Raw genomic sequence first — 72,089 nt, forward strand, 5'->3', positions numbered from 1 at the left:
TGATTATTTATGTATGAATTATATGTTAGATGCATGTTTAAGGATTTCAAATGTTGTGATGATTAATTAAGTTCACTTAAATCAACCAACATAGAAACCCTAGGTCCTTAAATATTGAGTTAAATTGTCATTCCAAAACAACACTTATCGACCTATTGAGAGTAGTGATGGGCTACGCCAAAGAGAGGCATCACTACTACTTCCTAGACTCATAAGGCATACCGGGTATGCAAGTTGATTTTGGTTGTACTGAACGATATGAGTGATGGAGTCCTAACATGTCGTGGAAAAGTGAATAAATTGTTTAAAGAGCATTAGATGCGATGATTTATTCAACTAAGAGTGGCTTAGAGCCATTAGCAATGCATTTCTTACCTTAGGAGATTGAGTGCTAAGAGAAGCTAAAGCATGTTTAGTCACTCTTTGTTTCTTTGGATCTTGGAATCGACTTATTCTCGCCAAACGGGGACAAATTTAATGCGTGAATAAGACGTTTAATAAGATTGAAAATTTGCATGAATACCTATTAATTTTCAAACTTATTATGTTATTTACTTGATAAATGGTTATACTTTGCACTTATATTTGTAGAATTCCAAATCAAACTGTATAGTTTTCCATGATTGGTAAAGGAAATCTTTGAGAATGGTTCTCAAAGAAAAGAAAAACATTACTAAAATACAAATCTCATAAATGACTTTTAAGGACGGTTGGACATAATATATTCAAAATACTAGGTAGTTTTGATAAAACATGAAGTATTGAGTTGCAAACTCAATATTGACAGCCAACATATCTTTTTGCTTAATACATAGATGTGTAGGACTCATTGATGTAGTAATTAGAGCATGAATTAAAGGAAAAGATGGAACTTTATTTTACGGCGCATTAGATGCTTAATTATGCCTAACAAAGTATAAAAGTCAAAGACTCTTAAAGAAATGGTTCTTAAAGATTATGAGATAAAGTATGATAAGAAATATAGGAAATGAGAAACAAAGAAAAGGAATGAGATTCCATTTTACTAAATAATTCATGTTATTGAAGTTAACTTAGCAACTCATTATCTTCACAAAGTATTAGATACTGCTTGAGTGTTCCACTTTGAAAGTGACCTCAAACTATTGAAGATTAGCTAAGTTATCGACTTACAAGCTAAGAAAAAAGCGAGTGGTGCTACATCAATTGTAAGGTCGTATGCTTTGTTTAAAGACCTTTAAGCTAAGGCTGAAACAAATAAATGGTTATTGTGTTCCATAATCAGCAATTGATCCGTTTACACATGGAAAGACTCACATTCAAAGCAATGAGCAATAGTTGCAAATTAATTTGAATGGCATGGTTGTCTAAACAATGAGTCAAGAATGCTTGATTATAGACAAACATTTTCTTAACATGATAAACTGGCAAAAGCTCAAACTCATGGGCATGATTTGCATTCCGAACATCTTTAGCAATGTCACATCAACAAGAACGTACTCAAGGATCTATTAGATAGGATCTTGATAGTTTATCGATTCGGAATCGTTCTAAGACAAGCAAGTCTTACTTGTTGAAACTGACAAAGTAAAGAGCTATTGTTCTTGGTATAGATAATTGACTCTGAAAGCTAAAGAGGATTCATTTACTTCAACATTTCACAAATAATTTGAAAGAATATGGCTATATTCATCAAATGTGAACAAACTTGACCTTGGATAGTTCAAGAGTTCAGTAAAGTATAGAATCGACTTGGCAAGATATCAAAACGTCTAGATTAGATAGAGCGATATTTTCTTGAGCCAAGCGTGACCATCACAAAGTTATGTAATTGAAATTTTCATAAATAACTCCACAAAGAACATAGTGTGTCTTCATGGAGACCTCGATGGCATTTAAAAATGACTCGAACAATGATGGATCACATCCCTTCCTATAAAGTTCTTAAGATTTGCACGAAGAACTAATGTTACAATAAACAAAGTGTCAAAGCTAAGAAAGGACACCATATTCTGTTATGGATAGAATTATCTTCTAAATGTCTTTTCAAGTATATGTCTAAAACTCTTAGCCACAGTGGGAGTTCACTGGCTCAGTGGGAGCTAAGTGACTCAGTGGGATCTTATCGGCTTAACAAGAGCTAGGTGGTTGAGTGGGAGCTTAATGGCTCATTAAAGGCTAAGATAGCTCAAGTGGGAGTTAACTTTTTGTTATACAACGAACTTTTACCCAAAGACAATATACATGTCTCTTTGTAAGCATTTAAGTGAGACCACGGGCATTACCTCCACAACCTAATTGAGAACATAGTGTTTGTTGCTCTAAGTGGTGTCATTCTGGAAAGTAACATATTTCCAAAACGACAAGTGGGAGGAAAATGAACTCGATGACAATCGAGCTTAGCAACAAACTAGAACTGAGAATCTCGGAAGACCTTAAAAGGGCTTCGTGAGAATACTTGATCAAGAATACTTAAAAGGACTTTACAAGTGCCTTAAAAGAGAATTCATTTCTCACATAACTTTCTAAAATTTGGAGTAAGATCAAGAATATCAACGGGATTTGGAAGCGCCTTGAAACTCAGTGTTTAATGCAATAACCCCGTATAGGTATATAATTCACCAAAGGCTTGGGTTAAATCCTATAAATTATTTATTAAGTTAGAAATAAACCTAAGACTTACAAGCATACTATTAACTATTAGATAGTAAGGGAATAATGCCTTGTAAGATAGCTACGACAAATCCAAGTTCCGAATAATGGTTAGAGACCATAAAAATCCGAGATAGACTCCATGTTTGAAAATCATGTTTGAAACTTGATTAATTTGAGTAAAGGGTGAAAGACCCATCGATTTCAAAGAAGTTTTTAGGTAGAAAACTAACAAATGCGTAAATGCATATGCATACATAGCTAGATTGGTTGAAAAGGATATAATTAAATTCACGGAGTTGATTTTAACACAAACCCATTCACCAATCGGAGCGCTTAAGTCTTTTCGTGATTGATCTAGCAAAATTGCACATATGAAATATGGCAAAATAGATACCAAAACTGCCTTCCCAAAATAGGATTTTGGAAGTGACTATGGAATAGTTTAAGGGTCTTGAAAATCTAAATAATGCTAGATTTGAAAGAAAGCTCAAGGAATCCGTCATGGAATTAAAGGAAGCATTGCATATAGGAACTGGAACGTGATTTCTCATAAAGTTAATAAGAGGATTGGCTTATGGAGAAACATAGAAATTCTGATGAATAAGAAGTTTAGTGGGAGCAAAAAAAAAAAGGTCCAATGAGAAGATTACGAACTCTATTGTGAAACAACTATAAAATGCTAAATGCTTAGTTTTGAAAGTATTTTCGACAATGGACCAAGAAAAATACAATACTTAGTACATATTGGTATTAAGATCTATTGTATAGACTTAGTAAAATGTTTGAACATGTAAAGGATTTTACCGTGTCAAACACGAATTGAAGGACTTTGAAAGACTTTCAACCCGTATGTATAAAACTAAGTAAATGTTTGAACTAAGTATAATCTAGGCTAAATACTAAGTCAAACATGAAAGACTCTAATAGGGACTTTCAACCATATCACACAACAAATAGTTTAGCAAGACTCAGTGAAACTGAATAAGCTAAAATGTCACATGGATGGAATAAGATTGAGAATTACATTGCAATTTAATCCATCATGTACGCTGTGATATGGAATCGTCGCACAACTAACATGCTTAGAGCATTTGAAATATGTATGTAGTACCAATCAACCTGAAACTATGTAATAGATCGTTAGATTATGGCTAAGAACATAGAGTACTTGGATAAGTAACAAGATGAGTTCTTGACTTGTGGAAACAAATACAATTTGAGAATTGATGTTGCAATCACAAACCTTAACAAGGATTAGATCCTTAACAAGGAAGCCATTTATAAGCACAGCTAACAATAAGTCGTAGCTTGAGAATGGTAACATTGACGTGCATCCATGTGTAATGTACAGGAATTTAAGGAAAATTTCGATGATCACAAGTGAATAGGGTATCCCAAATCATTGTGAGCCGTTTAGAGTGAAACCTTAGCAAAGCATCATCAGGAAGTCTACTAAAAAATATGTTGAGAATATTGTTGCCTTAATGGTGATAATAAAGAAGATGTTCTATGGAAAGTTCGTTGTTGAACGTTAATGATTGTAGGTTGTCAAGTTGAAGATCTCAATCATGAAAATGTGTGGGAGCCATCACTTGGACAATAAATCATTAATCACAATAAATCATTAGTCACATCCAGTGGATGCAATAATGAGCAATTTCACAAAAGGAACACAGACCAGATCTCAGCTTAGGAACTTCTGTACATTCTATGCATTACTATCATCTATGGAACCTACGAACTATGTTGAAGATTTGACTAACGCTGACTGGATTACTGCTATGCAAGCTGAACTTAATGAGTTTGAAAGCAACAATGTTTGGCATCTGGAACCTAGACCTAACAGAAGAAGAAGAAGGCTATGGTAGTTGCTTGGGGAGACTCAGACTCATAAGAAGAAGAAGACCAACTCCATGAAGAAATTGCACATCTATGCCTAATGGCCAAGACTGATGAAAAGGCCAAATTGAAGGAACTCGAGGCCGAGGTATGGTTTTCTCAAAATGAATTAAGACATTTTTTTAAAGAAAAAATAATATGTGATGTTTTGGACATTCAAGAATAATTGAAAGAACTACATAGAGTAAAACAACAAAGTGATAATGCTTTGATAACTTAAAAGGAAAACAGTGAATGGCTAGACAATATAAAATTTGATATTCAATACAGGTTCTTTAGTCTCTTTGATGACAATGTTATCCTAAAAGAAACTTTGGAAAAATTGAAACATGATAACATACTTTTGAATGTGGATTATCTTTGTTAAAACTTAGTGTTGACACTCGTAACTCTAAAGTTCCTCCATTCATGCATTATTCGAGTTTTGAAAAATTATAATCTAATTTGGATGATCTATAAACGGATAAGGCAAGACTTGAGGGGGAACTTGAGAGAGCTAGGAAAGGTAAGAAATCCATAGAATACAAAGTTCCATACTAGATTGCTAAAGCTCAAACTAAAAGAACAGAAGGACTAGGTTTTAAAAAGAAGTTCCTAAAGGAAAAGAAGTATGTAGATCTGCCAAGTAGTATTGTTTGCTATTTATGTGGAAACACAGGACACAAGCAGGTTAAGTGTCCTAAGAAAAAGAGAAGTACCGAGAAGAATGAGAAACTTGTAGAACAAATTTGGGTTGTGAAAGATAACCCCATTCTTGTTAGATAGGAACCCAAGGAGACTTGGGTTCCTGACACTAACGTTTGATTCTTCATGCAGGTTCCAGTGAGGGGGAACAACACTTGGTACCTCGACAGTGGTTGTTCTAAGCACATGATTGGAGACAAATCTAGATTTCTCTCACTGGATTCCTATTATGGTGGGACTGTGACCTTTGGTGATAATATAAAAGGAGATATCGTTGCTATTGGCAAAGTAGGAAGGTCAAGTTCCCATGCAATTGATAATGTATTTTTAGTTGAGGGTTTGAAACACAATTTGTTAAGTATTTCTTCGTGATAAAGGTAATCTATAAGATTTACTTCTAATAAGTGTAAAATCATCCACAATGGCACTGGGAACATAATTCTTTAAGGAATTTGTATAGGGAACACATATGTTGTGGATCTCAATGAGGTTCTTATCAGTATCTTGACATGTATTAGTGTTATTGAGGATGATCCTCTATTGTGGCATAAAAGATTTGGTCATGCTAGTTTTACTCTGCTTGGTAAGCTAAGATCAAATGAATTGGTGGAAGGACTTCCTTGCATCAAGTTCCTATATGACAAAGTATGTGATGATTGTGTTAGAGGTAAACAGACCCGAAGTTCCTTTAAATCCAAAAAGATGGTGAGTATCAAAAGACCTTTGGAACTTATTCATATGGATCTCTATGGTCCAATGAGAATCCATAGCAAAAGTGGTAAGAGATATGTTATGGTTATTGTTGATGATTATTCATGGTTTACTTGGGTATTCTTTCTTGTTAGTAAAGATAAAACATTTGATGAGTTTGTTGCTTTAGTAAAGAAAGAACAGAGAAGAACAAGTAATCCATTGGTACATCTAAGATCAGATCATGGTACAAAATTTGAAAATTCCAAGTTTGATGATTTCTGCATAAAACATAGAATGGATCATAACTTCTCTTCACCAAGAACTCCATAGCAAAATGGTGTTGTGGAACGCAAGAACAGAAGCCTTAAAGACATGGCTAGAACAATGTTGATTTCAAGCAAACTACCTAGGAACTTCTGGGCGGAAGCAGTGAACACAGCATGTTAAATCCTCAACAGAGTATCTGTTAGAGCCATCACCAACATAACTCCCTATGAACTCATTAAAGGGAGAAAACCTAACATTTCTTACTTTAGATCTTTTGAGTGTAAATGCTTTGTTCATAATAATGGAAAAAGGAACTTGGGAAAGTTTGATGAACGAAGTAATGACACAGTTTTCTTAGGATATGCCTCTAATAGTAAAGCTTATAGAGTATATAATAAAAGAACAATGTGTGTTGAGGAATCTATACATGTTATATTTGATGAAATGAACAATTAATTAATGTACAGGATTGTGACGACGATTTTGAAATTGGACTTGTACGCAAGCAGGTTCCAGATAAGGAATAAACATCATTGAAGAAGCAGGAGGTGGAAAATGAAGCAAATAATGCACCTAAAGTGGAGAATGCAACAGGAACTTCACAAGATCCAAAACAGAATGAAGTTAGTGAGGAAGTTCCTGAACAAACTCAAACTGAGAATCTAGTTGAAGTTTATAGTGAAGAACTAGTCAATAATAATAAAGAAAGACTGTATCCAATCAAAGACTTCACACAAAAACCTTGGAAACATTAGAAGTCACATCCAGTGGATGCAATAATGAGCGATTTCACAAAAGGAACACAGACCAGATCTCAGCTTAGGAACTTCTGTGCATTCTATGCATTACTATCATCTATGGAACCTACGAACTATGTTGAAGATTTGACTAACGCTGACTGGATTACTGCTATGCAAGCTGAACTTAATGAGTTTGAAAGCAACAATGTTTGGCATCTGGAACCTAGACCTAACAGAAGAAGACAATTGGATTAAAATGGGTGTTTAGGAACAAGCTAGATGAGCATGGTATTATTGTCAAGAACAAGGCTATACTTGTTGTACAAGGTTTAAATCAACAAGAAGGAATCGACTATGAAGAAACATTTGCTCCTGTAGCTAGGTTAGAAGCTATACGCTTATTGCTTTTACTACTTACATGGGGTTTAGGTTGTAACTGATGGATGTTAAATGTGCATTTTTATATGGATTTCTTGATGAGGAAGTCTATGTGGAACAACCTCCTGGATTTGAGAATCCAGAGTTCCCAAACCATGTCTATAAGCTTGACAAAGCTCTTTATGGATTGAAGCAAGCTCCTAGAGCATGGCATGAGAGATTATCAATGTTCCTTTTGAAAAATTATTTTAAACGTGGTAAAATTGATAAAACTTTTTTATTAAAATCAAATGGAACTGATATTCTCACTGTGCAGATTTATGTTGATAATATTTTATTTGGTGCAACTAATGAATCTTTGTGCAAGTATTTTGCTGACCTAATGAGTGGAGAATTTGAAATGAGTATGATGGGGGAATTAAACTTCTTCCTCAGTTTGCAAATAAAAAAAACAGAAGAAGGAATCACGATCCATCAACAAAAATACATCAAGGAACTGATTAAGAAATACAATATGGACAATGCAAAACCCAATAAGACTCATATGAGCATTGGAACTAGATTGGATGAGGATCCAACTGGAACTTGCATAGATCAAACTATTTATCGAGGTATGATTGGATCTCTTCTATATTTGACAGCTAGTAGACCTGACATATCTTTTAGTGTAGGTCTATGTGCCAGGTTCTAAGCTAATCCAAAGGAATCCCACTTGATAGCAGTAAAGAGAATCCTTCGATTATTTAAATGAACTGATGACTTGAGTCTCTTTTATCAAAGAAGTGATTCATTTGATTTAAATGGCTTCACTGATGCTTACTATGCAGGTGATTTTGTTAACAGAAAAAGTACTTCAGGTATGGTACAGTTTTTAGGACCTTGTTTAGTTTCTTGTGGTTCCAAGAAGCAAAACACAGTTGCATTATCTACAGCTGAAGCAGAATATGTGGCGCAGCAGCATGTTGTTCACAAATCCTATGGATAAAGCAACAGGTTAGAGATTTTTATATTATTTTTAAATGCGTTCCAATTAACTATGATAATACAAGTGCTATTCGTATTTGAAAGGATCCCAATTCAACACTCAAAGGTAAAACATATCCACATTAGGCATCAGTTTTTAAAAGATAATGTGGAAAAAGGGAATATTAAGTTAGAGTTTTGTCAAACTGAAAATCAAATTGTAGATATTCTAACCAAGCCCTTGAATAGAGAAAGATTTAAGAAATTGAGACAAGAACTTGGGATGATCAAGCCGATCTGATTGTTTCTGAAGTTCCAAGATATAGCAAAGTCAGAAATAATGTAAATAGAGCAAAAAGATCATTTAGCACAATTTTGGTGTACTAAACATAGCTGAAGTGTCACCGTTGTTGATTATTGAAGGTTATTTCATTAAACGCTTAATTGCTTGAGTAATTAGTAATGTACATTGCATGTGTGTAGAAAGCGTGTTCCAAAACGTGTATTTTTAGAAATTAAATTCGTTTTGGAAATTAAACGAATTTGGAAAGAAAAGATTTTTGAAAAATTCATCCTGACATAATTGATTTACAAAAATTAATTGAACTTGTTCAATTAAATGACTGAACAGTAAACCCTTTAAATTCTATCACACCGATTCATTAATTATAAGAGGAATCTTTTACCCACCTTTTCACTCCACTATCAAATCAAACTTACCCCTTTCAGTAAAATCTTCAAGCTTAAAAGCAAATTCATCCATCACCATGGTTATCATCGCTGAGATTGTTTCCTCTGAAAATTTCCACAACTCCGAAAACACTATACAAGAAGAAACCTCACCTTTAGCCTTAATTCACTTCAATTCCACATCCATCATGCCCAAAACCTTAGAAAATTACAAACCCTCACCTTCTAAGGAAACAAAGAATAAGAAAGAAGGGGAAGGAACTACTGGTTCAGATGTTCTTCAAAGGGTTCGAGAATGGAAAGAGAAGAAAAAGAAGAAAAAAACATCTATCGAGGAACAAATGCAAGAAGTTGAGGATTTGGAGCATGAAAATCAGAATGAAGATGATAAAAATAGTGCTGAGGAGGAAGAGAAAGAAAGCAAAGGTGAAGATGAGGAGGAGGACAATGAGTAATCAGAACTTACTACAACTGCTGATAGGTATGTTGTAGGCTATCAACTTTGACAAGGGGAAAATTAGGTCGTTATCTAATCTTTCCTCGGTCAAACTAAATTTACAAACACTTAACAAACCTAATTTAAATACGAGTGATAGAGGCAAATCAAGGGTTGAACCCAAAGGAACGGTAATGTTCATGCACTTTCAATTATGCGCCTAAGCTAGGTCAAAATCAAAGGTAAGATGTAACACTAACAACGTAAGATATAACACTAACAACTAAAAAAACAAGCAACCAAACAAATAAAACACTAGGAACGAGGATCAACAAGTAATCATGTCAATAGCAACAACATGGGAAGATCATGCCAATTAAAGGTTGTGAAGACTAATGACAAGAGCAATCATTTGGAATCAAAGAGCTATCTCCTAATTGTTAAGCTAGGGTTCACTATGAATAACAAATAAAGAGAATCACAATCAAAACCAATCGATAATTGCAATTCCTAAATCAATTGTTCGTGTCATTAGCAATTACAATGCAATCTAGCATAATTCTCAAGGCCTAATCAAATTACACACATGCAAACCTTCATTAATCACTTTAATCTCAAAAATCAATCATCACAATTCCCAAATTAATCACAATTAATCAATCTACAAGTTTCACCCAATTCCTAGCCAAACAACTACTCAAATATTATCATCTATCAACTAACAACTAATGAAATCAAGGATCAACAATATTCAAGAACAAATTCACTAATCAAGAATATGTAGACATCTACTTTTGGCCTCCCGTCCCGACAGGAAGTGCAATGACGATAAATAAAACCATCTTCGTGTTAGATTGAAGTGGAGAATGCTTATGGATAACTGGTTAAGCCATTAAACACAAAAACTAGCCCAAACTAAATAAACAAAGCTAAAACGAGGTCCAATTAACTAAATCCGATCAATATTAAGCTTAAGCCCGTGCTAAAAACCCAATAATGATTGATTTAAGAGCGCCTAGGTTAAATTTTAATGCTGTCGCAGTGAAAGGAATGGTGTTCTTTAAACAAGTGTATTATTCTGATAGTGAATTCAGAATTATTAGAAAGCTAATATATGCAGTAAGGTCAAGTGGTCGGAATGCCTAGGTGGAGGCCGATTCCGATCAATAATATTAATGTATAATTAATATTATAGCTTAATCTTGACCGAACCCTTCTGGTCACACCCCAGCGATTAACAAACCAACTCGACGAATTAATTTGGAAGAAATTAATGAGTCGCCTGAGTATTAAATATTTAGACGTCAAAAATTCGAGCTTGGAGCGTCGAAACCGAACGTCGGAGAATCTCTAATGTCGAGCCAAAATTTAGGAATTGGGAAGACGGGAAAATGCTTCAAGTAACAAGTAAAATCCTAGCCACGCGAAAGGCTAGGAAAGCGAGCCATGTTGCAGCACCATGGCAGTCGCCAAGTGGCAACCGCCACGTTGGCAGCATGCCACATGGCAGCGCGCCATGTTGGCAGCACGTATGGCAAGGGGCCGTGGACCTGGGTGACAGGTCATGGACACGGGCCAAAAGAAAATGGCCCAACCGAACCCAACTTGGGGCTCAAGGTTGGGTGACACATGGTTAGTTCACAATGCATGTGAAATGCCTTGGGGACCAATTGAGAAAGTGGTCCTCACCTAACCATGTGACACTTGTTACTTGTTCCTTGGTTTATTTAACTAAGGGTTGAATTCATCAATCTTTCCATGTTGGATCTTTTTGTGAAAAAGTCCTACATTAAAAGATGAGTGGAATTCACAAGCTATCCTTCCTTATAAATAGCCAAAGCATGGCTTGAGAATTCTTTGCTTGAGTAGGAGTTCAATAGAGCATTGCATTAGCAAAAACTCTTAAACTCATATAATACTCGGGTTTTGGTCGGACCTCACTAACCTCGACGTAACGGACCTAAAAGTTGGTAGTTGTTTTTGCGGGTGGATCTCCGTCAGAGGCTCTCGTATTTTCGGAGCTAAGCTTCTCAAGTAAGAGCCCAATTTGTGGGGCGAAGCACATGACAAAGGTAAATTTCCTATTTTGCCGTTTTGTGTTTATTTATGCATTAGCGATATTATTTATTGCGAGCGTGATCCTTAGCTCGGGTTTTTTCCACGGTGAGTGGGAATCACCAAACCCCAACAGCGGTATCGGAGCCTTGCTCGTTTATTTTAATTATTATTTTTTTTCAAGGTATTTTATGGCTTAATTTTTCTGGTTTTAAGTTGCTAATTAGATTAGTAGCTCATATTATCCATTTTAACCTCGTATTAGAGCTGACTTTAGCTCCCGAACCCAGATTTCGACCCAAAAATAGTGAATTTTTGATGGAAAAGGTGTTCTAGAAATGGTTTTACCCTTTAAGGACTTGGTTTTTAGCCAAAAAAGGGCCTGGAAATTCTTTTTTCGAGGGGTTTTTCGTTTTAACGAAAATTTTTAAGTCTTTCTAACCTTGAAAATTAATTGCATATTTATGGTGGTTATGTAATTTGTTTAATACATATTTTATATGCAATCTTAAACCTCTTTAGGCATGATTACTTGGTGGTAATTTGTGTTTGAAAGCTTGGTTTTTTTTTCCACATAATTGCATTTTAATTGCATTAAGTGTGAAATTTTTGTTTTTGAGGCTTCTAAAGTGCTAAAGGTTCAATCTTTAAACGTGTTAAGTGATTGAAACTTTGAAATCTACTAAATTCCATGAATTTTATGTTGAACTTTGTTGTTTTAATCATTTTTGGTTGATTGGAAACATAAAGTTTCAAATTTTGTGATACAAATTTGTTTATCTTCATATTGGAAGATATAATTTTTCAAGGATTCACAAGTGTAAGTAGTTGGATTTTTTCATTTGAACATTAAAGTTCATATTTTTCCAACTCCCTCTTACTTTGTCAAAATCTCAAGATTAATTTAAATTGATTAATTTAATAGTAATAAATTGCCTTATTTATTTGGTTGCACCAAGTTGAACCAATTTAATTAAAGAATGGTTCTTGGAAATTATTTTAGTTAATTGCACTTGAATGAACTTAATTTAAGTTAGACTTGTTTAAATTTTTCAATTTTTTCTCATTAAATTAGTTATAAAATTAATTTAGAATTAATAAATTGTTACGCGAAATTTGGGAATAAAATCCCGAGGCTATGGCACGCAAATCAAGGCAAAGAATCCCTTGGCTAGCCGGGCTGCATAGCAGCCCGCATGTGGCTGCTAAAGGGGCTGCTCGAGGGTTGCGTGCGGCCATGTGCATGACAAGCACACCCAACCACAGCAGCAATGCAGTAGCAGCATGGTGCGGCTGTGCGTGCATGCGAAAGGCAGCACATGGCTGTTGTGGTGCGACAATGAGTGCGTGGAGTGTGCGAGCATATTTGAGTGTATGGCTTGGTGGGGCAAGGGTGTGAGCTGTGATGCAGGGAGTGCGTGGAGGTGTGCTACGTGCTTGCGGCACGATGCGCACAACTCCACACTTGGCACTTAAACCCCGAGTTTTAAGGCAATGCTATTTTTTGTTTATTTTGCCGTTTTTATTTTAATTAATTTTGTTTATTTTAATTAAAATATTTTAGGAGGCTAGGCCTCGGTTTTGAGCGGCATTGGAAAAATTTGATGTTGGCAAATTTTGGGTTCTAGCAGCTTAATAATTGGATTAATTAAATTGGATGCGGAATTTAGTGGGAGCTTCAATTATTAATTACGTTAATTACATAATCGGTTTAACAACATTGACTAGTTTTAATTAGGCGTGTTAATTGGATTAACCACCTAGATTAGTTACTAGTGCGCGCGCGTGTATAATACATTATTACTTGTTTATTGTTGTAAAATGCATGGCCCATTCACATATAGTGAATGGATGAATGGAATGAATATTCTCTCACAGGTATATAAAAATGGCAACTAGTGGGACCCGATTAGGATAGAAAATACGGACTGCGTGCCGTGATGTATTTTTGTAAATCTAAATATGAACTGCGTACCGTTGAGTATTTTTGTACCTTAATATTTAGATTATTCCTAATCTTAGTTACTAGTATTGCAAAATTATGGTCAAGTCTTGAAGATGGAGGTTCTTGGAGGACAAAGCCATGAAGTTGCAAAAGAAGACCTTTTGAAGATTTGAAGAATTCAAGGGGTCATGCTAGTTGCCAATATACATCAAAATGCTTTTTTCTTTACATATTCATGATTATTTATGTATGAATTATATGTTAGATGCATGTTTAAGGATTTCAAATGTTGTGATGATTAATTAAGTTCACTTAAATCAACCAACATAGAAACCCTAGGTCCTTAAATATTGAGTTAAATTGTCATTCCAAAACAACACTTATCGACCTATTGAGAGTAGTGATGGGCTACGCCAAAGAGAGGCATCACTACTACTTCCTAGACTCATAAGGCATACCGGGTATGCAAGTTGATTTTGGTTGTACTGAACGATATGAGTGATGGAGTCCTAACATGTCGTGGAAAAGTGAATAAATTGTTTAAAGAGCATTAGATGCGATGATTTATTCAACTAAGAGTGGCTTAGAGCCATTAGCAATGCATTTCTTACCTTAGGAGATTGAGTGCTAAGAGAAGCTAAAGCATGTTTAGTCACTCTTTGTTTCTTTGGATCTTGGAATCGACTTATTCTCGCCAAACGGGGACAAATTTAATGCGTGAATAAGACGTTTAATAAGATTGAAAATTTGCATGAATACCTATTAATTTTCAAACTTATTATGTTATTTACTTGATAAATGGTTATACTTTGCACTTATATTTGTAGAATTCCAAATCAAACTGTATAGTTTTCCATGATTGGTAAAGGAAATCTTTGAGAATGGTTCTCAAAGAAAAGAAAAACATTACTAAAATACAAATCTCATAAATGACTTTTAAGGACGGTTGGACATAATATATTCAAAATACTAGGTAGTTTTGATAAAACATGAAGTATTGAGTTGCAAACTCAATATTGACAGCCAACATATCTTTTTGCTTAATACATAGATGTGTAGGACTCATTGATGTAGTAATTAGAGCATGAATTAAAGGAAAAGATGGAACTTTATTTTACGGCGCATTAGATGCTTAATTATGCCTAACAAAGTATAAAAGTCAAAGACTCTTAAAGAAATGGTTCTTAAAGATTATGAGATAAAGTATGATAAGAAATATAGGAAATGAGAAACAAAGAAAAGGAATGAGATTCCATTTTACTAAATAATTCATGTTATTGAAGTTAACTTAGCAACTCATTATCTTCACAAAGTATCAGATACTGCTTGAGTGTTCCACTTTGAAAGTGACCTCAAACTATTGAAGATAAGCTAAGTTATCGACTTACAAGCTAAGAAAAAAGCGAGTGGTGCTACATCAATTGTAAGGTCGTATGCTTTGTTTAAAGACCTTTAAGCTAAGGCTGAAACAAATAAATGGTTATTGTGTTCCATAATCAGCAATTGATCCGTTTACACATGGAAAGACTCACATTCAAAGCAATGAGCAATAGTTGCAAATTAATTTGAATGGCATGGTTGTCTAAACAATGAGTCTAGAATGCTTGATTATAGACAAACATTTTCTTAACATGATAAACTGGCAAAAGCTCAAACTCATGGGCATGATTTGCATTCCGAACATCTTTAGCAATGTCACATCAACAAGAACGTACTCAAGGATCTATTAGATAGGATCTTGATAGTTTATCGATTCGGAATCGTTCTAAGACAAGCAAGTCTTACTTGTTGAAACTGACAAAGTAAAGAGCTATTGTTCTTGGTATAGATAATTGACTCTGAAAGCTAAAGAGGATTCATTTACTTCAACATTTCACAAATAATTTGAAAGAATATGGCTATATTCATCAAATGTGAACAAACTTGACCTTGGATAGTTCAAGAGTTCAGTAAAGTATAGAATCGACTTGGCAAGATATCAAAACGTCTAGATTAGATAGAGCGATATTTTCTTGAGCCAAGCGTGACCATCACAAAGTTATGTAATTGAAATTTTCATAAATAACTCCACAAAGAACATAGTGTGTCTTCATGGAGACCTCGATGGCATTTAAAAATGACTCGAACAATGATGGATCACATCCCTTCCTATAAAGTTCTTAAGATTTGCACGAAGAACTAATGTTACAATAAACAAAGTGTCAAAGCTAAGAAAGGACACCATATTCTGTTATGGATAGAATTATCTTCTAAATGTCTTTTCAAGTATATGTCTAAAACTCTTAGCCACAGTGGGAGTTCACTGGCTCAGTGGGAGCTAAGTGACTCAGTGGGATCTTATCGGCTTAACAAGAGCTAGGTGGTTGAGTGGGAGCTTAATGGCTCATTAAAGGCTAAGATAGCTCAAGTGGGAGTTAACTTTTTGTTATACAACGAACTTTTACCCAAAGACAATATACATGTCTCTTTGTAAGCATTTAAGTGAGACCACGGGCATTACCTCCACAACCTAATTGAGAACATAGTGTTTGTTGCTCTAAGTGGTGTCATTCTGGAAAGTAACATATTTCCAAAACGACAAGTGGGAGGAAAATGAACTCGATGACAATCGAGCTTAGCAACAAACTAGAACTGAGAATCTCGGAAGACCTTAAAAGGGCTTCGTGAGAATACTTGATCAAGAATACTTAAAAGGACTTTACAAGTGCCTTAAAAGAGAATTCATTTCTCACAAAACTTTCTAAAATTTGGAGTAAGATCAAGAATATCAACGGGATTTGGAAGCGCCTTGAAACTCAGTGTTTAATGCAATAACCCCGTATAGGTATATAATTCACCAAAGGCTTGGGTTAAATCCTATAAATTATTTATTAAGTTAGAAATAAACCTAAGACTTACAAGCATACTATTAAATATTAGATAGTAAGGGAATAATGCCTTGTAAGATAGCTACGACAAATCCAAGTTCCGAATAATGGTTAGAGACCATAAAAATCCGAGATAGACTCCATGTTTGAAAATCATGTTTGAAACTTGATTAATTTGAGTAAAGGGTGAAAGACCCATCGATTTCAAAGAAGTTTTTAGGTAGAAAACTAACAAATGCGTAAATGCATATGCATACATAGCTAGATTGGTTGAAAAGGATATAATTAAATTCACGGAGTTGATTTTAACACAAACCCATTCACCAATCGGAGCGCTTAAGTCTTTTCGTGATTGATCTAGCAAAATTGCACATATGAAATATGGCAAAATAGATACCAAAACTGCCTTCCCAAAATAGGATTTTGGAAGTGACTATGGAATAGTTTAAGGGTCTTGAAAATCTAAATAATGCTAGATTTGAAAGAAAGCTCAAGGAATCCGTCATGGAATTAAAGGAAGCATTGCATATAGGAACTGGAACGTGATTTCTCATAAAGTTAATAAGAGGATTGGCTTATGGAGAAACATAGAAATTCTGATGAATAAGAAGTTTAGTGGGAGCAAAAAAAAAAAGGTCCAATGAGAAGATTACGAACTCTATTGTGAAACAACTATAAAATGCTAAATGCTTAGTTTTTAAAGTATTTTCGACAATGGACCAAGAAAAATACAATACTTAGTACATATTGGTATTAAGATCTATTGTATAGACTTAGTAAAATGTTTGAACATGTAAAGGATTTTACCGTGTCAAACACGAATTGAAGGACTTTGAAAGACTTTCAACCCGTATGTATAAAACTAAGTAAATGTTTGAACTAAGTATAATCTAGGCTAAATACTAAGTCAAACATGAAAGACTCTAATAGGGACTTTCAACCATATCACACAACAAATAGTTTAGCAAGACTCAGTGAAACTGAATAAGCTAAAATGTCACATGGATGGAATAAGATTGAGAATTACATTGCAATTTAATCCATCATGTACGCTGTGATATGGAATCGTCGCACAACTAACATGCTTAGAGCATTTGAAATATGTATGTAGTACCAATCAACCTGAATCTATGTAATAGATCGTTAGATTATGGCTAAGAACATAAAGTACTTGGATAAGTAACAAGATGAGTTCTTGACTTGTGGAAACAAATACAATTTGAGAATTGATGTTGCAATCACAAACCTTAACAAGGATTAGATCCTTAACAAGGAAGCCATTTATAAGCACAGCTAACAATAAGTCGTAGCTTGAGAATGGTAACATTGACGTGCACCCATGTGTAATGTACAGGAATTTAAGGAAAATTTCGATGATCACAAGTGAATAGGGTATCCCAAATCATTGTGAGCCGTTTAGAGTGAAACCTTAGCAAAGCATCATCAGGAAGTCTACTAAAAAATATGTTGAGAATATTGTTGCCTTAATGGTGATAATAAAGAAGATGTTCTATGGAAAGTTCGTTGTTGAACGTTAATGATTGTAGGTTGTCAAGTTGAAGATCTCAATCATGAAAATGTGTGGGAGCCATCACTTGGACAATAAATCATTAATCACATATAATCCATGACACTCTCAAATTTTATCATCTTATTATGAAAGTAATCAATAATGAAGATGCATAGATTAGCAAAGTAGTTATAACTAAACCTATGCAATAAGTGAACGACAACATTCTCAATTACATGAAAGAAATCAAGCATATTAGATATGGGTTTGATTTCTATAGATGTTTTATAAAGATTGATACTCTTAAAACATTCGAAAAACTATTTATCATAATATGAACAAGGAAAATTTAGAAAAAATAATCCCAACTTTGTCTAATTTACGTAGAATAATCCCAACTTTTGAAAATACTGGAATAATCCGAACTGTATGGGGTCTTGTATTTCTTCAATCCCTACAGGTCAGTTTACCTTCTATTGCAGGTAAATGTCCTACGTGGCATTGTTTTATTTTTTTTCCTTTATTTCTTATATGACTTGGACCCTTTTTTGACTTGACTTTAATTTCCCAAATATCTTCCCCTTTTATTTATCAGTCACAATTCTTATTCTCCCTATTCTCTTCTCCTCTCCCTGTTGTTCCCCTGTTCCAGTTACGAGGTGGTCTTACTAATCATGGCTAGTGGTTCATACGGTTCGTCATCAAACTCAAGGGGTGGAGGTTGTTATTCAAAAATAAAGTGTAGTTGCGGGTTGGATGCGGTGGTGCGAACTGTGAAAAAGGGGCATAACATTGGTTCGAAGTTTTACGGGTGTCCTAAATGGCCGGTAAGTCAATAAATATTGTAGTTTTAATTGTTTGGAGTTGTAATTTGATATTAATTGAGTTTAATTATAGTTGTGGTAAAATTCATAATCAGGGTTTTGTTGTAGATTTGTTAATTAAGAGTTTTGTGCAGGATACAAATTGCAATTTCATGAAGTGGATTGAAGCAAGCAATGAGGATGAGCTGCGATTACAAATATTTGAGAAGGATACAACTATAGCAGAGATGGAGTTTCAGAAGACATTGTTGGAAGAAAAGGTGAAGAAATTACAAGGGAGGAAGGAGAAACTAGAGGAAGAAGTGAAACAATTGACAAGGGAAGTTGGCCAGCTTAGGATTGAGCTAATGCATTGTTCAAGGGCAGAATCAAATTTCTCTAGGACTTTGATTTTTGTTTGTATTTTTGTTGGGATAATGGTTGTGTATTTGAAGTAGGAGTATGCTGGTGTTGGTTGGTTTGTATTGAAGACATGTACCCAACTAATCCTATGAAATGAAATCAGTTTAAGCTTTATGTGCAAAGTAGCAAAGAACAACACTTCATAAACACATGACATATATTGCCATTCCCATAATCATTCCAAATTTTCATAATGTTCACATAATTCCCACAGCCACACAAAATGGCGTAATACTGACTGCAATATTATTTGCAACAACAAAATACTGGTCCTTCTAATGTAAACAACCACACATACTGGCATAATTGTTTGAAACAACAAAAAACAAAAGATTAACAGACATAGGCCCCTTCTAATTAGGCTAATTGTTCAAAGTTGACTGCTGACTTGATTGGCTTCCCATAACCAGGTAATTCAATGCTCCTTGATTTACTGACATAGTCCTATCACCTTTGCTGCTGGTGCTATGGCTTGGAGCCCCCCTTCTGACCTGTGACATAGGAAAGGCAAAGTAAAGTTACAAATTGATAAAACCTATAATTGCAAAGAATGACTCAATCATTATAATTAGATCACACAATACACACATTGGTTATTACAGAACCATCTTCTCCAAAGAATACTCCAACTCCCACTAGAATATTTGATCTTCCCCTACCTCTGCCTCCACCACCTCTGATTCCCCTGCCTCTGCTTCCCTGGCCTCTACCACCAGTAGAGTCTCCACTAACATCAGCAGTTTGGTGTGATTGGCCTCTCCCAGTAGGAGGTTGTGCACCTACAGCAGATTGGCCTCTCCCAGCACCAGAATGAGCACCTCTAGACCCTCTTCCTCCTCTTATAGATCTCCCACCTCTCCCTAGCTGTGTAGGTTGAGCAGACATTGAAAGGTGAGTAGTATCAGCACTCTGTTGTTGGTGAGATGGCTGACCATCAGCCCTTGGCCTTCCCCTGCCCCTTTTAGCTGGTGGTTCAGGTTGCACAATGTTCCCCTTCTCTGGACATCTTCTTTTATTATGACCTTTCACTTTACATAGTGAGCAAGTCATTTCCACACCTGTTTTGGTCAACACACCAGGCTCTTTTGGGTTCTCATATGGGTCCTTAACCCTTTTCTTTCTTGGCCTTCCTGGCACAATTTTAATGGCTGGAGGCTGCAAGTGGCAAGTGACCTTAGGCCAGTATCTTTCACCAACTAAAGGTGGAATTGAGCCTAGTTTAAATGGCATTACACACTAATGAGAATGCTGAATAATTGTAGTAAACTGAAAAATGCAGAGTTGAATTATTTACTGTCAGTTACCTGTATAGGCTTTCATGTAGGTTTCCTTGGTGTAACAGGGGTGCACAAATTCTTATGCTTCTCTGTTTAGGAAGAAGATGCAGGCAATGGCATGCCTACATGGAATACCTAGCATATCCCACTTCTTGCAAGTACAACTCATTTCCTCAAAATTTACAACAACTTGATCTTGGCAATATGTGACATTAAATAATTACATTGATGATGGGAGCACCTCACACTTTGAAGCTTTGTCCTTTTCTTGATTAAGCTTGCTCTGGATCCTTGGACAGATAACAGATGTCCATTTCTCCATTAGCTGCCTTTTCTGAACCAATCTTTGCATCAAACTTGTTCTGATATCCTCAAGCATGTATAGAAGGTGCTTTGTCCTTACATTTATAATATAGCCGTTGAAGGTTTCAGCTATATATATTACTTGTAATTGCATCTGTTTTAATGGCTGTGCTCAGAAATGCTCTGCAAAAGACACTTGGGTTGTAGGTTTTGAAAGCTAGTGCAGTTTCTTCATTGATCTCTGTTAACTCAGCAAGTTCTTCCTCATAGTCAGCATGGTTGTAGGACTATGCAATCTTCCAAAACTGCAGTTTAAATTCATCACCCCTGTATGTTTTGGACCAGTTTGCATAGATATGCCTGGCGCAATGTCTATGTTCTGCTTTAGGCAGAACAGGTGACACACCAGTCAAGATAGCCTGCAGTACAACAACATTACCATCAACTTAAACTCATACAAACATAAAAAAATACAACTAGGATTACAATTTTCATTACCTGATGTTCATCACTGATGATTGCTAGTCCATCACCATCACCATCACCAAGCTCCAAGGCTGATTGCAAATGCTTCAGAAACCACTCCCAACTTAAGAGATTCTCCCCCTCAGTTACACCCCATGCCACAGGGAACATCTGGTCATTAGAGTCCCTCCCTACAGCAACAAGGAGCTGGCCTCCCAAAATTTTTTTAAGGAAACAGGCATCTACAACCAACACCCTTCTGCATCCCTCAATCCACCCTTTATCCAACCCCTCAAAGCAAATAAACAACCTCTGAAATACTGGGGGTGGTTGCTTGGGCATGACAGTCACTAATTCAGAGTGGGAACCAGGGCTACAACTCTCCAGTGCAGCCAAATACCCCCCTACTTTCTGGTAATGCTCAAACTTTGAGCCATGCAACAGTTTGTGAGCTGCATATTTCACCCTATATGCAAACTCCCTAGGTACTAACACCTTGTATGCTCTTCTAATGCAATCAACTATTTCTTTGGTTGGCCAGTGGGGTCTGGTTTTAAACACATCAAGGAATTGTTGTGCAACCCACTTGTCTTTCATTTGCCTGTTCTTCTTCATTGTTCTATTGCAAGTATGTTGTCCACAAACTCTCTTGACTATGTATGAAGCCTTTCTAGAATTCCATGATGCATATATGTAAAAAGGACAGTCACCAATACACTTAACACCCAACCTCTGTTGCCTATTCTTGTTCCCAACAGTGAAGGTCAAATTTTTTCCCTGAACAACAGCATACTTGGCAACTGCCTGTCTGAAGTCTTCCCTTTTTGCAAACCTGTATCCAACTTTCCATTCAAACTGAGAGAAATCAGAATCTGGATTCACTAACAAAGATGCTCTCCTCTTCCTCCTAACATCATCACCCTCATCTTCACTAACATTTGGTGATAAACCTTCATCCTCACTTTCCTCATACTCACTCAGACTTGGACCACCTTCATCATTGACAACACCTACTACTTCTTCATTTGCAGCCTTTCCTTTAGCAGCTTCTCTTTGCTTTTGTTGAGCTAGTTCCACTAAATGACTGTTACAAGCCTTCACTCTCTCCTTAGCTGTAGCAAACTCCTCATCACTGACATCAGAATCACTTTGTAAATCCTCTTGTAAAAAAGCTTCATCAATTTCATCCTCTATTTCTAGATCTAGCCTCTCCAAGTCCACCTCTCCCTCTACATCAGCTTCACAATCATCATCCTCAGTGTCAACATCACTATAAACTTCACAAAATACTCCTACCCCTACTTTTGAACTCCTAACAGCCACACCTTTCCCTTTGTCTACCCTAGGATCATAGGGTGGGTCTTCTTCATCACTGTCATTAGTGTAATCTAGGATAAGGTCATTTAATGGTATTGGACTATCATGCCTGTCATCATACCACTCAAAATTAGGTTCCTCAACTAGTTCTTCTTGTGAGGATGGTTTCTTTTTAGCAGGGGAAGAAGTGAGGATCAGTGAGGATTTTTGTGAAGTAGCAGGATGCACAGATTGTAGATCTACGGTATGAGGATAAGAAGTGGGTGCAACATTAACATCATGCTCTTTTATTTGAAGTGAGGTGGAAGATGCTCTCTTTTTTAGTGGGGAATCTCCTTTTGATATTAATTGTGGTTGAGTGGTTTGTATCTTCCTAGGACTTGACCTTACTTTAGTTAAAATACTTTTTTTTTTTTGGGCCCCTTTTTGGTTTCATTTTTCTGGTTTTGATGACTGAGGTGTACTTTATGAAGCTTGTGTTACTAACAAGGGTTAAATTTTTGGGTCATCATCTAGCTCCTCTTCACCATGCAAAATATACAACTCAACACCCCTGTACTTCTTCCCTAATACTGCCAACTCAATTGCATCAGCATCAGTATTAATTCTCCTCAAGCCATCACTCATACTAACTCCAGGAATCAAATAATACAGACCCCCAACTGCCTTACCCTTACTACATTCTTTCCCCAACTCCATTAGGTCAAAATAAGATAATTTATCAGGGTCCACTGACTTTGTCCTACCTCTACCTCCCTCATATACCAGTTGACCAGTGTCAAGGGTCTTAAATAAACCACCATGCAAGAATTTCAAAGAGATGTTCTGGAAAAACGAACTCATTCCAACCTAATAATTCATCACAATCCAACAACCAGCAATAACCAAATAAAATTACTGAAAATTATTCATTCAATTGAAAACAAACATAATTCAACACATTTAGTAGGGAATTGCTAAACCAAGAAATTCATGAACAAATCCCAACCACACACAGACAAGTCGAAAACATACTCAACAAAAGCAATCAAATCCAAATTGTATATACCAGGAAGAATTCAGAATGAGAATCAAAAAATAAAACAAAAACCCAAAATTCGCAAGTTTCTAGGGTTTACCTGAATTGTGAATCAAATCGTCCCTCCTCGTCCCGTACTTCCTCCAGTTAAGTTCCAAGCTTTCAAGAAATGGCGATTCGCAATCCACGTCAATTTGAGGGTGGTTGTGTTCAATTATGGTGGAGAGTACATTTTTTGAACTATCTTTTACAGAGTTTTAATGGCGGGGTTTAATGTAGAGGTAGATGGGTGGTTGAGTGTTCCACGTCAGCTTCTTCTTTGAGAGGGAAATGAATTGGTGAAGTCAACAAAAGGGTCTTACTCAATTCAATGGGTAATGTTTACCTACATAGCCGGTACCAAGTCAAGTGGGATTGAAGAAATACAAGACCTCCTAAAGTTCGGATTATTCCAGTATTTTCAAAAGTTAGGATTATTCTACGTAAATTAGACAAAGTTGGGATTATTTTTTCTAAATTTTCCTATGAACAATTCAGGTTTTGGAGTAGTTTAAAATTTCATGCAATTTTATCGCTCTGTTTGCTATTTAATTGTGGTTTAGAATTAAATAATGAGTCCATTCGATTATTGGAATATTCAAAATAGGGTATCAAGACCAGTCTTGGTAATGAAACACCTATTAAGTGAACATTGAGTATTATAATAAAAAAATATCCCTAATCGAGGTCATTTAAACGATGGACGATTAATGACCAGTTGAGATTAGTGTGTAGTTTGATTCATAGCACCTTTTCATGTGCTACAAGGACATGACGGTCATAAATCATTTGCACAGGTATTGGTTTAGAACCATACTGGATAGACCTATGAGAATACTTTAAGAGATTAAAAATCGTCATAAGTATACTTCACATTATTGCTATCGGAACCTTTTTCCTTGACCATGAGCATTGTGAACTTTCTTGTTTGAGTACTAGTCTTCTTTGATGATTGTCAAACGTCTGCCGTAACAGGAGATTATAACGACATCACTCAAGCGGCTAGGTCCTCTTAGTAAGTGAAGCTACATTACAAGATTGGGAATGTCTCCTACTAATAATAGGGAACATGTCTTGTTGTTTACAAGGCCTCTCGAAGAGCGAGACTGTGAAAATGCATGGCCGTGCTCTGATGGATTTTAGAAAACATCTCCTTATTGACAGTCAAACTCGGATTTCGAGAAACACTTCTGGACGTAACAGGGATGACGAATAAACTTACCTTGTAGTTCATGAAGAGAAATAGGAAAGGGGCTAACTAAATGCTCACTTGTCCGTAAGGACAAGTGGGAGATTGAAAGGAATGGTGTCTTTCGAACAAGTGTATTATTCTGATTGTGGGTTCAGAATTATTAGAAAGCTAATATATTCTGTAAGGTCAAGTGATCAGAATTCCTATGTGGAGGTCGCTTCCGATCAGTAATATTAATGTATAATTAATATTACAGTGTATCTTGACTGAACCCTTCGGGTCACACCCAAGCAATTAACAAAACAACTCGACGAATTAATTATAAATAAATTAATGAGACCCCCGAGTATTAAATATTTAGACGTCGGAAATTCGAGCTTGGAGCCAAATCGAGCGTCGGAGAACCTTAAATATTGAGCCAAAATTTTGGATTTGGCGAGACGGGAAAATGATTCAAGTAACAAGTAAAATCTTAGCCACGTGAAAGGCTAGGAAAGCGCGCCATGTGGCAGCACGCGTGGCAGCCACCTTGGCACCCGCCAAGGGGCAACTGCCACGTTGGCAGCCACCAAGTGGCAGCGTGCCACGTTGGCAGCATGCCACGCGGCAGTGCGCCATGGTGGCGGCACGTATAGCAAGGAGCAGTGGACTCGGGTGACGAGTCATGGACACGGGCCAAAAGAAAATGGCCCAACCAAACCCAACTTGGGGCTCAAGGTTGGGTGACACATGGTTAGTTCACAATGCATGTGAAATGCCTTGGGGACCAAGTGAGAAAGTGGTCTTCACCTAACCATGTGACACTTGTTACTTGTTCCTTGATTTATTTAACTAAGGGTTGAATTCATCAATCTTTCCATGTGGGATCTTTTTGTGAAAAAGTTCCACACTGAAAGATGAGTGGAATTCACAAGCTATCCTTCCTTATAAATAGCCAAATTATGGCTTGAGAATTCTTTGCTTGAGTAGGAGTTCAATAGAGCATTGCATTAGCAAAAACTCTTAAACTCATATAATACTGGAGTTTTGGTCGGACCTTAGCTTGCTAACCTCAAGGTAATGGACCTAAAAGTTGGTACTTGTTTTTGCGGGTAGATCTTCGTTGAAGGCTCTCGTATTTTCGGGGCTAAGCTTCTCAAGTAAGAGCCCAATTTGTGGGGCGAAGCACGCGACAAAGGTAAATTTCCTATTTTGCCGTTTTCTGTTTATTTATGCATTAGCGATATTATTTATTGCGAGCGTGATCCTTGGCTCGGGTTTTTTCCGCAGTGAGTGGGACTCACCAAACCCCAACACGCAGGAAAATCCGCGCGCATCTCAATCAGCCGCGCTGGGAAGGCGCACGCAACTAATTCCGTTGCACGCGACACTTAGCGCAACTAATTCTGTTGTGCGGGACAATCAGCGCAACTAATTTCGTTGCAAGCAACACTCAGCGCAACCTCCAGAAATGCGCTCGCGGAAGATTCCAAATTTTATAAAAATATAATATCGAATCTTACCATAATGCCGCGCACAAGAAAACCAGTTGCGCTGCCCATAGCAGCGCAACCCAATCACTTGCGCTGGGATGCCGTGCGTAACTAATCCTGTTCAAAACCCTAAACCTACTTATTCCCTATAAACATAGGCTTAATCCGAGGGCTTAAAGACACAGAAAATAACCTAAAACTTCGGCGAAATACTTATGAACTTGTGCTACCTAAACCCTCTTGTCCTAAACACTTACCCCTTGATCTTTTGTTACTACGGTGGAGGTTCCCCAACAAGAAGGTGTCCATAAATGTTCTAAACAGAGATCTAGGAAATAGAAGTGGTAAATTCCCGAGCACTAAGATAAATCATATTTAATTTTCTTGTTTAAAGGAACTTTATTTAATTAATTAGTGGTGTTTGATCATCTTTAAAGGACTAATTAATTATTTTCACATAGTATCTTGCGTTTAATAAAGATTAGAATTGGATAAATAATTGTTGGTTGATCACTTAAGCCAAGGGGAATATTGTTTATTTTATTGTTCTTTTCACGAATTTGATTAAATAAAGAATAACGACGTTGCAATGTAATTCCTACGTGAATTAACGTGTGTAAATAAAATCAACTAACTTAGTTTTAGGTATCGCGTTGCATATATTGTTTGGTAATGAAATTGCAAAAAAGGAAAGGTTAGTAGAGGCCGTACAAAGGCTATAATAGCGATTCCGCCCTAAAAGGAACGTTATTTTAGTACCCTTGCTCCCGAACTCATTTCTCGTTTATGTAGACCAATTTGGGCATGGGTAAACTTACGATTTGTGCTAATTATTCCTTGAATTCCAAATGGAAGAAAAGCATGAAAGAGGTTTATGAGTTTTCCTAAAACTCATTTTGTGACTCCTATTTGTTTCTTACAAAAAAGCGTGATGAGAGTATCATTTTTAATTCAAGGTCTCCCAAATAGTCAGGAATTCAAATCCTAATACATCCTAAAAAGTATAAACTCCTAGGCTTTTAAGTGGCCATGGGAATCTAAGGAAGGACCCCCTACGATGGGATCACCCTCCTTACAGTGGCGACTCCACTAGGGACTTAGAGGTTACATGATTAGTTCTTAGTTATGGTCCAAGGTTTCCAACACTAGGTTGCCTATGGGTTGTAAAGAGAATTAACTTGGATAATCTCTAGTTAGAGTGCGAGACTCGAACGCATAATATCTTCCTTTTGCGCAAATGTAAAAACCAAACAAGCAACATTACATCATGCATAAGTATAGCACACTTTAACCATTTGCGATTGGCTCATTGATTAGGGGTCTCCAACAATAGGCTTTTATCCCGAAATAAATAACAATAATCCAACCCATATCACCAACAAAATGTTGGGAGGACGATGTCATGAGTAACCTTGTTGAGTGATTGGTTTGTGCATTGTTTCTTAAGATATGGTAACTTTGGACACCCAAGCCTCTTTGACCTTAGAATGGCAATACGTGAATCTTGGCTTATAATATGCTTTATAGGCTTATATGACTATGTACAACGTGTCAGGATAGTTGTTAAAGCTTAAAGATTTTGATGATGAGGAACTTAAACTAAAGCAAACTCATCTAATAAAGGTTTTCAAGTGTTTGATTAGTTTAGGTGAAGTTGATCGTGGTGATGGAAGAAGTAACTTGAACTAAGAAGACATGAGGAGATCTTTATACAAAACTTTAAAAAGAAAAGAAGAAGAGTTTTCTAACAAGAACTAAGTTCTCTAATAAGAACTGAGTTCCCTAACAGGAACGTTCCCTAACAGGAACTTGAAGTCAGCAAGCTAAGGTCCTTGAAGGAACTTAGTCTGCGTGGAGCCCAAGTAACCTACCTGTACAGAAGCGCGGCGCAGCAATTTAATTTAGCTAAGGTTTTTATCTTCTAGATTATTTTTAATATGTTAAGTAGGTTAATGCATGAGCACTACCACAAAAAGGGGAATACACATCGCCTGAAACAAGCTATATAGATCGCCTTTAAGGCGCTTTTCAGGTGGGGTGCCTTATAAAGTCTACAGAACGCCTCCAAGAGGCGATCTATATCTAATACAATACAGATCACCTATCTAAGAAAGGCTCTTCTTATTCTAGGTATAAAGTAAAAAAAAAAAAAAAAACAAGCCAAAGAGAGCTGTCATCTTAGGATAGGCGCTCTATAACTTTATTAAAAGAGAACGCCTATCACAGATAAGCGCTCTCTTTTCCTTTTTTTTTATAAAAAAAATTATTATTATTATTATTAATTCATACATATAAATATATAATCAATAAAACACCATACCAATAATCTTTTATTTATATTAAAAAAAATTAAAATTCAAGTATTTCAATTACAATAACTAAATTCCCTTAGAAAATCATTTACATTACAAGTTCTCTGATACAACTTATTCAGCAAATTTATTGAAGAAAAATCAATGTCGATTGTGTCAAGCCTGCGATTGTCAAGCAAAATTCCACTCTAATATCTGTAAAAACATGCAACAACAAAGGATTAAACCAACTTGTGAGCCCTTAAATCGCCTCAATCATCAAAATACCCAACCAAAACACTAAATAAACTTTCATATAATCAAAATACAACACTTTCATACAACACCTAGTACTAATGTTTAACTCATCAGTTCATAAAAATCACTCATATATACTCAACAGCTTAAACAATCGAATCAAACAAATTAATAAAAAAAAAGTAACAAAAACTCCACCATAACAACAACGCTTCTACCTTCCACCATCAGCGCACAAAATCAGAACAAACGCACAAAACACCCATAATCGAACCATAAGCGCAAAAAATCAGAACTTATCGCACTAAACAGAAACTTAAGATCTAAAGTAATTTAATTTAAAATGAAAATTCAAAAATTTTAGATCTTAAATAATTGGATATTAACAAAAAATCCAAAATCAGAAATTACTCAAATTACAGAGCTAATATAATTGAAAATTAATGAAAATCTATAATGTATTTTAAAAGTTGGAATTAGCTTAAATTAAAATCTTTAGATCGAAAAAAAAATCATAAAAAATCCAGTATCCAAAACTTAAATCAACTCAAAACAACATATAATGTAAAACATAGAGCTAAATCAACTTAAGCAATCATCATTTACAATAGTTAAACTCAAATAACTTGCAAGTCGGTATTCGATGATTACAAAGACAAACTTACTCTAGTGGCTCAACGGTGGGCGTGAGAAGCTTGTAAGGTGGTGGACTGGTGGGCGTGAAGAGCAGCACCATGGTGCGCTAGGATTTAAGGATGATGATGTTCATCTAAAAGAAAGAGAAAAGGAGTGAGAAAGAGAAGAGGATAGAAGGGGGCGGCTATAAGTTGTTCCTTGTATTAATTAGGGTTAAGGTGGGTTGGAAATATCCACGTTCATTATTATTATTTTTTAATACTTATGGAACTATTAAGTAAAAGAGGCGATCTATATTATTAAGTGTAAAAGTTGGATATATTATATAGTGCGGTTACCATTGGTAGGCGCTCTATAAGTTATAATATACAAAACGCTTATCTTACATAGGCGATTTGTATCATTCTAGAGATCGCCTGTGTAACTTAACAATTATGTATTGTGTTACTTATTCCCTATTTTGTGGTAGTGGAGATTAGTTAGACGTGTGGTAAGTTTTCTTGGTAAATAAATTATTAAGGATTTTAGAAAAGATTTTCTATAAGGTTTTATTTCTTAAAATTGGTTTATTAAAAGATATGATTCTTTTTAACAATATCTTTTTATCTTAATTTCCGGAAAAGATTTTTTCTTCAAATATTATTTTCATAAAATTGTGCTTTAAAGATAAGTTAAGTTAACTTATTTATCTTTTAGAAAACCTACTTGCTATACAAGTCCTACTTGTATAAATAGTAGAGATCGAAATGGTTTAAGGTTTTTGTAAGTTTATGCGTGGAGAAATCACTGAGCATTAATTGAGTAAGTTTACCAAGCTTCTAATTTGTCATATTAGTTTCGGATTTCGTGCATAGTTTTCCTATCATATACTAGGTGTCATACATTTTGTATTGGTTGGGTTATTTTGGTGAGTTTGTTATCTTCTTACATCGCATACAGGTTGTGTAAGCTTCTAGTGTGAAGCTGAGAGTTTTGTACTTTGGTAGTACGAGTGAATCTAAGTGTGGTACTTAGATTGGGTAGGATAGGGTCCTATCGAGTAGCAAGTGTGGAACTTGTGAACAAAGGTCTGTGTTTAATAGGTTGTAACTTGGTGTTTGCTCTATTATAGTGAAGTGGTTTGTGTTTGAAATCCCTAAGGTAGGGTTGAGGTTTTACTTCCAGTTGGCCCTTAGAAGGTTTCCTCATAAAATCTGTGTGTCCTTGCAAGTTCCTATATGCATTGTTTTATTATTCCGCAAAAGTAGCTATTAAGAACTTGATACAATTCACTCCCTCTTATATTAATCGTATCAACTAACAATTTGTATAAGAGCAAGGTTATCACGTGTAAGCAGATAACTTTGTTGAGTAAGTTCCTGGAGAGATGAATTACAAGGAAAAACTTGAAGAAGGGTATTCCACCCAACGTCCACCTATGTTCAATGGTAAGTTTTACACCTACTAGAAGAACAAGATGGAGATCTTCATCAAGGCTGAAAATTACCAGGTTTGGCGTGTTATTGAGTCTGGTGATTTTGAAATAACTTCAACCAATGAAAAGAACGAGGTAGATCCTAAAATTATTTCTGATTATGATAAAGAAGATTATCAGAAACTTGAATTAAATACTTTAGCTATAAAGTATTTACATTGTGGACTTGGACCTCATGAACATAATCGTATCATGGGATGCAAGTCTGCTAAACAAATTTGGGATCTACTAGAGGTAACTCATGAAGGTACTAATGAAGTAAACCATTCTAAGATTGACTTATTGATGTCTAGATATGAAAGGTTTGAAATGCAATCTAAAGAATCTATAGAGGAAATGTTTACTAGGTTCAATGATATTATTAATGAATTGAATTCCCTTGGCAGACACAATCCTATTGATGAACAGGCAAGGAAGATCTTAAGGAGCCTACCATTAGATGAACGCTGGAGATCCAAGGTTACTGCCATGCAGGAAGCTAAAGACTTCACCAAGTTCAACACGGAACAGCTAGCTGGATCATTGATGACTCATGAACTTCACCTGAGTTCCAACTTTGAGAGTTCCAAGAACAAGAGTCTTGCTGTTAAGGCTCAAGACTCAGAGGAATTAGAAATTGATGAGGAAGAGATAACAATTTTAGTAAGAAGATTTAAAAGGATGATGAACAATAAGAAGTTCGATAGGAAAAAGAAGTACACAAGTTCCAGGAACACAACTTGTTTCAAGTGTGGGTCTAAAGATCATTTCATTAAGGATTGTCCAGCACCGGATGGTGATAAAGGAAAGACAAAAGGCAAGGAGAAATCCAAGGAGTCAAGAGTCTATAAACCTTACTTCACCAAAGACAATGTGAAGAAAGCCATGCTAGCTGCCTGGGGAGATTAAGATTCAGAGGAAGAAGAGGACCAACCATGAGAGGAAACTGCCCATTTCTAAAAAAGACCTAAGACATTTCTCTAAAGAAAACTTGATATATGTTGTTTTTGAAATTCAAGAAGACTTGAAAGAATTACATAGAGCCAAACAACAAAGTGATGAAGCTTTGGTAACTTTTAAAAAAAACAGTGAGTGGGTTGACAATATGAAATTTGACATTCAATACAGGGTCTTTAGTCTATTTGATGACAATAATTATTTGAAAGAAACTGTAGACAGGTTGAAACATTATAATATAATTTTAAATGTGGAATTGTCCTTAATGAAACTCTGTCTTGATGCTCCTAATTCTGAAGTTCCTCCACTTGATCAATATCCGAATTTTGAAAAACTAAAATCTAATTTGGAAGATCTAAGATCGGATAAGGCACGACTTGAAGGGAACTTGAGAAATCTAGGAAAGGCAAACAACCTATAGAGTATAGAGTTCTAGATTGGATCGCCAAAGCTCAAACAAAAAGAACAAAAGGTTTGGGTTTCAAAAAGAAGTTCCAAAAGGAAAAGAAGTATGTTGACCTGCCTAGTAGTATTGTTTGTTATTTCTGTGGCAATACAGGACTAAACAGGTTAAGTGTCCTAAGAAAAAAAAGAGTACAAAGAAAAATGAAAAACATGTAGAACAAATCTAGATCAAGAAGAATAAACCTGCTGCTGTTACACAGGAACCCAAGGAAACCTAGGTTCCTGACACTAGTGTTTGATTTCTCTTGCAGGTTCTAGTGAGGGGGAACAACACTTGGTACCTCGACAGTGGTTGTTCTAAGCACATGACTGGAGACAAATCTAGATTTCTCTCACTGGATGCCTACTATGGGGGAACTGTGACCTTTGCTGATAAAATGAAGGGAAATTTAGTTGCTATTGGCAAGGTAGGAAGGTCAAGTTCCCATGCTATTGATAATGTATTTTTGGTCGAGGGTCTTAAACACAACTTGGCAAGTATTTCACAATTCTGTGACAAAGGTAACTCTGTAAGCTCTACTTCCAATAAATGCAGAATCATTCATAATGACACTGAGAACATTATTTTAGAAGGAACTCGTAAAGGAAATACATATGTTGATGATCTTAACGAGGTTCCTAACAGCAGTTTAACATGTCTCAGTGTTATTGAGGATGAGCCTCTATTATGGCACAAGAGATTTGGCCATGCAAGATCTACTTTACTAGCACTACTAGAAAAAAGACTTATGGCAACAGCAATAATTCGTTACCATATGTCTTATTAATGTTTCCATATGACTATAGCAACGGATTATAAACCGTTACCAATAGGTGTCGTTGCTAAAACTCTTCGGCAACAACTTTCATGCATTAGGCAACAGTTATTGTAAACTGTTGCTGTAAATAACTATGGTAGTGCTTTTCTTAGGTAGCACTTTTTAACTTATGCTAAAACTTATTTAACAACTTTAGGCAACATTTTCAAAGTTAAAGCAACAATTTTCGCTAATTTAAAGCAACACTTATTAGCTTGATACTAGTTGATGTTTAAAATTAAGGCAACACTTTATTTTGTTTATGGCAACGCTTTCAATTGAAACTAAGGCAACACTTTTAAACCTGTTAATGGCAACGCTTTTAATTGGCATTAAAACAATAGATTATATACTGCGTATAATAAATAAATTGCTTAAATAGCATATAATCGATTAGTACAAGTTCTCCATAAAAATTTATACGTAGTTAATTCAAATCAATGCTAAATGTTAAGCTAAATATTTGTTACAAACAACAAAAACATTTAATCTAAATATTTCATACATTAATCTAATAAAAATTCCAAAACCAAAATAAAAAATTAAAAAAAAAAAAAAAAAACCAATCTAATATTTTTGCTCAAATTCCAATAGATCTTTAGATGTTTGATGGAGCACTTGATACTTGGATATAAATAATCTCCTGCAAAACAACAATAATAATAATAATAATAAGACTCTTATATTCAATTAAAAAAATAAATATCAAATGAATTTTTTATGGAAAATTATTATCAAAACAATAGAAATTACTATTGTAGTGAGTAAATAATTAAAAAAAAAATTCATCTAAAAAAGGCAAGATGGAGAAACCGTAGCAACATCACAAGAGTATAAGGAAGTAACATCAAAGGATCATAAATTTGTATAATCATAGATACTACAATATCAAAATACTAGCACAATTTCGCTAAGCTAGGATCATAAATTTTGATGCCTATCTTCGAGAAGAGGAAAGAGATTGAGTTTTTAATCGTATAATTAACTAAGCAAATTGCGAGTAAGCACATATTTACAACACAAAGATCAAGTTTCTTGATTATCCATTATACCATATAAAGTAGTACTTGAACAATATTAAATAAATATGTAAATCACTAGCATGCATATATGAGCTTCTTAACATCCTGCAAATTCCAAGGCCTTTTTTAGCATATGCACACACATAAAAATACATAATTCAAACCACCTAAGTATGATCTTTAATCTGACATCCAACTAAGCAAGCAAAGGTATTTTAAGTTAACTAGTATAGATTCCCAACAATCACGCTGCTTATCTCTAGTTTGTTTACTTTATTTAGAACTTCAATAATATAATACACCATTTCAAATTCTTCAATCACATGTAACAATGTAAAAAATGAAAAAGAGAAACGGAATGTAACATGTAAAATGGAATAACATACCTGTTCATAATCTTAAATAATATAGTTTATGGATCATTTGTAGTTGTTGAAACGATAGCTTTTGCAATAATTTCCGGAGTCAAGCTAGGATCTTTTTGGCGTAGTTGTGCAAGTACTGATATTATTGCATCAAGAGTTATATTTCCTTGTTGATTTTTAATATCCATGCGTATCTCTTGTAGTTTTAAGGTCTCAGATTCAAGCTCCTTTGTTTTCCTCTCTATTTCAGCTTCTTGTGCAGCATGAACTTCTTTTTCCTTGGCAAATTCTTCAATTTCAGCATTTATATCCTTTTGAACATCAGCAGTTACATCACTTTTGATAGACTCCATGACCTCTTATGGTAGAATCAAAGAGGTACCAGGTCCTTTATCTTTTCGCTTCTTACGATTGGCACCAAGGCCTTGTAATAATTTTGTACCTCGACGTGCATTTCCCATAACTTCATCAAATGGATCCTTAACAGATTCACCACTCTGGTCATCTTGAGAAGCTTCCAATTCCTTCATTGCTTGCTATGACAATTATTAAAAATTATAGGTGACAAAGTATACGATAAATTTATTCACTAAATAAATTAATAGGAATAATATATTATTTACTATCTTCTGTTGTGTATCATCATAAGGTCGATCATAAGTTCTTCCCTCCTTTCGTCGTCGAGTCTCTTCAAACATTCTTCTTTTTGATGGTGCCACACCATCTTTTCGTAGCTAATAAATAAACAAAAATAAATATATAAACAACATAGAATCCATGAAGTAAAAAAATCGTAATATATGTGGAATGTATTTCGCACCAACTACTCATGTTTCATGGCAAAGGAAACAGGACCATTTGTATGTATGTTGTCTTGTTCACGCCGATTTTCAGAATTCTGCAAACTGGTTTTCTACATAAAATAAAAACGGATAAGCATAAAAGTCAAGACAAATTTAGAGAGTTCCTAATTGTTCAATTATACCTTTGTTATTGTTGTTCCCCAATAAGCTAAAAGTGTTTTGTAATGAGCTTCAGGCACTCTTTCAGGAGGATGCTTTAATCTCTCTTCATAGGTGTCATACATATAATAATGATCCCTTTTGAGGCGACATTTGAATCCTCTCCAAGATTGATCAAGAGTCTCCATTACCCAATCCTTAGCTTGAACTGGAAGGATGTACTTGCTCTAAAATAAAAGGTTAGGTTTATGTTATAAAATACAGTATTGAAACACATATAAAAGTAAACTTATGTTATACACTCAAAACATTACAAATGAGAGAAAAGAACACTTACATTCACAAATTCCCAAATTTTCTCCTTATTTGGAACTTTTTTCCAATTTGTGTATGTCAAGGGAGCCCAATTGTAATCATGAGCAACAGTTCCTAAGAATCTAGTTAGCTCTTTCCTTGCCTTTTCAGGCCCGATAGGTTGTCCTTTGTCATTACAGTAGATAGTTACGCGATCTTCCCATTTGCGAGCATGGACATCAAACAAATTTGAAGGACCTCGCCCTTTCTTCATAGGAACTTTTATCCAAGTAAAAACAGAATAATTAATTCATAAGAAATTTGAAGATAAAAATAAAGATTACAATCACAACTTTATTAATGCTATTACATGACATAGAAAAGTTCATAAGTAAACATGTGACAAGCATTCAATAGTTTTTTAGGCATTAACTAGATCAATTTGACAACTAAATTTAAAGAATTGCAATATGTTTTGGTATTGTATAATTCTAGAGAACTGTGAAACCAAGTCTTATGCATCAGCAGGCCCTGCATCAACAGTAGCAGAGCCTGCGTGCACTAGCAAGGTCCCCTTGATCAACACTAGCAGTCACATATTGCCTTGTGCAGCAACAGCAGCTTCCAGAGAAAAAACTCTACTCAAATAACTTCAACCCATACATAGTTATGTTTGATTGTATAATGGTAATTAGCTAGCAGTTTGTTCATTGTTTACTGCTAATCATTACTAATATGATAAGAGAAGAAGCAAATTATAGAAGGAGATTATAGAAAGCTCTCTAACCTTGGATTGCATGAATAAAAAGGTTACAAGACCATAAGATTTTTCATGATTTTAAAAAATGGGAGGAGTATTGAATACAAACCTTGTGCGGAAACAGATTCTCCTCGGCTTTCTAGTGGAATAATGGTCGAAAGCGGGCGCTTAGAATTTTGTCGAACTTGCTCTAATTGTTGTACATCTTGCTCTATTTGTTGTACTTCAGCTGGATCCATTTGATTTTGCGTAACAAGGAAATCATCCATTGCCATAGATGGGCACAATGGCTGCTTCTTATTCTTCCTAGGTGGTTGCTCTCTAGTTCATTCCTTGTAACATCGGAACATCAAGGTAATTATTATCGAAGATAAACATGATCGCAAGAAGAAAATTAAAAAAAAATAAGGAAAAAAGGAAAAAGTAACCTTCTTCTTAGGTATAGAGGTTGCTGCTTCAGTCAAAACATCTCTCTCTCTAGACATCTCAAACTCCTCGAGGTCACAATCTTCTTTATCAGGCACATAGTCTGGATCATCTACATTAGAATTCACATTATCCTTTCCTTTTGCAAAGTTCTTTTTTTTTTTCCAACAGTTGCTGAGCAATCTTGTCGAGCCCTAACTCTCTAAACCTCTGGGCATTTTTTTCCATTGTCATGGACCTAACTTTCTCATAAGGTGTTAAAATGGACTTTTAGACAATTTCAGGCTTATTACTTCCATTCTTTGTCATTCTGCAAACAAATATTATAAACAGTTAGTGGAAATAAAAAGTTTAGACCTATCAAATAGCAGTTACTACAAAATAGTAAGACATATTTTTTCAAATATAACACATACAGACATACTTTATACTTAAAAATCTATATCTGATACTTGACCAAAGCAAATATATTCAGGTTTTGGAAAAAAATTAGAAAAAACAATCTTATTCACTAAAAAGATAATAATTTTGAGGAAGTCCAAAGATGATAACTAATTACTGCTAACAAAAGCTAAATAAAAAAACAATCAACAAGTCTAATAACATAAGGCAAATAATAATATGATAAATTCACATTTTTTTCTTAAATAAATACAATTGCTCAAGATTCATTAATAATCCTATGGATCATGAGCTGAAATATCATCAGTCGCATCCATCCAATCCCAATCTGTATCATCATAGCCAACGTCATCTTCAAGGTCATTAACATTCTCAGACTCTGATAAATCTTCTATGTTCACAGCACACACTTCAACATCAGCTACAACATGAATATGATTAGCATCAAAAGAAGGCATGTTATTAGAACTAGAATCAATAGGCTCCTCCCAATATGTTTCTTCATTTAGTGCTTCCTCAAAGTTAAAAAGATCTCTTGGAACCCTTTTCATGACATATTGAATATCTTTTTCTAATGGGTATTGGGAATAGTATACTTGATGAACCTGAGAAGCCAATACAAATGGATCATCTTTGGAACATTTCTTCTTGAAATTGACATATGTAAGCCCAAATTCATCAATATCACCAAGAAACCAATCGCACTTAAATAACACAACGCTGAATTGAGACCAAAAATCCAACTCAAAAATTTCTTCTATTACACCATAGTAGGTAACATCTCCGTCAACGGGATTTCGATCCCTTGAACTGGCAAAACTTGAAGTCAAGGCTGTCAAAGTCATACCACTATTTTGAGTCTTTAATCGTGAATCACGTTCTCTAGTGTAGAACCTATAACCATTGATAAAATACCCACTGTACCTCCTAGCCTTAGGATTAGGACCCTTAGCTAACCAAAAAAGTTCCCCATTAACCTGCTCCCTTTGAACTTTTTCAAAAAACCAATCAATAAAATCTCTGCTATGACTTTGTGCACTATCCCATCTACGCTTTCGACCTTGGCTATTCACCCAAATATGATGTTCTCTAAATTATAAAAGCGAAAAAAAAATCATTATTTTTATTAGATTAAATTATAAAAAAATCTAAACTGGAAATAAATTAAGAAAAAAAATCTTACTTGATGTATGTTTCAACTGTTGTATTGTCGCAATTGAAGACAATATATCTATGAGCTTGCTTCAGACTTTAGAAATCTAAAGTAAATCCTTTTCCTTTTCTCTTTCTTTTCCCTCCAATCGGATGTCCTACTTTAGGAAACAAAGATAATTCATCTGCTGATTAAAGGAAAAATTCCTAGCACATCTTCTATCAAGTCTAGTGTTTACACCTTCACGCAAATATCGAGAAATAAATGTCAAACACTCTTCCATCATATACCCTTCTGCTATACTTGCTTCATGATTACTCCTATTTCGAACATAGGACTTCAGCTTACCTAAATACCTTTCAACAAAGTACATCCATCGATATTGAACAGGTCCACCAAATTTGATTTCCTCTACTAAATGAACAGGTAGATGGATCATAACATCAAAGAATGCAGGAGGGAATATCATTTCAAATTGACAAAGTATATCGACAACTTCAGAAGCTAACCTATCTAATTCTTTGAGATCAACAATTTTACTACATATACCATGAAAAAGTTCCCCAATCTAGTCAAAGGTACTGCAACATTTTTTGGCAATGTCTTCCTAACGGCAACTTGAAGCAAGTCATGCAATACGACGTGAGCATCATGAGTTTTGTAGCCTGAAAAATTCCTTTATTTAACATGCACACACCTCCCAATATTTTATGCATACCCATAAGGTAACTTTGTTTCTTTAAGAACTTTGAGAAACAAATCCTTCTTTGTATTACTCATAGAATAAGGTGCTGGTGGAAATAGCATGTGGCTGCCATCTTCGGATGGATAAGGTTGGAGATGTGGTTTTATGCCAAGATCCAACAAATCCAAACGTGCCTTATTGTGGTCTCTAGTCTTTCCTGGAATATCTAACAAAGTGCTAACAATATTATCGAAGACATTTTTCTCGATATGCATGACATCTAAATTATGACGATATTTAATATTAGACCAATAAGACAGTTGAAGAAAGCATGATTTCTTTTTCCATGGACCCTTACCACCTCCACCTTTACTGTTCTTCCCAAAATCATTTTCAAAGCTTTCTAATTCATTCATCAAATCATTACCATATAACGGAGATGGTGCACACCTATCCTCTACTTTTCCATTAAATGAATTTGTATCTTTCCGCCAAGGATGATCCATATCAAGATGCCTTCGAATATCCATGTAACAATTCTTTCTGCTGTGATACAAGTATTTAAGTTCCACATCATGGTTACAATTAGGGCATGCATAATTTCCTTTAGTAGACCATCCAGACAACATGGCATAAGCCGGGAAATCATTTATTGTCCCCATTAATGCAGCATGCAATTGAAATGATTGTTTTTTAGATGCATCATAAGTCTCAACCCCAAATTCCCATAATTCCTTTAATTCGTCAATTAGTGGTTGCAAAAAAACATCTATATCATTCACAGGGGACTTAGGGCCAGGAATTAACAAAGACAACATAAAATATTCCGGTTTCATGGAAAGCCAGGGTGGAAGGTTGTAATTAATTAACACAACAGGCCATGTGCTGTGAGCAACACTCATAGTTCGAAATGGATTGAATCCATCACTAGCAAGAGCTAAACGTACATTTCGTGCTTCATTTTTAAAGGCAGGATATGATGAATCAAAGTCCTTCCAAGATTGGCACTACAACATAAACGAGCAAAAGCAATGGTCAAATGCAACGGTTAAAGCTAATACAACGGTCTGATGCAACGGTGATAGCTAATGCAATGGTTCACTGCAACGGATAAAACTAATGCAACCTTTTTGTAAGCTATTGCAACGTTCCTAACATAATCGTTGCATCAGCCTATCAAATGCAACGGAATTTTAGGCTACTGCAACGGTCCAAAAATGACCGTTGCATTAGGTGCTAAAATGTGAAAATTAAAAACGCGCCTTATTTCCCGCTCCCATTATTTTATCGAAAATTTGAAATCGTTATTCGGCGGGACATCATTATTTTTTGAAATAAATTCTTACCATATACATACTCTTAATGTTTATCCTCTACTCTCTTTCTCTCTCCACATCTATCTTGTCTCTCTCTCTCTCTTCAAGTTCCAAACTTCCAACATCAAGCTTAAAATAATTTCAATTATCATATCTTTTTTGTAAGTTTTTGTTTTTGAAATTTATTTCTTTAATTTTTTCATATTTGAAGTAATAATATGTTTAGTACAATTTTACTTAATTTTTGTTTATAATTATTGACATGCCAATTTTTTTTTTTTTTTACAATTAGCTATTACTAATCAATGAATATTTAGCTAATGCCTTGTTGTATTTAATTATTTTATAGTTAATTTATGTTGGTCATGATATGTAGTTCTTTTCAAGTCCATACTATTTCATTCAATTCTTCTACTTCTATTAATTATGTTTTTAGATTATTTTTCTCTTGGGGATTTTGTTTCATTTGCTCATCTAGTTTTTAGATTATTATTTATGGGTGTTTCTACATTTAAGTGTTATTTTTGGGTTTGTGGTTTTATTTAATTTTTTGACATTTAAATTAATTACATAGGCTTGGTTGGTATCAACATATCATTGTACTATGACAAATATGTATTATTACCTTCTCTAACAAATTTATCTAATAAGAAACTCAACTGACTTTTATTTTAATGTAAAGTGATGTGATTAAATGATTTTATTCTCTAATGTAATTAGTTGTTTGTTTTATGTATATAGGTACATGGTGATATGATGATGAACAACATGGTGTATATCAAGGAGGAAGAATGGTGATGGGATTATTGTGACAATATTGTTGGACAATTAGATACATATAAAATTAGGTTTTATAATCTCCTTAATCCTTATATAGGTTTATATATTAGTAAATATTTTGTGAACTATTTAGATAAATATTTTGGGTATGGAATTGTTTGCAAAGTCAAATATCAATGTAAAATTACTTAATGTATATATACATATTTCTAGAGGAAAAATAAAATGGTTGTTATATAATTTTGTTTACATTATTTGTTCTTTGTAGTTTTATTAATTATTTTATTTACTACGTGCATTAAATAATAATAATAATAATAATAATAATAATAATAATAATAATAATAATAATAATAATAATAATAATAATAATAATGCAGCGATTCTATAGAAAGTAATGAGTGTTGCACTAAAACTAAAAGACCATTGCATTAGGTCTACTACAACGGTTCGTAGGAATTCTAAAGAACCGTTGCATTAGGTTTTATTAACCGTTGCTTCAGGCCCTGATGCAACGGTCCATGGTTGATGGCATAGGACCGTTGCATCAGGTAAAATGAACCGTTGCATTAAACCTAATGCAATGGCCGCAAATGCTACGGCCCTTTAACCGTTGCAAGAGGTCTATAACAACTGGTTTTTGCCCTATTGTAATGGTTTTTAGGGGTTGAATTTGCTCGTTTATGTAGTAGTGTGGGCATCTTCCAGATTTCTAATTTTGTCATCTTTTATTTGGCCTTTATCATGCCAAACCATTTGTTCAGCTGTTTTAAAACAGATGAATAATCTTTACAGCCTAGGTTTTAAGGGAAAATGTCTTAAAACTTTGGCAGGAACATTTTTAGACTTCCACCTAGATGTACCACACTTAGGACAAACATCAACTCCTTCAAATTCCTTTATATAAAGAATACAATCATTGGGACAAGCATGAATTTTTATATAATCAAGACCTAAATTCTTCACTATATTCCTAGATTCATTAAATGATTTAGGAAGTTCATCCATTAGAAATGCCTCTCTTAATAGCTCTAAAAGATCTCCAAAGGCTACATTGCTTAAGCCAATAAGGCACTTAAAGAGAAACAAACGAATTATGAAAGATAATTTCGAGAAGGTTTTACAGCCTGGATATAGCTCTTTCTTTCCTTCTTCCACTAAATGAAAAAACTTTCTAGCCTCCTCATTTGGCTCACTTTCAACCTCATGATCTCTATTTAGACCTTCACTGACATCTATAAAAGTATCATGTAGTAAGCCATCAATATCATCGTGTGTACTTTGATTATTTACTTCATGCACATTTTGCCTATCATTACTTGTAAAAGAATATCCCTCCCTTTGCAAGACCCACTCCTTGAATCCCTTCACAAACCCATTAATAATCAAATGATCATACACGTCATCTCTAGAATGGCAAAAACGCCTCGAACACGTTTTACAGGGGCAAAATATTTGATCTCCAATGGCGTCCTTGGCAAAAGACTCATCAAGGAAAAAATTCAACGCAACTTTAAAGTCCTCCGAACTTCTAGGATAGTTTATCCAATTATGATCCATAACTTAATTTATGTCAATTCCTAAATTACACAAGCAAATAAATTTAGAGATCTATCTATATTATGAAATGAAAGAATAGACTTGTTAGATATTAATTGGAAAAATATACAGTGCTAAAGTTGAAAAATAGAAATTTCAAGCAAATACATATAAAGATCATCAATGATATCTAAATACGTACACATATTAGTTATAAAGTTATATACCATAATCTAGAACATATAAAGTTATGATTATTAAGATCAAAAGTTATATATAAGAAGAGAATAATTAGTTTTACACACTAACTAGACTGAAAGTTACAAAGTCTTTAGATAAAACTTCAAATAATAAGAAACCACTAACTATGAATTAAAAGTTAGGTAGACATGATTCCATTTCATAATAATTCCTGACTAATAAGAAATTTGCTACTAGTCTATAAGGAACACTTACTTGGCATCACAATCTCTAGCTTATAACTATCTTTAGGTTCACATACGCTTAATCTCTTTAAAATATAAGATTGATAAAGTAAAATCATACTCTCTAAAATCTTTATTATTTGTGCACTATCAAATTTAACTTTAACTCACTTTTTAATGATTCTTCACATCATCTTGTCTGGTTGTCCTGATATAGTTTCAGTTATGTGATTCAATTCTAATGGATAATGAATAAAATCTAAACTTTACGTATCACACTAAATAAGTTGTAATGTTGTAACAAAAGTTCACTTTATTGCAATGCTTATGTTACTGCGAAAGTCATGTTCTTTAAGTGGCATTAATTAGTGAAGTAGTGGTTAAGTTAGTTGTAATCATATGCTCACAAGTAGATATTTATAAATTTCTAGTACTTCTTACGAACTAGTTTCTATATGGAGCGTACTTCTTAATTTTCCAATTTCCATATAATTGTAGATTTTAAGATATGATAAAAATAGAACTAATAAAAGGAAAAGGGATGATCATCATGCGTTTATGATGTGATTATAACTACTGCTTAACACAAATAATTACACCAAAACAACTTTAAGTTTGAGAATCATTTTTATTTAAAAATGAGAATAACTTATTTAAACTATAGCCTTTCAACTAATGAACATCAAGCTACTTATTGTGAAATATGATTCTGATTATTTGAGAGACAAGCCCTTGGTGGAACATTTGTGTAACCATCTAAGGTAATTCCTGACATTGTATTAAAAGAGAAAGATGGACTTAAATAGGGAAAATGAGGTACACAAATTTAAAAGAGTTTTGGGCAATTTACTCGTACAACACATAGTTCCTTTTTTTTAACAAAAAACAAAAAAAATAAAAATAAAAATTAAAAAAAATCACAAACTAGCAATTATGAGCAAGTGGAAACTGACTATTACTATTAATCTTTCCCTATCTAGAAATTATAAGCAGGGTCACAATCTAGAGTATAAAATTAACCAACATGTCTAACAATCCCAAAAATTCTGTAAAATTATGCATGTAATTTCTCTTTTGTTGATCTAATACTAACCAGCCACATGCAACTCACCAAGAAAACACATTAATTTACAAGAAAAACAAAATCTACGGTAAATCATAATAAATCTATAGATTAAATTGAATTATATCAACTCTCATAATCAAATTATACAATTCCCCAATTTATGAAACCCTAAATCCCTAGTTCAATACCCATAAGTTCCAGCTACATAATTGTGATATCAAAATCAAATTGCAGATAAGTTATTCAAGAAAACATCAATTTAAACAACTAAATTACATACTAACCTTGTTCACTAGTGTTAAGAGCAAACACCAAATTGACGACGAATTATGATAATGAAAGAATTTCAAACTCTGATTCAAGCAATTTCAACCCGCCTACAAAGAACTGTAATCGGACTTTAAATGAAAAGAAAGGGGGTTTGTGAATTATGTGCGAAATTAGAGAGGGATGAGTTGTGGGGGATGAATAGGGGGAATTGAAACGAAAAGAAAGGGTTTGTGAATTAGGAAAAGAAAGAGGGTTTGTGAATTAGGAGAGGGTTTGTGAATTATGAAAAGAAAGAGAGAAACTAAAAAAAATTAGACCGCTTAATTGAAAATTTTCATGTTCCCCAGAATTTTCATGTACCAAAAAAAAGACCGCTTAATCACTACCGAATACTCCGTATTACTTATTTTTATTTTTCAAATTAGAAATTATTTAATTAATTAATCATTAATATCAACTTGCACCCTCTTGGTTAAACCGTTGCCAAATATTATCTTTTACTTATTCATTAAAAGCGTTGCCATTTTTTTCTCTATAGCAACAGATTTTAAACGAAAATGGTTAGTTATATCAGTAAATTAAAAATTGTTGCCACATGTCTACTTATAGCAACACTAATAAAACTGTTGCAAAAATGTGTGTTGCTATAGCCCTCTTTTGTTGTAGTGTAGATAAGCTTAGATCTAAGGAACTTGTGGAAGGACTTCCTTGCATTAAGTTCTTGTATGACAAAGTGTGTGATGCTTGTGTTAGAGGAAAGCAGACTCAAATTTCTTTCAAGTCCAAGAAAGTGGTAAGTACCAAAAGACCTTTAGAACTTATTCATATGGATCTATGTGGTCCTATGAGAATCCTAAGTAGAAGTGGTAAGAGATATGTAACGGTAATTATTGATGATATTTCAAGGTTTACTTGGGTTTTCTTTCTTGTTAGCAAAGATGAAACATTTGATAAATTTGTAGCTTTTATAAAGAAAGAACAGAGAAGAACAGGTAATCCATTGGTTCATCTCAGATCAGATCATGGAACAGAATTTGAAAACTCAAGGTTTGATAAATTTTGCACTGAGAATGGAATGGATCAAAACTTCTCTGCACCAAGGACTCCATAGCAAAATGGAGATGTAGAATGCAAGAATAGAAGCCTTGAAGACATGGCAAGAACAATGCTGATATCTAGTAGACTGCCTAGGAACTTCTGGGCAGAAGCAGTGAACACAGCATGCTATATTCTTAATAGAGTATCTGTTAGAGCCATCACCAACAAAACACCTTTTGAGCTAATCAAAGGGAGAAAGCATAATATTTCTTACTTTAGATCTTTTGGATGTAGATGTTTTGTTCATAACAATGGTAAAAGGAACTTAGGAAAGTTTGATGAGCGTAGTGATGAGGCAGTATTCTTAGGTTATGCCTCAAATAGTAAAGCCTATAGTGTTTATAATAAGAGAACAATGTGTATTGAGGAATCTGTACATATTATATTTTATGAAACTGAACAGTTAAGATGTACAAGATTGTCATGATGATTTTGAAATTGGACTTGCACGCAAGCCAAATCCAGATGAGGAATAAACATCATTGCAGAAGCAGCAAGTTGAAAATGTAGAAGAAACAAATCCAGAAGCAAATGTAGAACCTGAAATGGAGAATGCATCAGGATCTCCACCTCAAGAACAAAATCAAGATCAGATTGAGGAGTATCCTGTTGAATTTCCAACTGAGACTCAAGACCAAGTTCCTACAGAAGAACTAGTCACCAATAATAAGGAAAGGTTGTATCCAGTCAAGGAATTTACACCAAAGCGATGGAAATATAAAAAATCACATCCTGTGGATACAATCATGAGTGATATTATAAAAGGAACTCAGACTAGATCTCAGCTTAGAAACTTTTGTACATTTTATACATTCGTCTCTTCTATGGAACCTAAGAACTATATTGAAGCTTTAACTGATGCAGACTGAATTAATGCTATGCAAGCTGAATTAAATGAGTTTGAAAGAAATAAAGTCTGGCATCTGGAACCTAGACCCAAGGATAAGAAGACTATAAGTCTAAAGTGGGTGTTTAGGAACAAGCTAGATGAGCATGGTATTATTTTCAGGTACAATGCAAGACGTGTTGTTCAGGGTTTCAATCAACAAGAAGGAATAGACTATGAAGAAACATTTGCGTTAGTGGCCAGGTTAGAGGCTATTCGTTTACTTATTGCTTTGCTGCTTATATGGGATTCACGTTGTTCCAGATGGATGTTAAATGTGCATTTCTAAATGGATTTTTAAATGAAGAAATCTATGTGGAACAACCTCATGGATTTGAAAATCCAGAGTTCCCAAATCAGGCCATGTCTATAAGCTTGACAAAGCTCTTTATGGGCTGAAGCAAGCTCCTAGAGCATGTTATGAAAGATTGTCTAAGTTCCTACTACAAAATGGTTTTAAGCGTGGTAAAATAGATAAAAATTTGTTTTTAAAATCAAAAGGAACTCACATATTAGTTTTACAAATTTATGTTGATATTTTATTTGGTGCAACTAATGAATCTTTGTGCAAGTATTTTGCTGACCTTATGAGTGGAGAATTTGAAATGAGCATGATGGGAGAATTAAACTTCTTCCTCAGATAGAAAATCAAGCAAACTAAAGAAGGAATCATGATCCATCAACAAAAATATATCAAGGAACTGATCAATAAGTACAAGCTAGATAATGCTAAGACTAATAACACTCCAATGGGTATAGCAACCAGATTGGATGAAGATCCAACTGGAACTTGTGTTGATCAATCTATGTTTAGAGGTATGATAGTTCTTTACTTCATCTAACAGCTAGTAGACCTGACATATATTTTAGTGTAGGTTTGTGTGCCACGTTCCAAGCAAACCCAAAAGAGTCTCACTTGAAAGCAATAAAGAAAATCCTTAGATACCTGAAAGGAACTGATGATTTGAGTCTCTTCTATCCTAGAAGTGACTTCTTTGATTTAAATGGCTTTACTGATGCTGACTATGCAGGTGATTTGGTCAATAGAAAAAGCACTTCAAGTATGGTACAGTTTTTAGGACCTTGTTTAGTTTCTTGGGGTTCCAAGAAGCAAAACACAGTTGCAATGTCTACAGCTGAGGTTGAGTACGTGGCAGCAGCAGCATGTTGTTCACAAGTACTTTGGATAAAGCAACAGGTTAGATATTTTGGTATTATTTTTGAATGTGTGCCTATTTAATGTGATAATACCAGTGCTATATGTATTTCTAAGGATCTAGTTCAACACTTAAAGGTAAAACATATCCACATTAGGCATCACTTTTTAAAAGATAATGTGGAGCAAGGGAATATTAAGTTAGAATTTTGTCATAATGAAAATCAAATTGCAAATATTTTAACCAAGCCCTTGAGCAGAGAATGATTTAAGAAATTGAGATTGGAACTTGGGATGATCAAGCTGAATTGATTGCTTCTGAAGTTCCAAGATATGGCAAAGTAAAAAACAATGTAAATAGAGCAAAAAGAGAATTTAGCACAATCTTGGTGTGCTAAACATAGTTGAAGTGTCACCGTTATTAATTACTAGAGGTAAGTTCATTAAAACTCTTAACTTTGTAAGTTATTAATTACGTACATTGCACATGTGTAGAAAGCGTGTTCTAATTGTTTTGTTTTATTTTCAAAAAGTTTTTTTTTTTTTGGAAATTAAATGAATTTGGAAAGAAAAGGATTTTGGCAAATTCATTCTGTTAATTTAAAATTTGAAAAATTAAGTGAATATGTTCAATAAATGACTGAAAAGTGAAAAACCCTTAATTTCCTTCACACCGATTCATTTATTATAAAAGGAATATTCACCCACCTTTATATCATCACTATCAAATCAAAATTACCCATTGTGAAAAACCTTCTACAAATTTCTACCCCTTCAAGACATAACCATGGCTATCATCACTTTAATTAGCTCCTCCAAAAGCTCTCACAACCTCCAAAACAAGGAAAAAGAAGAAGTGTCATCTCTCCCCTTAGTGTCCTACAAAGAAACTCAAGCCTAACCCGATCTATCCTCTCCATCTCAAAACCCTAAACTTGCAGAATCAGAGGAATTCACTTCTGACTCAGTTCTTTAAAAGTTGAAAGAGTGGAAGAAGATGAAAGAGAAGAGAAAGAAAGTTGAGGAACACATTCAAGAAGTTGAGGATTTTGTTCAAAAATTGGAGGACTCGGAGGGAGAAAATTCTGAGAAAGAAGAAGATGAAGAGATCATTGATCAAGCTGAGCTTGAATCGCTAGTAGGAAGGTATGTTGTAGGTCATCGCATTGATTTGACTTGGTGTAGAAAAGCTAGGTTCCTGGAATTTCTTGATTTAATTAAGTTCCAAGGTTGGGAATATTTGTTGTCTAAAGCCTCTGATAAATACATGTACCTAATTGCTATGACTGAGTTTTGCCAGAATTTTGAAGTAAAATTGGGAGTTATATCTAGTGCAATTGATGGGGTAAAAATTGAGTTCAATGTTGAAACCCTAGGCAAAATTCTGAAAACACCTATTGTTGGATATGAGACCTACATCAAAGGGAAGGCTAGTGTAAAAGTTGGAAAGTGTTTGAGTGGTGACATAGTTGATGCTCTTAGAGGAAAAAGGGGGAAGAACATTATGAGTCACAATGACTTAAGCCCATTAAACAAGTTGTTGTTCAATTTAGTAAAGAAAACCATTTTGCCTCGAACATCAAAGAAAAGGGAAGCATGTCTAATGGACATGGCTTTGATTTTTTGTCTATCGAAGATAATAAAGATAAATTTTCCCTCGCTTATGTTTCAGCACTTGGCACATTGTGTTCCAAGTAAGACTAAGGTTGAATATGGAGCCATCCTGTCCACAGTGTTTGAAAGTTTTGGAGTAGTTTTAAAGGGAAAGTATGGAGGTTTGGAGGAGAAACCAGAAAATGTGATAAATGAGGAAACTATGATGGGAATTAACTTGGAGGTGGTGAATGGGAAGATTCAGAAAATGGAGAAGAGTAAAGAGAGGAAAGAAAAAGGAAAAAGAAAAGAAAAGGAAGAGGCTGAGCAGCCTATGAGGAAGAGCAGGAGACTGTCAACAAGCTCTGCTCCTCAAACGAGTATGGAGAAGCCAGTTGAGCTGAATACTGATGACAGGGATATGGATGGACAGGTTGCCAAGTTGACTGTTAGGTTGGTGTTGGCTAAAAAGGTAGTGAAAGAATCTGCTAAGAAGATTAAGAGGTTAGAAAAGTCTGTGCAGCAGCAAGACAAGCTTCTAAAGGATCAAAAACTGGAGTTTTAGTAGCAGATTGAGAGTCTTCATGAAAGATTTGACTCTTTTCGTGCTAAACAGAAGGAAGATAGCAGACAAGTTATGGAGTTCCTGAAGAATTATCTCTGCAACCTTAGTTACCAACCTTAATATTAGCCTAGCCTATTTCACTTTGAAGTCATGAACAATTTCAATTTCTGTTTTAGTTTTTGAAGATTTAATTTTGGTTGTAATATTTTTAAGTTGTTCAGTAGGATGATAAATCTTTTGGTTTTTAAATAAATAGTTGGAACTTGGCCTATACTTGTGTCTACTTGTATGTTTTGAACACTTATGCAGGAAAGTGGAACTTGGTTAAGGTAAGTTAGCAGCACTGCCTTTTGTTTCCCACACTCAATGAATTGCTTGTGGGGCTGTGGCTAGATGCTTAATAAACTTGAAAAATTAGGACTTTTTGATAATGCCAAAAGGGGGAAAAGAAGAAGAAAACTTGGAAGCGAAAGTTGTTCTGGGATCCAGTTGATAAAGTATCAGAAATTTCTTATGATATGATGCCAAGTAGCTTAGTTTATTTCTTGTTTTATTTCTTAGTTTTATTTATGTTCTGCTTTCTTGTTTTTCGTATTTTTAGTTGTGTGTTTATATTTTTGTTAATAAATAAAAAATACAAAAATACGCCCTACTATTTTGTTTAACTTTTCTCAAGAGTTTGCTTAAGTTTGTCATCATCAAAAAGGGTGAAATTGTTGAAGCTAAAGGTTTTGATGATGAGGAACTTAAACTAAAGCAAACTCATCTAATAAAGGTTTTCAAGTGTTTGATTAGTTTAGGAGAAGTTGATCGTGGTGATGGAAGAAGTAACTGGAACTAAGAAGACATGAGGAGATCTTTATACAAAAAGTTAAACAAAAAAGAAGAAGAGTTCTCTAACAAGAACTGAGTTCCTTAACAGTAACGTTCCCTAACAGGAACTTGAAGTCAGCAAGCTAAGGTCCCTGAAGGAACTTAGTCTGGTGGAGCCCAAGTAACCTACCTGTACAGAAGCGCGGCGCAACAATTTAATTTAGCTAAGGTTTTTATCTTCTAGATTATTGTTAATATTTTAAGTAAGTTAATGCACGAGATTTATTAGAAGCGTGGCAGGTTTGCTTGGTAAATAAATTATTAAGGAAAATATAAAAGATAGATTTTAGAAAAGATTTTCTAAAAGGTTTTATTTCTTAAAATCTGTTTGTTTAAAGATATGATTCTTTTTAACAATATCTTTCTATCTTATTTTCCAAAAAAGATTTTCTTCAAATACAATTTTCATAAAACCGTGGTTTAAAGATAAGTTAAGTTAACTTATTTATCTTTTAGAAAACCTACTTGCTATACAAGTCCTACTTGTATAAATAGTAGAGATCGAAATGGTTTACGGTTTTTGCGAGTTTATGCGTGGAGAAATCCCTGAGCATTAATTGAGTAAGTTTACCAATCTTCTAACTTGTCATATTAGTTTCGGATTTCGTGCATAGCTTCCCTATCATATAATAGGTGTCATACATTTGTATTGGTTGGGTTATTTGGGTGAGTTTGTTATCTTTTTACATCGCATACTGGTTGTGTACGCTTCTAGTGTGAAGCTAAGAGTTTTGTACTTTGGCAGTACGAGTGAATCTAAGTGTGGTACTTAGATTGGGTAGGATAGGGTCCTATCGAGTGGCAAGTGTGGAACTTGTGAACAATGGTCTGTGTTTAATAGGTTGTAAATTGGTTTTTGCCCTATTATAGTGAAGTGGTTTATGTTTGAAATCCCTAAGGTAGGGTCGAGGTTTTACTTCCAGTTGGGCCCTAGAAGGTTTCCTCGTAATATCTGTGTGTCCTTGCAAGTTACTATATGCATTGTTTTATTATTCCGCAAAAGTAGCTATTAGGAACTAGATATAATTCACCCCCTCTTGTATTAATCGTCTAAACTAACAATAGTCTTCTTCTTTTTTTTATTTTCCAGTCTAAGTTCCCAATTACGAAGTAGTCTCTTCGTAATTTTGAGTTATATTCGAAGGGTAACATGAAAATAAAAACAATGACAAAACAAAAAAAAAACAGCGCTCGAAATTTAAAAAAAAAAAAAAAAAAATTACGAGCTGGTGGCGCGGGCAACTTAATGAGTTGCACGACCCCAACCATCGCAAAAGATTTGGTTGCATCCGCGCGCAACTCAATCTCTTGCGCACGCCCACTATTACGAGTCGATTTGATTTCTCAAAAAACAAGTCGACTCGTTCAAACAATACCTTTATCGGAGAATTGTTTAAGGGTATTATTCATTCGAATATATTTTGCATTATTTCTTTTTTTTTTCTTTTAAAAAAGCGTATCGATTCACTTATCCTCTCGTACTTCCTGTAGGTTCGGTGCTCAAGCTTGGGAACGAAGACTCCCGGGTGCTCGTATTCTACGTTTATCATCAAGTAACCCACCTCTTTCAAACCATTTTCTCTCGACAAGTAGTCCTAGTCCAACAACAATGTCAACCATCGAAAAACTCCAAGAAGAGATTGCTCGATTAAGAAAAGAAAATTAATGGCTCAAGAGGCCGAGGAAAGAAGAATCAAGAAACTTAAAAAAGCTGAAAAGAAAAATGCCGAGGCTCTAGCCTTGCAACAAAAGATGGAACAATTATCCGTCAAAGAAAAGTCATTAGAGAAGCTTGTTCTTCGTTCTACCAAGGGGAACAAGTACTTCGACGCAGAAAAGTTTGCTCTTCCCTTAGGACTTGCTTTGCCAGAAAAGTTCGTAGATACGGACTTGCCAATATTTAAGGTGACCAATAATCCACAAAACCACTTAATGTGTTTTACTAGCACCATGGCATTAAAGGGAGTTGATCCTAAGCTCTATGCTTTGACTTTCCCTTTATCTTTAGACCCAACCGCGAGAGAATGGTACTATGGGTTAGATCCAAAATTTAAAACAACATGGGAAGATGTAGTTTCGGCTTTCATTACCCAATATGAGAGTAATGTAGAGTTCAAATCGACTCTACGTGAGCTTGAAATGCTCAAGCAAGGCGACTATGAAGGATTCCTTGCTTTCTATGGTAGATGGCGAGAAAAGGCGGCCCACCTTGCCCAAAGGCCACTTGAACTCAAGTTGGTACAAAAATTCATCAACAACTGTCATGAAAAGTACCAAACATCTACGCTATGTTGGTCTAGACACTTTTCAAAAGGTTTATTCTGTGGCTACTAGGATTGAAGATGATCATGCTAAAGAAAAAGCAAATAAACCCCATTATCATCATAAACCTAATAATAACTACAAAAAAGGGGAATGATAATACATCATCCTCTATTGATGTATTTGCGACCACCACGCAATATAATAATACAAATAAATACAATAATAATGATCCTAGAAGGAGGTGGACAAAAGAAAGAAAATTTACACCATTTCCTGTAAGTTATAAAGAGTTATTTGAAAAATTAAGCGAAAAAAGCTTACTTGCGCCAACAGGGCCAACAAAACCCACTCCACCAGAAAGAAGGTTTCCTCAATGGGATTATATTGCTTATTGTGCTTATCATAGGGGCGTTGGGCACGATACTTAACGTTGCTACGTCTTACAGCACAAAATACAAGATTTAGTAGACGATGGGAGAATTCCCACGCTTAAACCTAACAATAATGCATTTCCATTAGGGGTGTTTCATATTGATGAGGATTATATGGGAAGTGGTACGCGCAATCCTTTGGACTATATCACACCTATAGAAAAACCTCTAGCCACAATACTTATAGGGGCAACTAACAAAGTATGTGGATTATGGGGCGACGACTTTCAAGACTTATATGTCTCTAAGTATGCCGCCGTCCCAGCTCCTTGTTTACAAAATGAGACAAATGGAGCGCTTGATTGGGATCCTTTCGTGGGGAAGTCACAAGACCTATCAAATCTCTCCTTGGATGAACAATAGCATCAAGCACAACTCATGGAACATCTTAAAATGGAGGCACATCCAAAGACTCTAGAAAAAAGTTGGTTTGTGAGTCCTACGACTAATCCAAATGAGGTAGATCATCTAACTCAAGGTCAAATGCTGAACACAATACCACCTCCAATTGAATCTGCGACCACACAAAATCAAACTCAAGGTTAAATGCATAACACAATACCACCTCCACTTGAGGTATAAGATCCATTGGTTAAACAACATTGCCAATCCAAGGCGAATGTTAGAATTTGGGAACTCTTAAGTACTTCTAAAGAACATAGGAATTCTCTTATGACTGCTCTAACGGCCTTGTCTTTAAGCACAGACACAACCCCTAAGGATCTCGTTAGCTGGCCTACTAGCGAAAAATCCGACAAATAAATCATTTTCATTAATGGTGATTTGCCTTCAAAAGACACTACCCACAATAATGCATTATACTTAACTGTGGGGTGCAAGGGATACAACGTCCCTCTTACTTTGGTAGATAATGGGTCAGCCGTAAATGTATGCCCATTACGAACTGCGAAATATTTAGGCCTTAATACAGAAAAAGACTTACAATCAACAACACAAAGTATTAGGGCCTACGACAACTCGAGAAATTAAGATTGGTGTGTGGAACTGTTAAGCTACCAATTACCACAGGCCCAATTCAAAAGATGGTTGAATTCCATGTTATGGACATTAAACCTACATTCAACCTTCTACTTGGACATCCTTGGATACATGAGCTTGGTGCAATACCATCCTCACTTCATCAAATGATTAGGTCAAACTATCAAGGGCTTCTTATGACTATACATGCTTCTCCACTCAAAATAGCCATGAATGACCAATCACTTTTGGAAATAAACCATGATAATGATGAATAGGACATGTGGGGATTTGCCGCAGAGCCAATCTACACAATCGAAATGGAAGAAAGCCTTAAAGAATCATTCAAGCTTGATCCATATTCTACCAAGAGAGTAAACAACATCTTATTCAAGAGTAGTTACTTTCATGGGATTCCTTTGGGAATAGGAATGAAGAAATCCCTTTTACTTCCTATCCCAAAGATAAGCTTCTCCGTTGGATTGGGATATAAACCAACCAAAGAAGAACTAGAGTCTCACGATGCAAAAACCAAAACACGTAGGGACAACAACAAGAAAGGGATAGTCACTTTACTCCCATCCTACCAATGAACCCTTAATGAACAATTCATTAGGGAGGTAGAAGATTACTCATCCTACGACTTTCCAGAACCATTAGTTCTGCAAGGAATCAAGAAGCCAGGATTTTAAATATTCCACGATTGCTACTTCTTGAATGACGATCATAAATCATTGAATCAAAACACCCAATTCTAGGGTGCTATGATGGGCAAGCATTTAACTTGCTATTTGGACTAAAGAAAAATCATGTTACTATAATGACCAATCAGAATGCTATTCAAGATGAAGCTTTTGACCCAACCTCCTTGATTACCCCTTCTAATGAAACCTTTGTGCATGGATGGAGGAAATGTTTCAAATGGACCAATCACAAAGGCGATAAATTGGAGATCATCACAGGCGAAGGGAAGATGTTTGAAGAATCAGACGATGAATCAAGCATAGACTCTAGGGAAGCTAAAATTTAGGCCTTGTGGCTATTACTGAATCTTTATTTTCTAGTTCTAAGGATAGGGATCCGTAAAAGGATTCTTCTCTTGATGTATTCTCTTTTGAATTTGATAATATGAGCTCTATTTCCAAGTATATGCCTTCTCTTGAATTTTTCAAATGCTATAACAATCAATCAAATAAAGATGATGATATTAATAAATTAGTTGAACTAATGAATGAACAAGAACAAATGAACCCTATCATTGATGAAACTTAAATAGTCAATATATGAACCAATGAAAACAAAAGAGAAGTCAAAATTGGCTTAAATCTAAATCCGGAAGAGCGATCGACCCTCATATCGACGCTCAAAGAATTCGAAGACGTGTTTGCTTGGTCATACTAAGACATGCCTTGAATAGATAGAGAAATCACGAAAGATCCCCTTCCCTTGAACCTTAACTCAAAACCAGTAAAACAAAAACTTCGACGAATGAAACCTGATGTTGCATTAAAAATAAAAGAAGAAGTACAAAAACAATTGGACGCTGGTTTCATTCGTGTATGTAGTTACCCAGAATGGGTGGCGAACATCGTCCCATTCCCAAAAAAAGGATGGACAAGTTTGCATGTGTGTCGATTTTAGAAAGCTTAATAAGGCTAGCCTTAAAGACGATTTTCCTCTACCACATATTGACATATTGGTAGATAACACGGCTGAACATGCGATGTTATCCTTATGGATGGATACGCAGGTTACAACCAAATTTTAATGGCAAAAGAAAATGAAGAAAAGACATGCTTTATTACCCCTTGGGATACATATTGCTACACAGTCATACCATTTGGTTTAAAAAGTGTTGGGGCTACATACCAAAGAACGGCTACGACTCTCTTGCACGATATCATGCATAAAGAGATAGAAGTGTATGTGGATGATATGATAGTAAAGTCCCAAGATAGAATGGGAAATATAAAAGCTTTACGCAAATTTTTCACTCGCATAATACAAAATGCGATTGAATCCACAAAAATGCGCCTTTGGAGTAATTTCCGGCAAGTTACACGGATACGTAGTAAGCACACGTGGTATTGAGATCGATCCCTCTAAAATAAAGGCAATTGTTGATATGCCTCCCCCTCAAATAGAAAAACAAATTAGGGGGTTCCTTGACAATTGCAATACATTAGTCGATTCATCAACAAATTGACTATAAATTGCGAGCCAATATTTAAAAAGAGATAAACATGAATGGGACGATCAATACAAAAAGGCCTTTGAGAAAATCAAATATTATCTCAAAAGTCCACCAATTTTAGCACCACCAGTACCCAAACTACCTCTTAGGCTATACATCACAATTACAGACACGGCCACAGGCGCCATGTTAGCACAAGAGGTAGAAAAAGTTGAGCGTGCAATATATTACATAAGTAAAAAGTTCATTCAATATGAAACAAATAATAGAATCTTGGAAAAAAGAAGTCAAGGATTAGTGTGGGCGACTAAAAATTACGACATTATATGCTACCACACACCACTCATGTAATTTCTCAACAAAATCTGATAAAGTATTTGTTTGAACAACCACCTATAAAAGGAAGGATATCCAAATGGTTGGTGATGTTAGCCGAATTCGAGCTAAAATATATTCCTGATAAGTCAATGAAAGGAAAAGTGATTTCCGATTTTCTAGCTCAACATCCGATTCAAACAAGTCATGCAGAAACTACTCATCTTCCGGATGAAGAGATTCTCATGACGCAAGATGACAAATGGGTAATGTACTTTGACGGTGCGTCCAATAAAAAAGGATGTGGCGTAGGGGTGTTACTCATAAGTCCAGAAGGAGCACATACTCCAATCTCTTTCAAATTAGACATTGAGGTTACTAATAGTGCCGCGGAATGTGAAGTGTGCATTATTGGATTAGAAGCAACCACTAGCATAGGTGTGCAAAAATTAGAGGTATATGGAGATTTTAGTTTGATTATGAATCATATACTGAAAAAAGGGAAAATAAAGAACTCCACAATGATATTATACCAAGCACACCTAGAGAAACTCATCGAGCATTTTGAACATATTGATTTTAAATATCTCCTAAGGGATGATAATCAATTTCCCGATGCAGTAGCAAAATTATCCTCAATGATCAACATTCCAGATCACTTAAATATGATGCCATTACGCGTTGATAGAAGAGAAGAACCATCTTATTGCAACGCAATAGAGAAAATAAATGGCATTGAAGGAGATAATCCTTAGTATGATCATATCCTCCAATATATTATCCATGGCACATACCCTGAAAATACTTCATCGAACGACCAAAGAGCCTTAAAACACTTGCGGCACAATACGGTCTAGTAAGTGGTCAACTATGCAAAAAAGGACCTAATGGCCAAAGCTTATTATGTATAGACCAACCCAAATCCACACGCCTTATGAAAGATACTCACAAAGGTGTTTGTGGACCTCACATGAATGGTAAAATGCTTGGAAAGATAATTTCATGACAAGGGTACTAATGGTCCACTATGGAACATGATTGCATACAATATGTCAAAAAATGTCCAGAGTGCCAAATGTTCGCTAATTTACAACACCTTCCACCATCCTAACTATACAACCTCACTTCCCCTTGGCCTTTTAAACTTGGGGAATTGACATAATTAGTAAAATTTCTTCAACAGGAGTAGGAGGGAACGAGTACGTATTAGTAGCCATCGATTACTTTACCAAGTGGATTGAGGCCGCTTCTTACGTGAATATCACTTCTAAATATGTCGCAAAGTTTCTTGAACAAAACATATTTTGTAGATATGGAGTTCCACATGAACTAATTAGTGATCGGGGATCTCAATTCAAAGCTGAAGTCGAGACCCTCTTACCTCGTTATAAAGTAAAACATCATCACTCATCTCCATACAGACCTCAAATGAATGATGGAGCGTTAGAATCGACAAAGAAAAACATAACAGTCATCATTAAGAAAATGGCAGAAAATTATAAAGACTGGCCGATTAAACTACACTTCGCATTATGGGGTTATAAAACGTCCATACGAACATCAATAGGGGTAACTCCATACTCTTTAGTTTTTGGAATGGACGTAGTTCAACCAATCGAACTTGAAATACCATCCCTACGCATCGTACTCGAAAGTCAGCTACCAGAAGCTGAATAGGTAAGAGCAAGGTATGAAGAGCTTTTATTCCTCGATAAACGGCGGTTAAGAGCTTTGCATCATGTACAAGTCTACCAATGGCGCATCGCACGTCATTTTAATAAAAGGGTAAAACCCAGAAATATCAAATAAGGTGACTTTGTACTAAAGGAGGTTAGAGGTCCACCAACCGATCCAAGAGGGAAATTCAAGCCTAATTGGATAGGTCCCTACCGCGTAATTGAAATCCTATCAGGAGGAGCCATCAGATTAATGGATATTAGAGGAGATGAAATTCGCCAATTAATAAACATTGATCGAGTTAAAAAATATTACATATAAAACCCGGATAAACTCGTTCATTCATTAGATAAATAATTTTTACCATTCAATTGACAGATTCTAAGTGTCATGCACTTTACCAAATAACACGGCAAAGCACATAACACTTGAGGGGGGTAATGTAAATTAAAAAGATCATTCTAAGTGTACAGATTTTTTCGAACATCACAAAAAACTCTTCACAATGGGGGGGGGGGGGTAATAATGCAAAAAATAAAAACAAATTATAACGCTCGTAGCACAGGTGTCGCGCGCAACTGGAATAGTTGCGCGCTGATGTCACGCGCAACAAATTTCGTTGCGCGCGACAGGCTCGCGCAACCTCAGATGCTGCGCGTGCCACCTTTTGATGAACTACGAACTCGGATTTTTATGGTTGAAAAAAGTTTCGACTTTTACTTGCGACAAAAAGAGGGCGTTTCTTAAATATAACATATACTCGGAAAATAAAAAACTTAAACTTTGATTTAAATGTTAAACAAAGTTTGATTAATTTTTTTCATTTAATTTCTATTCAAGAGATTAAATGAAAAAAAATATACAAATATATATATATATATATATATATATATATATATATATATATATATATATATATATATATATATATATATATATATATATATATATAAGAAAAGGAAGAACTACGCAAAAACCTAATTTGGTATTACGAATACGTAGGCAACCTCTATGATTCGGTCATATCAAAATTAAAAAAATATATATATATAATAAAGCTCATTTTTATTTTGTTCAAAATCCAAAAGAGAGAGAGACATTATTGAATTAGATAGTAAAAACAAAAAAAAAAAAAAAAAAAAAAAAAAAAAAAAAAACACTGGTGATTACACTTTATTCCAATTAAACTAATGAAAGAATTGTGTAACTCTCTAAGCTTTTACTATGTCTTTGATTGTCACAGATGATGGAGGAGTAGTTTCCATCACAGTATTTTCAGAAGCCTTGGAGCTCTTCCCTACACTCTTCTTTTTCACCCAAACATTATTTTTCAATTTAGGGATTGGGGCCTTTGCAACCTGTTTTCCTTTCCCTTTGATGATTTGAGCTTTCTTGCGAGTGTTTGGTGAAGGTTCTTTGATTTTCACACCTTGTTGCGCGGGTTTAGAGGGAGCTTTCCTTTTTTTTTTTTTATCTTCGAACGAGCCTTAGGGGATGAGAAGTCTAATTTTCTTCTCACTCCTTTGTTTTGGCCACTAGGAGGAGTAGTAGTGGTTAAATGCATCAAAGGCTTAGGTGGATTGCGAGCTATGGCCGCTTGAAGTTGAGATCGAGCCTTGTTTAATTCGCCTTTATCCACCGCATACATCCAAGCTTTGTAAAAGGAAGATAATACAATACTCGCGGTAGGATTTTGTACTACCCACCTAGGAAGACTTAACCAATATTCCATCCAATGAGGAATTCTTTCGGGTTTAAAGATCACATCTTTAGGGGCATCACAATCTTGTTGGGGAATAATTTGTTTCATCCCGTATTGTCTCATTACCCTAAAAGGAAAAATATAAGTGGTACTGGATAGGCCAAGAAGCCTAATATAAGGGCAATTAAAACTATTTCCCACCATACTACTTATGTTCCACCAAGGAATCACAAAGCGTATGTTGGGAACCCCGTGACAGAAAAACGACTTCCATTCTTTTTTATTCTTATGCTTATAAAGAATTCGACGTCCAGGGAATGTCCTTACTCCGTTAGCTTCAAGATTTTGTGGCTAATCAACAATTCGCAAATGCTCCATGAGCGAAATCTAAAAAAAAAAAAGAGAAAAAAAAAATTATTAGCTTGCGATTTACACAAGCAGGTGGCGCGCACATCAAAATCAGTTGCGTGCCCCAACCGCGCGCATCGCAGAAGATTGCGCTGGTCGTTCCAGCGCAACTTCATGACTTGTGCTGGAATACGACGTAAAAAGAAAAAGAAACGTACGTGTTATAGGAGTGGACTTCCTGTGAATCTATTTTCGTTAGGGTCTCCTCTAAGGTGATTCAAGCATAGAACGGTTTCCGCTAAAGCCAAAGTAGCGGGTGAATGACATCCCTCTATTTGCTTTACTATGGACACCATGGAATAATCTCCATACTCTTTGCCTATCCTAAGTAAACAATTAACAACAAGACAATAACATAAAGCACGAATTGTAAAGCGCTGTTGAGTCATGTTGTCACGAGGGGCGACGAAGTGTTAAATAAATTAGCTAAAATTTACGCCTTCTTCACTTCCAATGTTAGTCATATCATTGTTAGAAAAACCAAAAAATCTTTGGAATAAAGGTTTGGAATCCGACAAGGTAGGGGCATAGGTCACAGGAAGAGTGTTTGCAGGGAAGCCTAGCAAAGCCTCAAACTCACCAGGAAGTGGGACAATCTTGTCCCCTTTAAACAAGAAAAGATGATGGTTGGATTCTCAATGGTTGACGGTGGCATGAAGAAAATCAAAATTGATCACTAGTTGCATATAGTTCAATAAATGGTCTAGATGGTAAATTTTGAAATCTAGTTTATCCTCGGTTTAGAGTGAGGTGACCCATTGCTTCTAGCGTTGTTTAAAGGTTTTCACCATTGTTCAAAATAAAAAAAAAAAAAGAGAGAATTTAGAGAGATTAGTTCTTTTTAAATTTTTATTATTAAGCGAATGAATGCGAGATACTTAAAAGCATACACGAAATCGCGTTTAAATAGACCCAAGAGGGGCAAAATTTTGGCAATTTTCGCTCGAAGGAAAGTTCACCAGCAGGTGTCGCGCGCAACCCATGAGTTGCGCGTGACGTACGCGCGCAACCAATTCACATCCACGCGACAGCCGTGCGTAACTCCTACAGTTGCGCACGTCTGCTTTGTCGCGACATGTGAGTTGGGATTATTTCCGTATTTTGGACTACATAATGACATAATCCCAGGAGATCTTAAGACAAATTATACGCTTACCTTAACTAACCTTTGTGTCTTTTTCCTTAATACTTTCTTATTTTTCATATTCTCTTTTTTATTTTCCTTTACTTTCTTTTTCTTTTTTCCTTTTTTCCTTTCTTTTTTCTATTCTCTTATTTCCTTTTTGTTATTTTTTTAAAGGGGGGTAAGTCGAGAACCTTTCCCTCCCTTGGAAAATTTTTGCAAATTTTTTATATAATAATAAAAAAAAGATAAAAAGGTAGAAAATTACAAAAAAATAATAATAATAATAAATGTACACATGGAAATGATAAGTGATTTTTATGTCACTTTTAGGGTGTTTATTGAGTCGAAGTCCGGCTTATTTTCCAATAATTTCACCTTTTACATCCTTTATTTCTATTATTTTATTATTCTTGTCTTTTATTCTTTATTTTGAGTATTTTTGTAATTTTCTATAGTTTTTAGTTTATTTTCGTGTTTTATTTTATTTTTCTTTCTTTTAATGTTTGTAGTTTAAGTCGTTAGTTTATATTTTTAATAATTTCTCTTTTTATCTCGTTTTCTTATTTATTTTAGTTTCGTATTTTATTTTATTTTATTTCATTTAATTTTACTATTTCTTTAGTTTTAGCATCTTATTTTATTTTATTTTATTTTACTTTATTTATCTTATTTTATTTTACTTTATTTTATTTATTTTATTTTATTTTCCAATTCACCCTCGTGTTGTTTTTTGTTGTAGGCGTTCCGGGTTTCAAAGTCAAGTTTGTGTTTGGGGTCCAAGGTTCGAGCAAACTTCACAATGCCCCTAACCGACCTAGCTGCTGCCCACCTCTTAACCTACACCACACCATCCCTTAACCTCCACCACACTATCTCCCCTGCTCCAACTCTCCTTCTCCCCTGCTCCCTGCTCTCCCAATTCACCACCAGCCCTCACAACACCACCTCACAACCCTAACAACACCAACATCGCACCACCTCTCTGCCCACTCACACCATCTCCATCACCAACAGCAACAAACACACCAGCCACCGCCACAGCAACCTCCCACAAACCACCACACATCACAACACCAACAGCAACAGCAGCGACAACAACCGTCAACAACACCAACACCATCAGCCACCTCCAATCAACCTCCGGCAAAACCGCCAATCGCCTATCAATCACCAATTAAACAAAACTCCCACGCATCGCACCTCCCCTGCTTCACCTCGCAACACCACCATTACACCAGCCACCGCCACCAATTTCAACCACCGATATCACCCATTCGCAGCCACCTGACCTCAATTGACACCAACCCACAAAACCTTGCTCCTCCTAATCGCACTGAAACCACCCAACCTCACCTCCCATTTCACCACCAATTCGCATCTCCAATCGCACCAATCGAACCAAATTCACAACAAGGAGCAACCCAGACCTCGCGGCCGCGCACCCCTGTTAGAAAGCGCACACAACTGAGTCCAAAATCAGAGTCGAGGCAGAAGCTATGCGCGACCTCTGCGCGGTGTCTTCGCGGGCGCGCATTCGTGGGTCAATCACGAGCTTTTCATGTGATTTTTAATGAGAATTGGATGGCCACGATTTGGAGATGCTAGATGATTGTGGTTGATGAGCGGTGGTGATTGAGTGATAATTGATGCGTGGTGATGGTGATGCAAATCAGAGCAGCGAAGATCGAAAGAGAAAAGGAATTGGAATGCTGATGGGTTTTCGTGGGGTTTTGGGGATTTGTTGGGTTTTGTTTTTGTTTTCCTTTTTTCTTTTCATTTTCTTTTATTTTATTTTATTTTTAGTTTAGTTTTATTTTTGGTTTTTTAAGTTTAGTTATTTTAATTATTTTAGTTTAGTTTTTATTTCTTTTTAGTTTTCTCTTTTACTTTATTTTATTCTAGCCTTGTATTATAAATACCCCTTTGGGGTTATTTTCTAAAGACATTCACTTAACATTATTTTAGCCTAGATAACATTAGTTTAGCCTTTATTTTCTCTCTCTTAGGGTTAGGAGTAGTTTAGAGAGAGAAAGATTGGATTTTCATGGAATTTTTGGGATTTTGAAGAAGCGAATTTGTGGATTTTTCCTCTCATAAATTCAATGAGTTTTCCTAACTTTCTCTCACCGTTATTGCTTTCATTTATTATCGTTTTTGCTTATTTGTTTGTTTATTTGAGTAAATTAATTAGTTTAGTTGTTGATTCTTGCTTTTATTATTATTTTACCTTGTTTTCCATATTTTTGTTCATTATGTTAGTTTAGGTTTTGTTCTAGGGAAATGGATGAAGGTTATGTTAATTAATTTGATGATTGATTGTGGTTAGTATGAAATTGTTTCTTGATTATTGTGTATGGATGATACTTTTATGGATTAGAATCTTTCTAACTAATTGATTCTATGCTGTTAATTGCGTTTTCAATCAATTGTGCGAAAGTGAGTTGTTTGAGAGCTCTAAATTCTTCCATACCTTTGCTAGGCTAGTTTCACGAGAGTGAATTAGTTTAGTAGGATAATTAACATGCTTAATTGTGCGAGAGTGAGTTAAATGTGTTGATTGTTCCTAATCAAGGTCATTTTCATCTAATTGTATGATGTTATTGAATGTATTGATGTAATTGGATTCCACTTTCCCTAGTTTTAGTTATTTGCTCTTAGTAGTGTTAGTTGAACCTCTCTTTACCTCACAAGCTTTCTTAGTAGTCTAATTAGCATAGATTGATACACTTAGTCCTTTTGGGTTCGACCCTTTACTTACCCCTATACTCGTATTAGGGTAGTTTAGGTATTATAAATTGTTAATTTGATTAGGGTTAGTAGACTAACGACACTATCTAACCTCGATCAAATTTTGGCGCCGTTGCCGGGGACTAAGGCGTTCATTAATTTGTGTTGATTAGATTAGCTAGGTTCTTGTATATAATTTGATTTGTGTTTGCTTTTCTTTGTTTATATTTGTATAAAAATGGCATGCTTATCTTTTCCTCAATTTGATGGTGAACCCTTCTATGCTTACTTTGAAAGACTTGATGGTTTTCTTAGTTACCATGGGTGTTCTCTTAGTGATGCTTGTGGTATAGCTTATTGGGGCATGAATGAGTATACTAGGGGAATGGTTGAGGACATGAATAATGGTAGATTTTGTCATTTGTCTATGCATGATGCGTGGGATTTCTTCACATGGCTTGCTAAGGATTCTTTAGATAGAGAATCTCATGTTTCTTACTTTGATTCTCAATGCCAAGATTCTTTTAATTTTTGCATGAATTCTCTTGATACTTCTTATGTGCCTAGTGATAATCCAAGTATGCAAATTGACACCTTTCCCCCTTATGCTCATTTTGATGAGGTTTGGGCTAATTTTGATGATGTGCAATTTGACTTTGATCACGAACCTCAACCCAATAACATTGAAGCCCAAATTCTTTCTCAAATGCAATATCTCACCCAACAACTCCAAGAGCTTCAAGAGGAACAAAAATTGAGAGAAGTGAGGCTTGCCCAAGTGATGAGTGCTTTGGTTGATGTAAATGGATGTGAGGCACCTCATTTGGAGTGTAAGAGTGTTTTTGAGAATGATGTGGGCCAAGGGTGTGAAGTTGAGGGGAGATTTTCTTGTGATGAGGGGATTTTTGAGGATTTTGATCCTTTTCATTCCCCATTTGAGCTTGAATGCCATCCTTCCCCTTATTTACCCCCTTTGAGAGCTTCCCTTGGTGAGGATGTGAGTGAGCCATCTTCAATTTTGAATGAGGGATTTCATGAGGATGATGATGATGAGTTTGAGAAATCAAGAGAGATTGAAAGTCCCTTGAGTGATGGTGGAAGAGTTTCTAATGAAGAAAATATCGATTTTAAGGTTTCCAACCCCCTTCCCCATCTTGATGAGTCTACCTTGCATGTTAGTGACCCTTCTATCCATGAGTCTTTGGAATCATTTGAGGTTATGGCTAGTATGTTCATTGAAGGTGTAACAAATCATTATAGCCTCTTGAAAGAGTTCATTGGCAATGCTTCATGGGAAAGGGATGAATTTGAGAGAAACCTTTATCCTTTCATGCATGGTTTAGAGACTCTAGGCTTTGAGGATCTTAAGGGAGTTGTTGTTCATCGTTGTGATAGAGAGGAGGATGAGGTTGTTTCTATTGGAGAGTTTTTGTTTGAGGGAGATGAGAGTCAAGAGTGTTCTTTTGAGGATTCAATGATTGATTTTCATGCCCTCATTGGTGATGTGAGGCTTTGTGAGACCATTGTTTCTCCTCCCCTTCCTCATGTCCCTTTCTCAAGGAAATTTGACCACATCTCCTACTATCCTATGTTCCTCCCCTCTTTTGTCTTAAAGCCTATTGAGGACCCTCTCTTCTTTGATGAGACTTTTCCTTCTCATCCTCCCATTATTGAGGAAATGGGTGATTATGCCACCCAAAAATATTTTGAGGAGGTTTTGCCTTTTTATTCTTTTCCTTATTTTTATTCTTCTTTCTCTTCTTATTTTCTTGATTTTTCTTTTGATTTTTCTTCTTTCTTTTGGCATCTTCCTCCTCATTTACGTGCAATAATCTTGTTGCACGTCCTCCTCCCTTCATTTGCCTACTTGTTATCATATGAGATGTGTAGTAGTGCATTTGATAAGCTCTTGCGTTCGTTGCAATATTATTTACTAGAGCGGTCTCGCTTTGACGTTAAACAAGCCTTTCTCGGGAAGTAACCCGAGGCTTTTATTGCTTTCATTTTCTTTTCTTTTTAGATTAGATTTTCTCTCATGGAAATGTTTGTGTGCCTTTTTCTAGGTACATGGCTTGATATACACTAATGCATTGGTTTGGATCAAGAACCAAGGAAGTTTGACGCCTATTTTTGCTAGCATATGGAAATCGAGATTTCAATTCAAAAGGAAATCGGCTTTGAAATGTTAAATTGGTTCATTTGCGGGTAATTACACCCACCAATATTCGGTAATATCTTTCCTAGCTCTTTCTCTAATGGTTGGTGACTCGTTGGACTTGTGTTGGTTTGCTGGATTGATTTCTTTCTTTTCCCCTCCCATGTTTTATATGGTTTATGTTTGAGTATATTGTCTCATTCAAGCTTGGGGGAGGGTATTCTATCATGCTTGGGTAGAATGTTGGTCATTTATGCCATGCACTTGAGTATATGCATTTCCATGCCTTTTCTTATATTTTGAAAATTCCAAAAAGATTTTGGTTTACTTTCAAGGTAATTTTGGCAAAATGTGTTTTGTTTGTTCTTATTTTGGACATTTTGTTTTGGAATTGCATTCTTGAATGTTTTTTCTTCCTAAGTGGTGAATGTATGCACGGTTTGAGAGTGTCATTAGTTGACTCTAGGATACTATATGCTAAGGTAGCCGGATTAAGAACTTTTAGGGGTCCATGAAACCTTAGTTCACGGGAATGTGGTAAGATGGAGTTGCTCTCTATAGTGGATTTGAAACCCTTGGTTGGTATTTGTTTGGTTATAATCCCTTGTGAGCTTCATTTGTTCTAGCCTTCATCACCTTGTTGAGTGGCTATTTAGGATCCTTGACTATGCATGTCTTAATCCTTGTTTTGACCTCTAGCTCCCAAGATCGTGACCGAGCCTCTCTAGGGGAGGAAAAGGGCACATTTTCTCATTTTTCTTTATCTTCTTTTTATTTTGTTACAAATTTGATTTTCTATTTTGCATCAACCTACTTATTAACCAATTTGAGCCTAATGTTTCCTGCTCTTGTTTAAACCGCATTACAAACCCAATGGCCTATGTTTACCAACCCTTTTAGTTAGTAAAGCATAGGCATGTGAGGTTTGAGTTTTGAGAGTGTTGATCATGAGCAAGAAAACTTTGTGAATTGGTTTAAGTACGGATTTGAAAGTTGAGCTTGAAAATAATATGCAAAAAGTTCGAGAAGAAAGATGCAATTCAAGAAAATCAAATGAAGTTTCAAGAAAAAGCCGTCCATGGTTAGAAAAAGGCAAGGACACATAAAAAAAAATTAAAATAAAAAAATAAAAAAAAAATAAAAAACAAAAAGAAACAAAAAACACAAATAATATATTTTAGTTTGGTTTCGATTTCTTCCCTTGTTTAAGCATTGGAGACAATGCTTCGTTCAAGCTTGGGGGGGGAGCGTTCCTTCATTTTTTTTGTATATATTGTGTGTTAGTGTTGAGTAAGCTTGGGGGAGATGGCATTATTGGTATTTTTGTTTGATATTTTGCGATTTCTTGAGTTTGTTTTTGAGAGTAGGCCACTCTTTTGCTTCACTTAGGAAATATCACCAAAATTTTCAAATTTGTACCTCGCCTTAACCCTTAGCCTTATGTTACAACCAAATAAAAGACCCTTAGACTTTAGTGGGGTTAAGTCAAAGAACGGTGGAGGGAGATAGACTTCAAACCTATAAAGAGAGTATGCATAGTTGAGATGTCGGGATTACCTTCTCAAAGTTTTTCATTTCTTTATCTTTTTCCTGTTCCTTCATGGAATCATGAGAAGCTAGCTTAAGGGTTGATTTGAAGCTAGTGGAGAGAACGCGGCCCGATTGGTTGGGGCTAGGGCAGATTGAGTCCTCATTAGTTCTCTATGCTTAGCATATGTTATGTTTCAATCAACCATTGACATCTTAGAACGTGCATACATTTGTCTATCTAGAAAGGTTCGCATTCATTGGTGTTTGTTCCTATCTCTTGTCCAAATATGAACTTGTGTTTTTCTTTCTCGTTTTATGTTTCTTTTTCTTTTCTTTTTATTGCCTTTCCTTGGTTTTTATTTAGAGTTGTGGGTTAAACTCTTAGGACACTCTCACGAGAGCACACTCGTCCTCTAGGGCGATCTAGGGGTTTAAAGGGCTTGTCATTAGTTGCTAAAAGTGACCGTGATTCCTACGAAAGTGAGTTAGTGTACATTCTTGTCTCCTTTAGTGTCTTAGCTTTGCTTGAATAAATCATTCTCCTTCTCCCGTGTTTCATGTCAATTTGCTCGAGGACGAGCAAAAGGTAAGCTTGGGGGAGTTTGATAAGTGATTTTTATGTCACTTTTAGGGTGTTTATTGAGTCGTAGTCCGGCTTATTTTCCAATAATTTCACCTTTTATATCCTTTATTTCTATTATTTTATTATTCTTGTCTTTTATTCTTTATTTTGAGTATTTTTGTAATTTTCTATAGTTTTTAGTTTATTTTCTTGTTTTATTTTATTTTTCTTTCTTTTAATGTTTGTAGTTTAAGTCGTTAGTTTATATTTTTAATAATTTCTCTTTTTATCTCGTTTTCTTATTTATATTAGTTTCGTATTTTATTTTATTTTATTTCATTTAATTTTATTATTTCTTTAGTTTTAGCATCTTATTTTATTTTATTTTATTTTACTTTATTTATCTTATTTTATTTTACTTTATTTTATTTATTTTATTTATTTTATTTTATTTTCCAATTCACCCTCGTGTTGTTTTTTGTTGTAGGCGTTCCGGGCTTCAAAGTCAAGTTTGTGTTCGGGGTCCAAGGTTCGAGCAAACTTCACAATGCCCCTAACCGACCTAGCTGCTGCCCACCTCTTAACCTACACCACACCATCCCTTAACCTCCACCACACCATCTCCCCTGCTCCAACTCTCCTTCTCCCCTGCTCCCTGCTCTCCCAATTCACCACCAGCCCTCACAACACCACCTCACAACCCTAACAACACCAACATCGCACCACCTCTCTGCCCACTCACACCATCTCCATCACCAACAGCAACAAACACACCAGCCACCGCCATAGCAACCTCCCACAAACCACCACACATTACAACACCAACAGCAACAGCAGCGGCAACAACCGTCAACAACACCAACACCATTAGCCACCTCCAATCAACCTCCGCCAAAACCGCCAATCGCCTATCAATCACCAATTAAACCACTCACCAATTAAACCAAACTCCCACGCATCGCACCTTCCCTGCTTCACCTCGCAACACCACCATTACACCAGCCACCTCCACCAATTTCAACCACCGATATCACCCATTCGCAGCCACCTGACCTCAATTGACACCAACCCACAAAACCTTGCTCCTCCCAATCGCACCGAAATCACCCAACCTCACCTCCCATTTCACCACCAATTCGCATCTCCAATCGCACCAATCGAACCAAATTCACAGCAAGGAGCAACCCAGACCTCGCGGCCGCGCACCCCTGTTAGAAAGCGCACACAACTGAGTCCAAAATCAGAGTCGAGGCAGAAGCTATGCGCGACCTCTGCGCGGTGTCTTCGCGGGCGCGCATTCGTGGGTCAATCACGAGCTTTTCACGTGATTTTTAATGAGAATTGGATGGCCACGATTTGGAGATGCTAGATGATTGTGGTTGATGAGCGGTGGTGATTGAGTGATAATTGATGCGCGGTGATGGTGATGCAAATCAGAGCAGCGAAGATCGAGAGAGAAAAGGAATTGGAATGCTGATGGGTTTTCGTGGGGTTTTGGGGATTTGTTGGGTTTTGTTTTTGTTTTCCTTTTTTCTTTTCATTTTCTTTTATTTTATTTTATTTTTAGTTTAGTTTTATTTTTGGTTTTTTAAGTTTAGTTATTTTAATTATTTTAGTTTAGTTTTTATTTCTTTTTAGTTTTCTCTTTTACTTTATTTTATTTTAGCCTTGTATTATAAATACCTCTTTGGGGTTATTTTCTAAAGACATTCACTTAACATTATTTTAGCCTAGATAACATTAGTTTAGCCTTTATTTTCTCTCTCTTAGGGTTAGGAGTAGTTTAGAGAGAGAAAGATTGGATTTTTCATGGAATTTTTGGGATTTTGAAGAAGCAAATTTGTGGATTTTTCCTCTCATAAATTCAATGAGTTTTCCTAACTTTCTCTCACCTTTATTGCTTTCATTTATTATTGTTTTTGCTTATTTATTTGTTTATTTGAGTAAATTAATTAGTTTAGTTGTTGATTCTTGCTTTTATTATTATTTTACCTTGTTTTCCATATTTTTGTTCATTATGTTAGTTTAGGTTTTGTTTTAGGGAAATGGATGAAGGTTATGTTAATTAATTTGATGATTGATTGTGGTTAGTATGAAATTGTTTCTTGATTATTGTGTATGGATGATACTTTTATGGATTAGAATCTTTCTAGCTAATTGATTCTATGCTGTTAATTGCGTTTTCAATCAATTGTGCGAAAGTGAGTTGTTTGAGAGCTCTAAATTCTTCCATACCTTTGCTAGGCTAGTTGCACGAGAGTGAATTAGTTTAGTAGGATAATTAACATGCTTAATTGTGCGAGAGTGAGTTAAATGTGTTGATTGTTCCTAATCAAGGTCATTTTCATCTAATTGTATGATGTTATTGAATGTATTGATGTAATTGGATTCCACTTTCCCTAGTTTTAGTTATTTGCTCTTAGTAGTGTTAGTTGAACCTCTCTTTACCTCACAAGCTTTCCTAGTAGTCTAATTAGCATAGATTGATACACTTAGTCCTTTTGGGTTCGACCCTTTACTTACCCCTATACTCGTATTAGGGTAGTTTAGGTATAATAAATTGTTAATTTGATTAGGGTTAGTAGACTAACGACACTATCTAACCTCGATCAGGAAACAAAAGAAAATGACATATATACAAAAAACGTGTCATATGTACAACCAAAATATATACATTTGTTTCCTAATATAAAAAAAATGTGTGTACAAAGGAAGTCAGGATGGTCGGCGACTCCCAGACGGCTGCTGCACATCCTGCAAAATCCAAACGAAGATTAATACATAAAATGTGTGATAACTTCGTTAGAAGAAAAATAAATAATAAACTTACCGCGACCATCCGATGATCACGACATGACAAAGTGAGGAGAGCTCTCCGATAAGCAGCTCGGAAAGCGAGAAAAGTCCTCACCATGCCGTTCACGGTCTCTCGAAGAACCTGTTCCAAAAGACATGGACAGTTAGCAAAAATGTATATGAAAATATATATATAAATACATATGCATAAGGAACATACCGACTCAACCGTCTCAGGAACAAACGGTATCCCCTCCTCATCCTCCGCTGCTGGAAGGATCTCACGAATTACCGACCCAACAGCATCGGTATACGTGATTTCCACTGTAAGAGGCACCCAACCACCTAGCTCAACCCGCTGAAAAATAAATAAAAGGGTCAAAGATCCGGAAACATAAATATAAATAAAAAAGAGAGTTAAAGAACAAATCGGAACAAAAGTTGGGAAAGGAGTCAGCCTGGACGCAATGAAAGTTGGATACGATGCATCTGGCAGCACCAGCTGCTCCGCTGGATAACCAAGGATCGCCTGAGCTCGATCCTCGGTAGACAGCAAGTCCGGACGTAACATCTGGATCGGAGGATGCACGGGAACCATGGGCTCCTCAAATGCAAACTGCCAGAGAACACGCTCGCCTAAAAACCAAGCATATGTCCTCT

General features: G+C 35.4%; 2 protein-coding genes and 1 long non-coding RNA gene across 3 annotated transcripts; all 3 read right to left on the minus strand.

Annotated features, from left to right (window-relative positions):
• Nucleotides 1-28,377: 28,377 nt before the first annotated feature.
• Nucleotides 28,378-29,421, minus strand: LOC145641051 (uncharacterized). Its single transcript, XR_014115123.1, has 2 exons — nucleotides 29,285-29,421; nucleotides 28,378-28,577 (listed from the first exon to the last, which is right to left on the minus strand). It is a non-coding gene; the product is annotated as an uncharacterized LOC145641051 (long non-coding RNA).
• Nucleotides 29,422-34,673: 5,252 nt separating this feature from the next.
• LOC145640168 (uncharacterized) lies at nucleotides 34,674-36,605 on the minus strand. The gene is made up of 6 exons (XM_081691472.1): nucleotides 36,440-36,605; nucleotides 35,614-35,849; nucleotides 35,300-35,503; nucleotides 35,165-35,227; nucleotides 34,938-35,048; nucleotides 34,674-34,850 (listed from the first exon to the last, which is right to left on the minus strand). Exons 1-6 carry the CDS (start codon nucleotides 36,603-36,605, stop codon nucleotides 34,674-34,676), a joined length of 957 nt encoding a protein of 318 aa, XP_081547598.1.
• Nucleotides 36,606-37,436: 831 nt separating this feature from the next.
• Nucleotides 37,437-42,652, minus strand: LOC145640169 (uncharacterized). The gene is made up of 4 exons (XM_081691473.1): nucleotides 41,918-42,652; nucleotides 39,030-40,003; nucleotides 38,602-38,850; nucleotides 37,437-38,247 (listed from the first exon to the last, which is right to left on the minus strand). The coding sequence occupies exons 1-4, from the start codon at nucleotides 42,650-42,652 to the stop codon at nucleotides 37,437-37,439; spliced, it is 2,769 nt and encodes a 922-aa protein (XP_081547599.1).
• Between the last annotated feature and the right edge of the window lie 29,437 nt (nucleotides 42,653-72,089).

Source organism: Chenopodium album, chromosome 7 (genome assembly GCF_948465745.1).
Source record: "Chenopodium album chromosome 7, dcCheAlbu1.1, whole genome shotgun sequence".
Classification (NCBI taxonomy): domain Eukaryota; kingdom Viridiplantae; phylum Streptophyta; class Magnoliopsida; order Caryophyllales; family Amaranthaceae; genus Chenopodium; species Chenopodium album.

Bases quoted from the DNA above. Each gene is read 5' to 3' on its own strand.
- LOC145640168 (XM_081691472.1), bottom strand. From the start codon at position 36,605: ATGGCAATGGATGATTTCCTTGTTACGCAAAATCAAATGGATCCAGCT. The intron at 35,228-35,299 runs GTATAATTGAAC...TATTTTATGTAG, and splicing joins GGGGAACAACAATAACAAAG to AAAACCAGTTTGCAGAATTC. The intron at 34,851-34,937 runs GTAAATAATATA...TAATTGTCATAG, and splicing joins ATGATACACAACAGAAGATA to CAAGCAATGAAGGAATTGGA.
- LOC145640169 (XM_081691473.1), bottom strand. From the start codon at position 42,652: ATGGATCATAATTGGATAAACTATCCTAGAAGTTCGGAGGACTTTAAA. The intron at 38,851-39,029 runs GTATGCATAAAA...TGGTATATGTAG, and splicing joins GAAACAAAGTTACCTTATGG to TAAAATTGTTGATCTCAAAG. The intron at 38,248-38,601 runs GTATATGATGGA...TTTATAATTTAG, and splicing joins GAAGCAAGTATAGCAGAAGG to AGAACATCATATTTGGGTGA.